At 30.8% G+C, this 71012-nt stretch overlaps 9 protein-coding genes across 10 annotated transcripts in view; 6 read left to right on the top strand and 3 right to left on the bottom strand.

The window, feature by feature from the left end:
* Window positions 1-902, top strand: part of LOC114195196 (DNA gyrase subunit B, chloroplastic/mitochondrial-like) — a 13915-nt gene extending 13013 nt beyond the window's left edge. Inside the window, exon 21 of the mRNA XM_028085587.1 lies at window positions 415-902. Coding sequence (XP_027941388.1) covers window positions 415-483 — 69 coding nt within the window. The 3' untranslated portion in view covers window positions 484-902. The remainder of the gene's footprint in view (window positions 1-414) is intronic.
* A 2596-nt stretch (window positions 903-3498) lies between these two features.
* On the bottom strand, window positions 3499-8380 carry LOC114177352 (sulfoquinovosidase-like). Of its 2 annotated transcripts, XM_028063030.1 has the most exons (8): window positions 7111-8147; window positions 6861-6993; window positions 6191-6406; window positions 5712-5867; window positions 5230-5482; window positions 4538-4938; window positions 4130-4246; window positions 3499-4038 (listed from the first exon to the last, which is right to left on the bottom strand). In XM_028063030.1, the coding sequence occupies exons 1-8, from the start codon at window positions 8145-8147 to the stop codon at window positions 3703-3705; spliced, it is 2649 nt and encodes an 882-aa protein (XP_027918831.1). In that variant the 3' UTR covers window positions 3499-3702. The 2 variants fall into 2 exon arrangements, with proteins under 2 accessions (XP_027918831.1, XP_027919625.1); XM_028063824.1 differs by lacking the exons at window positions 3499-4038; window positions 4130-4246 and adding an exon at window positions 4276-4456 and having other exon boundaries at window positions 7111-8380.
* Window positions 8381-10822: 2442 nt separating this feature from the next.
* LOC114185813 (pentatricopeptide repeat-containing protein At1g80270, mitochondrial-like) lies at window positions 10823-16210 on the bottom strand. The gene is made up of 3 exons (XM_028073741.1): window positions 16112-16210; window positions 15384-15960; window positions 10823-12416 (listed from the first exon to the last, which is right to left on the bottom strand). The coding sequence occupies exons 1-3, from the start codon at window positions 16144-16146 to the stop codon at window positions 11178-11180; spliced, it is 1851 nt and encodes a 616-aa protein (XP_027929542.1). The 5' UTR covers window positions 16147-16210; the 3' UTR covers window positions 10823-11177.
* An 11305-nt stretch (window positions 16211-27515) lies between these two features.
* LOC114163653 (calmodulin-like protein 3) lies at window positions 27516-28399 on the bottom strand. Its single transcript, XM_028047953.1, has one exon. It carries the CDS (start codon window positions 28235-28237, stop codon window positions 27779-27781), a length of 459 nt encoding a protein of 152 aa, XP_027903754.1. The 5' UTR covers window positions 28238-28399; the 3' UTR covers window positions 27516-27778.
* Window positions 28400-30605: 2206 nt separating this feature from the next.
* On the top strand, window positions 30606-33548 carry LOC114179820 (F-box protein At2g32560-like). The gene is made up of 7 exons (XM_028066327.1): window positions 30606-31096; window positions 31184-31245; window positions 31326-31498; window positions 31692-31766; window positions 31890-32071; window positions 32842-32924; window positions 33441-33548. Exons 1-6 carry the CDS (start codon window positions 30665-30667, stop codon window positions 32899-32901), a joined length of 984 nt encoding a protein of 327 aa, XP_027922128.1. The 5' UTR covers window positions 30606-30664; the 3' UTR covers window positions 32902-32924; window positions 33441-33548.
* A 1852-nt stretch (window positions 33549-35400) lies between these two features.
* On the top strand, window positions 35401-37304 carry LOC114190503 (F-box protein At2g32560-like). Its single transcript, XM_028079418.1, has 5 exons — window positions 35401-35844; window positions 35931-35992; window positions 36084-36256; window positions 36595-36669; window positions 37090-37304. The coding sequence occupies exons 1-5, from the start codon at window positions 35401-35403 to the stop codon at window positions 37302-37304; spliced, it is 969 nt and encodes a 322-aa protein (XP_027935219.1).
* A 4917-nt stretch (window positions 37305-42221) lies between these two features.
* On the top strand, window positions 42222-44083 carry LOC114177736 (F-box protein At2g26850-like). Its single transcript, XM_028063239.1, has 5 exons — window positions 42222-42683; window positions 42789-42862; window positions 43222-43394; window positions 43705-43779; window positions 43908-44083. Exons 1-5 carry the CDS (start codon window positions 42222-42224, stop codon window positions 44081-44083), a joined length of 960 nt encoding a protein of 319 aa, XP_027919040.1.
* Window positions 44084-52658: 8575 nt separating this feature from the next.
* LOC114165017 (F-box protein At2g32560-like) lies at window positions 52659-54855 on the top strand. The gene is made up of 5 exons (XM_028049658.1): window positions 52659-53292; window positions 53393-53460; window positions 53605-53777; window positions 54305-54379; window positions 54513-54855. Exons 1-5 carry the CDS (start codon window positions 52756-52758, stop codon window positions 54686-54688), a joined length of 1029 nt encoding a protein of 342 aa, XP_027905459.1. The 5' UTR covers window positions 52659-52755; the 3' UTR covers window positions 54689-54855.
* A 5971-nt stretch (window positions 54856-60826) lies between these two features.
* LOC114184130 (F-box protein At2g26850-like) lies at window positions 60827-63833 on the top strand. The gene is made up of 5 exons (XM_028071419.1): window positions 60827-62415; window positions 62530-62609; window positions 62763-62935; window positions 63059-63133; window positions 63419-63833. Exons 1-5 carry the CDS (start codon window positions 61741-61743, stop codon window positions 63610-63612), a joined length of 1197 nt encoding a protein of 398 aa, XP_027927220.1. The 5' UTR covers window positions 60827-61740; the 3' UTR covers window positions 63613-63833.
* Window positions 63834-71012: the final 7179 nt, after the last annotated feature.

The following is a 71012-nucleotide window of genomic DNA, read 5'->3' as shown; positions in this document are numbered from 1 at the left end:
AGAGGCTAGTTCCTTTATCCTTTGCAATGAAGAAGTCAAGGTGGAATTTCAGGCTACTGCGATGAAAGTTTATACAAACAAACCTGATATAAACTTGGAATGACTGATAACATAAACTTGGATTTTAGTTACACAAATTGGTGTTGATCGTTGACCTTTCTCTAATAAGCGCATTTGACTATCTTTTACCTGGGCAATAGTAACTAAGAGTTGCGTCTGTTTCATAACATGCTTATTTGTTCACTGTTATATAATCCATTTTTTTGTTATCTACTTTAAAATTGGCCTTATTTACGAATTGCATGCCTTTAGGTATAGTAAGTATTATGCAGTTTTTAATAAAAACATTTTTGTACACCATGGTCTGAGTAGCTATTCTTACATAATTACAATTTTAATTATAATTTCTATCAGGTGGATATTCGGAAGGAACTCATAAGAAATTCTGCAAGCATGATTGATCTTCATAAGCTAGACATTTGATGGCGCATCTAGGTATGGAGAAAGGAATGACTTCCATATTAGCCATACACTACAACAATATAAAGCATAATTTTTTCTGTATGCCCTGGAACGTGGAGAGGTCTGAAATGAAGAGGCTCCTGTTTTTTCATTGGTGCCATTTGGTGTTTTAAGAGCTGTTTCTTTGGTTACAAATTAAGCTGTCAGTTTTAGTTTCTGGGAAGTATTTGGGAGGCATGTTGGAGGCTCTAATTTTATTGTTAAAAATTTGTAAAGTGCATATATTTTTTCCCCACCTATATATGATTCCAAATTTTGTAATTGCATTTGTAATCAAATTCATGTACTTCAGATGTTACCCTTCACAAGTTGTCAGTGCTAAGCTCGTGTTTGATCCTGCGATTAATATTCAAAGTTCAATTGAAGTTTTTTCTGCTTAACATTTTGAACGATGAATTACTGAATGAAACATTTGCATGGAGAGGCATTAACATTGAGGAATGTGGCAATGCTATATGCACTGGTATACTGTTATCTATAGGTTCCATTTTGATAGCAATAGAGACTTTTTCGGTCTACACAATATGGTTAAGATCAATTTTTTGTAATATTGCTGTCAAAATCAGCGAATATTTTTTGTTTATAACATGGTGAAATAAATTATATATTAAATGCTATGGAGGAGCAAAACTTCTAAGGTTACATTTTAGGCTAAAAGGGAGTTTGTAAATTGAAAATAACGTGGTCTTTGCAATTAAAAATTGAAAGTAAAAACACCAAAAGGAATTGGTAAAAGATTTTAGGTTAAATTATTCATTTGGTCCCAATTTTTGTATGTAAATTTGAATTTGGTTTTTCAATTTTTAAGTGTTAATTAGGTCCCTAATTTTGATAATTTGTTTCAATGAAGTCTCTTCCGTTAAAATGGCAGAAACGGCATTAAGAGCACAATGACATGGAAATGTTAGACTAAAACGTGTCATCATGTCATTTATATTTAAAGAATGTTGAAGGTTGTGGTGGAAATATGCACTGCTGCAATGAGGTCTGTGGTGGCAGAAGAAATGGAGAAATGTATGAAGTCAATTGAACACTCTCTTCTTGAAAGGAAGAAAGGAACAATGTTTTGAGATAATAAGTTTGAAGGGGTTGAAAAAATATGAGACTTTGAAACAAAACCTACATATTTTAAGTGATTTACTTTTTCTCCGTGATGACAATGTGTTTGGGGACTCTCATTCCACTACAACCTTTAGGTCACTGCATTAAATTCAAATTTGCTCAATTCAATTTCAATGCAAACAAAACTTTTGAAACAAAAGATTATTGTGCATTTATATATTGAAATTAGTTAGGTTAAGAAATTAACCAGTAGAGAAAGGCATGGCTGACCTAGAAGGAGGAGGTGAGGAACCAAGTGCTTCAAGGGGTTTCTTTTGGGTAGCAGCAGACTTTTTAAGGGATGGCCTTGCAACAATTCCAGAAGCATTTGAGAGCTTAGCTGATTAATTTCAGAAGCAGACTTAAGAAATTAAATTGAGATCGCAATTCCACTAAGAACACTCTGATTCCAATTGTTCGAACGCCAACTTTCCAGCAATGTGATCCCACACCCTCGCGATTCTTCTGCAAACCCCTCATTCCTCCAATTTCGGTCACGAAAGCAAACCCTAGAATAAACCCCAATTTGAAGTCTAACAGAGATGCTCATTCTATTTTCTTACATATTAAATGCACACTATTTTTCATTTTTTCGAATTTAATTATTTATTACAACATTTAAAATTCCATGTGTAGCACATTTAATGTGCCACTTCACTGTTCAGTTTCGTCTAATATCTCCATGTCACTGTGCTTAACGTCGTTTCTGCCATTCTAACGGAAAGGGCTTCATTGAAACAAATTATCAAAATTAGGGACCTAGTTAACACTTTTAAGAATTGAGGGACCAAATTCAAATTTACATACGAAAATTGGGACCAAATGAATGATTTAACCAAGATTTTATTAGTTTAATCCCTGTAGATGTATTTTTAAGGTACTATTACAGAAGTAAATAATTTGATCTTATATCGCAATTATTTAGATGTTTTAATATATTATAACTTCGTATTGTTTTTAAAAAACATTCTTAGATCAAATGTTTTCTATATCATTAATAGTTGTACGAGTCTGCCAATTTTCCTCAACAATGTATAGAAGTTTGTATAATTGTACCAGCAATCCGATTTCAAAAGATAGATTTCATTTGTTTTTCACGAACTGCATTTCAGTACGAATCTAAAAGGAATATGCCATAAAATGGCATCAAACCAAGCAAATATATTTCTGACATGCGACCGAAAAGAGTTGAAGAGAATATGCCACTACTATTCCATAACAACAACCTTAACTCATGCACGGTGATAGAACATACAAATGTTCTTGCGTTTCTCGTGGAACTGAGAGGAAACTCATTTGCAAGTTCACCTGAGTACGCGCGCGTACTACCATTTGTGAAAATTGAAGGTTTATTATGCATTCGATGCAAAGTATATTTATGAAAAATGGGGTTGCCTCCTTTTTTCAGTGGATGATGAATACCATTTTGATTAGTTTGTTGTGACTAACTAAGTAGAAGTTTTGTGCACTGTTGTCATGATGTTGTCTCAACTTTTTTAAGTTGCTGGGTATATTCAATCACTCTTGATCATTGCAGCGGTGGATGTTGTTGTCTACGGAAAATAGTATTTAAATTTTTTGTAACTTGAGGACGATTCAAGTTCTGATATGAAATTCAATGTCATCAGGATGTGGAGGTAATGTCATCAAGAACCTAACACTCATTGCTACAAAAGATGGGACTTTAGTATTTCACTTTGAAATGTTCACCACTTATCAACTGTTAAAGTTGACAGAGATTGAGAAGACAAACTTGTTTATCAGCTATTATTCTATTTTTTTATCAGCTATTATAACAGGTTTTGAATGATATAGAATGCTCAGGTTTTGAATGATATAGAATGCTCAGGTTTTTGTTGAATGTGGAAGTTGTACTAACAAACTAATGAGCTAATGTTCTATATTATGAACCTTAATGAGTGTAATACAAGTGATTAAGATCCTTTCAACTATTTCTTTACACTAGCTTGGATTCAAATGATACAAATACAACTGAATTAATTCAGCAGCATGAATTGATAAGTAACTTACATGCTATGTTACACACCTAAGATTCATCCAACTTTGATGAATGCTTTATTAAAGAATGCCTAAACTTCTTAGGTTATTCAAAAACGTTTCTCCAATATGAGAGCCAACCTTAACAAACACAGCAGGATATCCTATTGGAGCTTCTACCCATTCTTCAGTTCCTTGTTTGGAAAACACTTTTCCTGTCCATATATGAACCCAACTACTACTCTCCCCCAATGGAAAATAAGCTTTAACTTTTTTCTTTCCTTTGTCAAGGACAGGAACCACTAGGAACTCAGAACCAACCAAGAACTGCTGATAACTCAAATGGTGCACGCGTTCATCAGTTGGATAATGAACAAACAGATGGCGGCATACAGGCAATCCTTTCTGGGCAGCTTCCTGCTTAGAAAAAAGAATAGAAAGGAGCGTTTTCAATGCCTAATTCTTTATATATAGTTAATTACTCTGTATAGATAGATCTTGTGATCACCTTCACCAGCTGAATTCGATAAAATGTCCATGCTTTGTATACTTTTGCAAAACGTGCAAAGTGTGACATTGTCTGCTGGTTTGAGTAAAACTGGCTGTTGCAGGATGGTTTGTTTCCCTGCATACAGTTCAAACATCACTCACTCATTGCAATGCAAACTTTATATGACCAAACTTATTGAATAAAAGGTTACCCTTATATCTATATGATTATATCCTTATTAATTCAGATTTTAGTATTTCTTGAATCACTATAATGTCAAAGAATAAAAACTTGCATTGATTAGCCAAACTCTTGTTGTAATAAATGTATCCTTGCTGAGTACTTCTACAATGATTATAGGGTTAGTAGAAGAAGAAAATATAATCATGATGAAAGGTGTATGACTATTGTAGGTATTTTACTTACTTCATGGGTACGGAAGACTATGGTGAAGGAATTTAGCTCCATCCACCGCAAAAGCAATTCTTCACTTCTATTATATTTGACTATAGGTAAGTTTACTGTACAATATCCACCAATGTCACTGTGATTAAAGGCATAGCCAGAAATTCCACTGCTCAGAAGGCCAACAACAGAACTTTTTATTCCATCATTTCTTTGCCAACTGACCATTTGGTCTCCTTCCCAAAATAGCATCCCCCACTTGGGGCTATCTCTAAAACCAGCTCTCATGAAGAAAACCAAACCTTCTTCTTGTTCTTTCTTTACCTTCTCCAAGGAGTTACTTTTCCATTCTTCCACAATCTCTCTGTTAATTTTGGCCCATAGTTCCGGGTATCTGTTATGAGCTGAAATAGGATCTTCACCTGAAACCGAGGGTGCATCTTCTTAGTAATAATCACATGCTCAGTCTAGTTTTGTTCTCTCGATTTTTTGGTTAGGAGGTTGAATGATAAGAAAATGTTCAGGAAATTATCATGGAAGAATGTTTTGGCAGAAGATAAGAGATATGCATATAGCCAATTGCACAGACTAGTTAGTTTCTTACTATAATCCACTTTTTCTGTGTTTTACAATCTACTGCCATAAGAAAGTCCTCCTCAAGTTTTTACACTGAGCAAAAGTGTTGGGAGAAACAAAGATACGTGAATGCAAACCTGAATATAGAACAGCATCAACAGGAAGGCCCTCACCAAAATCAGCCATCCATCCTCTAACTCCATCATCCACCATGTCTCCAAGAATCTGCTTGAACCAAGTTGCAGTTTTAGGGTGCGTTAGATCTAGCATTCCTACATCAAAAGCCGTGTTTGGAACCATATATGGATTTCCATTGCTGTCTTTTACCAATATGTCCAACTGTTTTGCCTCCTCAAAGAGGTTTCTCCTTTTGTTTTGTTTCTCATCAACCTATAGGATTAGACAAAGAAAAATAAGGTTTAGACTAGTGACATTATCTCAATTTTTCTAAACTAGCCACATGTCTTATCTTACAATTCCACTTAGCAAAATGAAATTATGATAGCAAAGCAAGAGACCAAACGTGAATTACTTCCACTAACGATAAAATGCAGTTTATTGAAGAAACAAGTTCAGGACTACAATATTTATACTTGAAGTGATTCAGAGGAAGCATTACCGGAGCTAGACAGGGATTGCAATATGTCATAACCTTTATATCCTGAGACCTAAGATCTTCAATAAGTTCCTTCCATCCCCAATACCTTTGTGAATCCACTTCCCAATTCCACCAGAGCTGTGAACCAATCAATGTTTTTCTCTGGCCCACCCAATCCTGCACAGTGCCACAAGTAATCAACATAAATTAAAAATATCAAGGAATGGTAATGGTTTCAAATTATTGAGTGTGTGCACAAGCCAAGTTGTTCATCACAAGTTGTGGGAACTACGTTTGGGTTAGAAATCTATGTATGCAACATCAGTCAAACAAAATACACCACTTAAATTATTGTATATGCTCGGTTTAAATCAAGAAAAATATATCGTCTATAGAAGCAAACTGAACTGTGAATTACATGTTTGTTGAAACTACAGAGATCCAAAGAATATATATGCTTTGAAGTACTTTTGATTTTAAATGTAGGGTTAAGGGATTACCTGCAACCAAAATGCCGAGATAGGAACATCATAGGTCCTTAGTTCATCCCAGATATGACGTACAGCATCAGTGCCACCTTGCATTCCAACTATAGCACCAGATATAATCCATTGTGGAAGCTCAGGTAGCCTTCCAATGCTTTCTGTGAAACGTTCAATCAGTTCACAAGGTGAGTTTCCATGCAATATGCGCCCTTCAACTGAGTTTCCATGTATCTGCAAGATCCACGGTACAAAATATGGGAAAATGTAAACTTTAATTACATATCCACACACATGATTTCGTGACATTATAATAATTCAGAATGTTCTAAAATGTTGAAGTCCGACACATAATGCATTCTTTATTTCTTGATGCACAGTTATCAATCATAGTTTACTTTCTTGGCTGTATTATTAAATTCATCAGTCATCCTACACCAATTCTTTTAGATATTTTACCATATTCATCATGTGATACAAATATTTAACAGAATACTGCGCTAATTCTACTTTATATTCAGAAAGATCCATTCATCCTAATGCAGTGCTCAACATTTTCCAATATTCACTGCACAATTTCAAAATTTATTTGCACTAATTACTCTAATTTTGAACAGTATTTTTTTGTATCGATCGGTCCGGTTAACATGAATACTTTAACCATATATCTCAATTTTTGTAACCATACCTGTATCTGTACCCTGTCAAGTTTAGTAAGATCGAAAACAGTATAATCATATCCTTCAAGGCAGACAGACCTCATTCTTGACGTTATGTAGAATGGAGAAGGAGCATAAGTTGTACTCCAATCACCTCCTGCCCTGCCAATAATAACAAAATGTCATCATTCAATGTGTTTTCATCATATATAAGTGTGTGTGTGTGTGTATTTGACATACTGTTTTGAATTAGGCTTATAAAGCTGTAGATTACACTACCTGTAACTAATCAAGTTAGCAGCTAGGGTTATGGGTTGATCTCCTCTGCCAATACCTTGTTCTTGAACAAATATGGGCACCCTTTTGCCTTTGAAGTTCATGTGAGAAAATTGCTCCCCAAAGCCATAAAACCTCTCATTCTCATCAGTGGCATATGTCAACCACACTCTATTGAACTCTTCTGGTTTTAGGATATCCAAGTTTCCTATCTCTTCCTCCACTGAAGAGACTAGCACAAACCCTCTTGGCCTAGAAAGGTACCAAAACCAACCCAGTCTCTTTTTCCTATTATTCCGCCCCCTCTTGAAGCCCTGGTACCCTCCTGAAACTGTTTTAGAGACTTGGTTGCGGGAGGTGAAGTTAGGTTTCTCAATCTTCACTTGAAACCCAACCTCATGGTTGGTTTTCTGATTGAACAAAACCCAATACCTTGCATGCACAGAAGCTCCTTTTGCCTCAAACTGCATAGTTGCTTGAATGCCATGCTTTTGAAACCTTTTACTCTTCTTAGTCATATTGAAAAGCCTTCCTGTGATCATCAAAGTAGGAAGCTGAATCTCTTGAGCATCAGTTTTCTTTTCCAACCTTCGATGCACAGAAGGAGAATCTGGCACTACACATTCCAAATGATGATCAAATTGACCATTGATCACCCCAATATCCTCAATGATCCTAATATCCTCAATGGTTTGGTGATTGCAAACCATATGAACATCTTTGTCCTTGACAAGAAAGGATCCTCTACTTTCTTCGAATTCTGTGTCAACCAGTGCAGCCGAGACAAAAGCCTGTCCAGGGATAGTAGACCAAATTGGCCTGGTTTGTTGAGAAAGGTGCGAGATTGAGAGGTGCCCTCCATTGTCGGAGGTCCAAGAAAGCTGAAAATTACTGCCAATTGAGAAGGTCTGATCCGAAGGAACTCTTTTCGAATTGAAGAAGAGAGAACCTTGAACGTAAGGGATGGTGGTTGAAACTGAAGAAGGGAAAGGGTTGTTGAAATGCTTATGGTGCTTTTTGGTAATCTTGAGAATTGCCATGACAGAAAATTTGAAACTGAAAGTTTAATACAATGGTTAGTTGAAAGTAAACCTTAAAATATGAGTTCTTGAGATACCTTTGAAGTTTTGTACAGAGGTTGTTTCTTTGACGCATTTGAAAGAGGGTGGTAAAGTATTTTGGCTTGTTTTGTCGGTCTTTAGTATGAAACAGAGTTTGACATTACTTAATTGCATAACAGGACACCATACTTCAGCAGCCAGAATTGTTTGGCTTCCCATTGGAAAAATCCCGATTCATTTCCTTCATTTCCATTTAGTTTTGGTTCTGGATTTGTATTTTTTTGTATTTTGATCGGTTGTTAAATTATTACCCATAAATGATTTCAGTTCATTATAAAAGTAGGTGTGGCCTTAACTTTTCTGGGAACATCACATTTTGTAATATATGAGAGTAGTTTGTTTTTACAGTTTGGTTGTATTTTCTCAATTACAAATAATTTTTCAAGTTAGTTCTTATCCCAAACTCTTTTCGTGCATATTTGATATCTTCATTTATGTTTTTAACCGTCAAAATCATGAAAAGGTTGGATTAATAAGATTGGAGATATTTAAGTGGCATTTTGATCCATAGTTGTTTTATAGAAATATTAAGGAAAAAATGACTTAACTAACTAAAATACAAAAAATAAAGTAGACAATTTTAAGGATTGGATAAAAATTATATAATTTCTAGAATAATGATATTAAATATCTATTTTAAAATATAAAAGAACAATGTTATAGATTGAATAAAATAGAGATTTGAAAATTATATTTAAGCTTTTATTTCTAAATTAAAAGTCAACAATTTTTAGAGAGTACAAATCATATTCATATAATAATTTAGCTTATCTTCTTTTTTACCTTTCTGGATAATATTAGGCTCCACCAATAATATTGAGTGTATTTATGCAACTCAATAATGGAAGGAAAAAAGGAGAAATTATAATAGCAGGAAATAAGGTTTTAAGACATGAAGTTGAATCTTACCTTGATTGTGGAACTATTCTGATTATGAATCAATCCACTTCCAACGTTGTGGACTATTCCTAATTATGAATCTTCCCTCAAAGTTGGAGAATGTTCCTAGTACCGCATCTAATTCTCAAAGGCACGTGATCATGTTTTCATGGGACGTTTTGTTGGTTACTTCTTTTGATCGCTCAAACTGAATCTGGTCTCGTTACGAGGAAGATTCAATATTTCAACATTGCACCCAAACAAATCTTTCACAAAGGACGGAGACCATATGTTAGAGAATTATTCAACAGTGAAGATTTGGTGAAAGGAAAATTTGAGGTTAAGAAAGAGTTTCTCAATGTTTAGTTTATATTTTGAAAGATTGCATTTTAAATAAAGGTTTAATACGATTTTGGTTTCATTATTTATATTAATTTTTCAAATTTTTATTCCATGTGATCTCATTATTTATTAAATGGAATCAATGTAAGATCAATGTAGTTAACATCATGACTTAACATAATATGAATACTATTTTTTTTTACATAAATATAAATTAATCACTCACTCAAGTTATCATTATCTAACAACATTAACACTGATCTAAAGACTTATTCTAATAAATATTGGGACCATGAGTAAAACAAATTAAGAAAAATATTGAATAATTATTATAAATACTAAAAGACCAAAAGATATATTATGTCTTAGATAAATTATGTTTTTTCCTTAATTATTGACGATGGAAGGTAGAAGAGAGAAGTGCTATTTTTTTTTTCACCCTGTCTTTATTGCATGACCGTTATACTGTTACAAATAAATTAATACCTTAATTATTTTTTTTAATATAGATGTCTTTGACTAGAAAGGTTTATTGTTCAATGGTTTGGTATTAAAATAGAGAATACAATATACTTTCACATGTCGAAGTCAATCCTTAAAATGACACTAAATGGCTTCAATTAATGAAAGGAGGGACTCTCCAAAAACTCTCAGAATCATTCACTATCAACACTTCATTGTTTCAGTAATGAAGAAGTGTCTTTAGGTTTAAAGTTTATAATAGAATTTTTTAAAATATATTTAGATCTATAATAATAGAAATATTTAGAACTATGATAGTTATTTATTTGTCAGTATACACAAAATTTGTAGCCAAACTGCAGTGAAATTTACAGTTTCTTCCAAATATAGTGACTCATTGTAATTATTGATCTTAAAAATGCATTTTATTCTCTATCCTTATGTTTTCATGTTATTATTCCTTTTGTCCTTCATTAATAATTATCATATCCATAATGTTATCGCTCTCATAACGCACAAATTTGTATAGTCTCATGATTTTAGATAGCTTCATAATCATTTTACCATAATAAAATAATTCTAAGTAGTTTCTTAAATAGGTTTCATAATCTACTCAGTTTTATAGATTAGAGACAAGCATTCTTACAGATAAAGAACCCAAGAGTTGATTTGCAACTGCATCATGTATAACTTACATTAAAGATTTAAAGTTTATATGTTTGTTAATAAATCCTCGCATATCTACTTTTCACTTATCATTATGATAAAAACCATTCTTATTTATTTATTATTATTTTAAAAATTACTTATTTCAATTAGACTCCTATATTTAACTCTAGACCCAAATTAAAGGAACTCGACATCACTTGATGTAGTTAATTACTTGTGATGCCAAGGAAGCTATAGAAAAATTGGGAGGAAGATATTTAAAAATTGCATCTAACAAACCCTGTTTACTAATGTGCGATTTACATCATGAAATTGGTTAGAATTCAAGAAGAGGATCTTTAGTAAAAAATAGTTGGGCTGGGACAATTCTTCTACTCCCAGCACAACTTCTATAAGCACCTGTCAAAAGCTTAGTTTCAAACCAAATTTGAAGATGCAAGACAAAATACCCCATTACGCAATAGCATAAGAACTCTGCAAAAGAAAAGCTTTTCACAAAAATTTCAAATCAAAGATAATTAACCTGATCTTTGTTGACTAATAACAGTTGCACCGTATGAGCAGAAACAACACTTATATAGGTACCTGCTGGCTTCCTCAGTCAAGCAAATCGGAGAGTGGATTCTTCCTAAATCCATCAACTTGAACCAACAGACTTGCCAAAGTTTTATTGGGACTTATGTTATCAGCTCTTAACCTATCTCTAATCCCATAGGCTGGAACCTTTGCATTTACATAGGCAGTCAATAAAACTTGGTACATTTTTGTTTTAGATTGATACTCTTTCATTCTATAAAATATCTTTTCTGAATTATGAATATCACCCCTCTTAGCATATTGCTGCAAAATAGTTAAGTAGGTGGAAAACATTGGCTTCATCTGGCTCTGCTGGGCGGCCCTATGAAGAACAGAGTCGGCCTTCTCCACTTCCCCGGTTTGGACATAGAGTTTCACTATTGCATTCCAGGTTAGTGGGCCCACTCGGCACCCACTTTCTCCCATTCGCTTAATAAGATCCTTACCCTTCGTAATCATCTTATGATTTGCATAAACCTTCAACAGTACAGAACTGGTCTTGGAAGAAAGCTTCCATCTCTTTACCATTGTCTCAAAAACATTCTCTGCTTCGTCAACCTTATTCAACTTTCCCCAGGCTTCAATTGCCACTAGACACTCATCATACCGAGGGTTTGTCTCACATACCTTCCAAATTCTTTCCACTTCATCCACCTTTCCAAGGTTTGCATAGAGGGGAAGTAAAATTTGGCATAGCCACCGATCCTGTTTTAAGTTTCCACCTTCCATCTCCTTCAATAAAGCCACCGCTTTATCTTGAAGCCCAGCTGAGATGTAATGCCTAGCCAAAACAGCTTGTGTTTTAATGTCTAGTTCAATGCCTTCTGTTTTCATTCTATCAACAATTAGATCCATTCCATCAATATCTTTGGACTGACCTTTTGTGTCTATTAAGATTGAGTAAGTAAGAGAAGAAGGTTTGATATTCTCATTTTCCATCAATAATAACACATCAGCTATTTTCTTCTGGTTGTTCCTCTTATACAATAGTAACATCTGATTGCATGCAAATACTGTAACAGGCAAGTCCAAATGCTTCAGTTTACTGAAAACTTCCTCTGCTTTCTTCACATTGTTCTGACCAACACAGTTGAACAATAAAGTCCGATACATTATCTCTCTGTTACAAGATTCTGGAATAGTCTCGATGTAAGCCTCAGCCTTAATTAAACCACGTGTTTTGGCAATTAAATCAAGGCGACTGGCATAATCTCTTTCGAGAAACTCAACCTGTTTTTTTGACTCGAGCCACTCTGAGAGCTACATATCCAATCATAAAAAACATTTAAAATTTGCATTACCAATCAATATACAAGACACGAATCTTCCTACTCGCTCGCTGGCCTGAATTCTAAGAAAGAACACAAATAATAATAGTAAGAATAATAAAAATAAAAAAAGCAAACAGTTCCCGTAAAACCAGGAATGGTTCATGTTTCATCTGCATCAACAGGAAGAGTATTCTAATTCCATGGCTAATTTTGTGGAGAAAAATAAAAAGGGACAGTTCGTGAAAGAAAAAGAGCACCAACAAGATTCTTCATATGGGAGACAGATACAAAATCAAGTCTAAAAAGCACTAGGTGACAAGCCAGTGGGCAAGAAAGCTCTAAATCCAAAAGATGAGCTAAAAAGCTAATTGTATTCAACATCAACCTTAATAAGTACAAATAACCTGAGAGGAACAAATAAAAAATGTTTTCAAGCAATTATTTACCAAAACTTTAACCATGCACAAATAATTCATAGTTGAAGGAACTGGATACTAAATCTGATCCCAGGAATATTATAAACCCTGAAAAACTTTCACCAATAAGCATAAATAAACCAAAATAATTAAAAGTAACCAATTTAGTGCCATTCATTCCAACCTCAACCACTAAAAAATTAAATCACTACATCTAAGATATTGTCTACATTGAAGTTCGTTGCTTTTGTCATTGTTTTGTGCTTAAAAGACATCTTTGTTCGCTGAGACAAAAATGTACATAAGATGCCCTTAACCTAGATTCTTATTTGTTGTTGGAATTTTAGGTGTACTGAGCTCCCTCAGCCGAGAGCATTGTCTAAGAGTGGCCTCAAACTCTCCTCTTTTTTCCCATAGTATGTGTTAATGTTCCAACCAGGACCATTAAAGTCAATTACCATAATCGAAGTATTGCCGTCTTTGGAGTTTGATGTTTCCATCGCAGATTTGTCCTTAAAGAAAAGCTTACTGGATTAAGGAAGGACGGTACATATATGCTACACTTAGTTTTGACTTCTAAGCAATGGGAAACTTTTGGATGTATTGGAACAAATATTGTTTGCCTTAGAACATTACAATTCATATTGTATTTAGAAGACATAAAAATTGAGCTTGACCTATTAGTATTTGTTTTTCAACATGAAACAAGATATTTCTTGAGATAGAGAAACACATTACAAACACAATAGATAACTAAGGACACAAACAAAATCAACAAAGAATTATGTAACAAAGTTTTCCCGTCTCTTAAAATATTTGTTAATGTGAAAACCAATTAAAAATACAACGGGCTTTATGACATAGAAAGAGTTTTGCTCCAACCAAATGCATCAAAATGGTAGCAAAGGTTCACATACCACAAACTTATGCATCAGGAAAGGATACTAAAAAATGGAGACTTTGAATTACACTATCTTCCCTATTTTGTTGTATTATGCATTGGAAAGATACGTTCATATCATAAAGCTTGGAGCACCAACCATTTTTCATACTCTAATTATAACTCAACTAAATAGAAAACATTAATCGGGCCAAGCTCATGCCACATACTAGATGAAAATGTACCTTGATTATTAGTATAAACAGAAGTTTAAGGATTTGTGCTTTATATCAACGCAATGTTACAACTATTCATAGCTGCTGTAGTCAAATATATCATCTTTTTCTATTTTCTATGCCAATAAAAAAAAACTTTTTCTCTTTTCTATTATATAAAGAATACATGAAAGTCACTACACAAACAATGAATCAAACAAGCATTGAATAACAACAATATTTTCACTCAACGATAGACCTATGAGTTGATTATGTTATGGATATGATTACATAAATAGGGAGATAAGTTATGATTTGATATGAAATATCTTACCAAATATTTCCCATTATTAGATATTGATTTTGTTAATTATAATTGTTACTCTTCATTATAAATAAGCATACGCGTGTGTACCCAACAAAAAGGGATTTATTATATTTCTTAGTTTCTCTATTCTCAACATGGTACCAGAGTGATACCATCCCCCTGGCCTGCTTCGTCATTAATCACTCACAAAGTATCAAAGCCTAACAAAAAGTTAACCTAAATTTGAGCTTTCCCTGTGGACCCATTGCTCCAACTTGAGGGGAGTGTTAAAATTATGATTAAGAAATAGTCACTTTGACATAGAGAAAAGACATACACAAGATATCTACTACCTTCCATTATTTACTTTGTCAGCTTTGGGATCCAACAAGTTTGCATGTTTACTAAGTCTCTCAAGAGGTCTTGTGTTGATGGCATTTGTAACAAACTAGTCACATATGATAATATGGCCCAGGTTGGAGCGAATGTTGGAAATATGATTTGATTCCGTTAAATAGGAACATACAATATGATTTGATAGGGAAATATCTAACCAAATATTTCTCATTATTGAAAATTGATTTTGTTCATTACCATTGTATCTATTCTTCGTTATAAATAAGAAGACTCATGTATGTACCCAACACACATAATTTATTACATTTTTTCTCGGTTTCTATCTTCTCAACATGGTACCAGGTACCATCTCCTGTGAACTGTAATTTCATCAATCCTTTCGACACTCAGATTAAGAGTTCCAAGTAATGATAATACCAAAAGAATCAATGATAAGAAAACATTTGGACCCCTTGGTTTGAATAATGTAATTTATTTTCATCTTCTATTTTTAATTGTAGCTACGTCAAGCCCACCTTTTTGTTTTTTGTGGTTTCAAAGTTTTGAAATGAAAACAACAAAAGAAATTTAACTTTTTTTGTTCTCCGAACAAATCTGTGAAAACAAAAAATTGGAAATTTTTATTAGGATTGAAGGTGAAAAAAGGAACCAATAACAAGAATTAAACATATTATCTCAAATATAGGTAAGCATCAATCACAATTTCAGTTAGTTATTTAATTTCAAATTTCAAACATTAAAATGAAATAATGTCCAAACAATTCAAACTTAGGTCAAATACCTGCAAAGCTCTCCCAAACATTTTTCGCCTTCGGAGAAAAAGCATCGCATGAGACACTTCATCTCTGGTTAGTTCATTCCCTTCAGCTAACCAGTTATCCATAACCAAATCAATAGACATACCCGGCGGCGAATTCATGATCTCATTAAATAGTTCAGATTCAACCCTTCCACGACGCGGTTTTCCTTCCTCTTTGACCACCTCATCGACCTCGTTGTGAGGCTCCTCGACATTCTCCTTATCACCATCGTCGGCATCAGAATCTAAAAGGTTGTCAATTTCACTTTCGGCATCAGAATCTAAAAGATTGTCATTTTCATTTTCTGCCTCAGCAGGTGTATCCAGCTCGGAAAACCCATCCTCCAAATCATCATCCTCTTTGGTGCTACTAGAAGAAATTCCGCGTCTCCACACAGTAAAATCCAGTGATGCACTTTGTTCTGAATGAAAACGTTGATTCCACAACAACAATCCACCTTGTGTTATTGCATGAGACTCGGTGATACCACTCTCTTCTTCCACACAATTAGTTCGCGCTAATTTGATAAAAGAAGTTCTCACATTGTACCCTCGGGTCCTATGCAAATAATGCACAATAAAAAATTAATTCCAACTCTTCCATACTGAAATATGAAATGACTATGCCACAGGAAAAATCATTTACAGATGTAATTAACTGTAAAAAGAGGGGAGAATAGGGAAAATGGGTTTGAGAAGTAGAGGATTACCTGAGAGGGACGGAAGCACGACGGACAGCCCACATCGGTGATTTCGAAGAAAGAGTGAAGAACGAGTGCGGAAAAGCTAAAACCCTAATCAAATCAAAACCCTTCCAATGCATTCCTTGATATAAGAATATCAATAAATCAATAAATTAAATCAATAAATAAATATATATATATATATATATATATATATATATAACATTTTTGTAAGACTTTTCTGAGCAGAAAATTTTTTTACTTTACCAATTTTACATTTATTATATTCACATTTTATGACTATTTTATATTTATACAATCTTATAATAATTATTATATAGTTAAAAAATGATAAAATATAATAAATCAAGTTTAAAGAGTAAAAATATTGAATTTATTTTTAATATAAAAATACGGTCATGTAAGATCTTGAAAAAAGTATAACAATTAAAAATAATAAATAAATAAATATTTCAAATGAAAAATGAAAGAGTTTAATAATTATTTAATAAATATGATATTAAATATTGTGAAATATTCTTAGATGTTGCTGATACGATAAGAAAGTGTAAACATTCAAATTGGATCTGGGTTATTAGCCCAACATGCACAAGGGATCAACACGAATAAAATAGGGCATGGGCTCGTACTTCCTGCACGACAGTTGTTTCTCCTGCACCTCCCAAATCCTTTTTAAAATGGTTATTTTATCCTCGTTTGGAAATGTAAAATATTTTAATTAGTCAATCCAAATAAATTATTTAAAAAATATGAAAATTCAATTCCAAAATATTCAAATGCAATACATTTTAACTTTTTATAATTATTGAAATGTTTCGTTCAAATAGGAAGTAAGTGTTTTGATATTGATTTGAGAGCCATAGAATATAAGGAGTCACAAAATTCGACTAACTTGAACAAAGAAATAACCATTTGCATTTGGAGATGTTCCTGTTTGCATTGTGTGATAACCTACTAAAATGACATTGCGAAACAAATTTGGTAGGTTGGAGCAAGAGTTCTTGTCCCTTCTTCCTCTACTATCTTTAATAGCAAAGCTTTTGAAAGCTAAATATAGTGAAGCAAAACTTAATCTTTAATGTGAGTGCATTTTGAAGTATAAATTAAAGGCTATATAGTGTGAATGTGGTAACATAAGTTATTGAAAACTAGCAAAATGACTAATACTCGTTAATACAAAAAAGGTCTTTTATGTTCGGCGCTTTTTGCTTTTCTCGTTTGGTTCAGATCAGACGTAGTAACGGTAGTCGTAAATTTACGTCTGACTAAAAATCGGACGTAAATTTACATTTGACCTAAGAAAACAAATGGAAAGTTACGTGCAGTGGACCGTAACTAAACGTAAAATTTGTAAAAAAATCATGCATAAAAATTTACGTTTAATACTGTGTATCAGACGTAAATTTACGTCTGTTATTGTTATGTAAATTTACGTCTGTTGATGCACAGTCAGACGTAAATTTACGTATGTTAATGAATAGTCAGACGTAAATTTGTAGTTTTTTTTAATATTTGTTTTGTTTTAGCATAAAACCAACACCTAAAATCCAGAAAAGGTCCAGAACAAATTTTATCTTTTAACTTACGAAATTAATAGTACAATTACCAAAGTCAAAGTACATATAACTAATTATTAAAAACACATATAAAGTGAAGGGAAAAAACTTCTAAAAACCTAAGCTTTTTGCAATTGTTTGAGCAAATAAGATGAACACTCTTTCCTTATCTCCAACATGTCATCCTTTGTCAATGATGAGGCATCATTGAAGGCTTAAAACAATAATTATGTGCTAGTATGTATGAAGTTTTACAAAGCATACAATTGATATATGATAAAACGGTCATAAATGTGACTACAACAATAGTTTACTTAATTAAATACTATTCTATAAGAATTTGATTGTTCACGTAGTTACGGTTTTACATTGTAATATATGAAATGTAGGTTTGCCTATATGTGTCCCAAATGTTAGTATGAAAAATTGAACTCAGAGCTTCTCTTATCCTCCCTTTCAACCTTTATTACTAAATCAATTTTATATCTCTTACTACAAATTTCTAATACTTGGAAATAGAACCTCTTTTGATAAATGATCTATAATGCAATTTTGTGTTGCTTGAAAGGTTTCCTAGAAAGTTGGCACACACATGGCTTTTAGAAGATCAACCAATTGAAATAACTGATATGTACATTTTCCAAATGCTTTTGTCTTTAAATTTGTTTCTATTAAATGGATTTGAAGTGATGTTGTATTACAATCTTGTGAACAAACCAGTATCTCATGATGGTGATTCAACCTGTATTTCAAACACTGTAGACATTTATAATTCCAAGTCTTTAACTCTAGAAACTCTTTATGAATGTTGTTAAGGAAGTATTGACACTACTTTTGTGTGATCACCTTCATAATACTTACAATATTTACTATTGAAATGTTAACTTTTATAGTTTGTTGATTCATGTCATTTATGTTTTTGTCAAGTTGATTCGGGTCGAAGATCGAGACAGGTGCAATTCGAAACAAAAGTCAAGATTGTGTTAGTAATTTTGGGTCATGCATATATATGATACATAATTAAATGTGTTAGGACTGTTATTTATAAAGCCAAATAATAAAGTGATCTGACTAAATTAAAGATTGGCTAAAGACATATGTCATGAAAATAAATATTGTGTAGAGACTAGTTAGTAATTTCTAATTTGACGAGGGGCCAAATTAGAAATACTAAAACTTAAGTAATTCAGTTTATAAATGGTCGTGGTCCCCTTCTGAGAGCACACACAGAGTCATAACGTACTCTTCCTGTTCCCTTTTCTCTCTATCCCCATCAAGAGAGAAAACCAAAGGAAAATAAAGGTGCCCTACAGGATGAAGATCACTGTATCATTAGTGCTTTCTAATATTATCGTTATGGCCAATTCAGGTACGCTTCCGTTTACTTTTACAACATGATTATCAGTATGAGATATTGTTTATGATTGATTGTTAGAATCAATAATAGGATCATATTTTGCGTTTATGCTTACATGTGGTATGAGAGCCACCCATACTTGATTCATGTTTGTCTTTGGTTAATTTAATTAATTTTTATTCAGAACCCTAAATTCTTAATTCTGAAACCCGTAATCCCAATTTTGTTTTTGGGAGAAAAACCCCAAATTGAGAATCCTAGGGTTTCTTAAAACTCTAATTGAAGTAAATTATTTTAATTAATTTTGAATTTTGGGTTCAAGACATTTGAACATAAGGATTTATATTTTAGAATATAAATAATTTTATTTATTTTATATATTTTTTGGTTGTTTAATATATAAAATAAATATATTTGGTTTTGGAATAAATATATAATCAAATTTTGGTTTTGTTTAATATTTTAAATGAATTAATTGAATCAAGAAGTCAACAAAGTGACCTCTCTTGAGTAGATAGTTCATGAAAAATGTTAAATGTTGGTGTTTATGTATGTTCATGCGGATATTGATCGGCCCAAAGGAAGATTAATATTTGGCCAAATTGCATACACACATGTGATGATAAACATGTGATAATTATAAGAATTTGCTTTGTCGATGATAAATTAATCCAAAGATTGGTTTGTTGTTGGACGTGCTTTATTATCAATGTTTGATCATTACAACCATATACCTCTAGCAGTTGATATTATTGTCCAAAGACTTGATATTAATGGTGCATTGGGTGTTTTGGGATGGGTTAAACCATTATTTGAATATTTTTATAATGATTTATTTTATTATGTGAGCATAATAAGTTATTCCTCTAGTTTTATATATATAGCTTCAGTTGTTTCTGTATCTGCCAATGTGAATTCTGTTCTGATCCTCAATGGAACAAATTTTAAGGACTGGAAGGAGAATATTGAAATTATTCTTGGCTGCATGGATCTGGATCTTGCGTTAAGGACTGAGGAATCCCCTAATCCTACGACAGAGAGTACTCCGGAAGAGAGGAGGGATCATGAGAAGTGGGATCGCTCAAACCGCATGAGCATAATGATCATTAGGCGTGACATCCCAGAGGTGTTTAGGGGCACTATTTCTGAAAACATTACAACAGCCAAAGAATTCCTTGCTGAAATTGAGAAGCGCTTTGCAAAAAGCGATAAGGCGGAGGCAAGTACTCTTCTTCAGAACTTGATCTCCATTAAATATCAAGGCAAAGGAAATATCAGGGAATATATTATGAGCATGTCTAATATTGTCTTCAAACTCAAGGCACTAAAGCTTGAAATCTCAGAAGACTTACTCATTCATTTGGTGTTGATTTCTCTTCCTGCACAGTTTAATCAGTTTAAAGTATCTTATAACTGTCAAAAGGATAAATGGTCTCTTAATGAGCTCATTTCATATTGTGTGCAAGAAGAGGAAAGACAAAAACGAGACAAGTCAGAAAGTGCTCATTTTGCAAGCACCTCAAAGGCTAAGGGCAAAAGAAAAAGATCAGAGGATCCCAAGAAGGAAGCTGCTAAGGGTCCAGAACAAAAGAAACAATCTCAGGAAAGCAAATGTTTCTTTTGCAATAAAATTGGACACGTAAAGAAGAAATGTGCCAAATATCATGCTTGGCGTGCAAAGAAAGGTATGTTTATTACTTTGGTCTGTTCTGAGGTCAATTTAGCGTCAGTACCTAGTAACACTTGGTGGTTAGACTCAGGTGCAACTACTAATATCAGTGTTTCTATGAAGGGTTGCCTAAACTACCGGAAGCCAATTGATTCTGAAAGATGGATATATGTTGGAGATGGCAAATCGGTAGAGGTGGAGGCTATTGGGCATTTTAGATTATTGTTATGTACTGGTTTTTATTTGGATTTGAAAGACACTTTTGTTGTGCCGTCATTTAGACGGAACTTAATTTTAGTTTCTTATTTGGACAAATCCGGTTATTCTTGTTCATTTGGAAACAATGAATTTAGTTTGTCTCTTAATTCAAATATTGTTGGAACTGGTTCACTTTTGGCTTATGATAATCTATATTTGCTTGATACTGTGACCACCTATAATGAAACCCTCAATACAGAATCTCATGGTACTAAACGTAAAATTGACAATACTCAATCAGGAGCATTATGGCACAAGCGCTTAGGTCACATCTCTAAAAATAGAGTTGAACAACTTGTGTCAAATGGAATCTTAGAGTCCATTGACTTCACAAACTTTGATGTTTGTGTTGAATGCATTAAGGGCAAACAAACCAAAGCAAAGATATTAGGTGCATATAGAGCTTCAGACGTCTTAGAGTTGATTCATACGGATATTTGTGGGCCATTTCCTACACCTTCTTGGAATGGTCAACAATACTTTATATCATTCATAGACGATTACTCAAGATATGCATACTTATTTCTTATTCATGAAAAGTCACAATCTTTGGATGTGTTCAAATCTTTTAAAGCTGAAGTTGAAAATCAACTTAACAAAAGAATTAAGTTTGTTAAATCTGACCGTGGTGGTGAGTACTATGGCAGATATGATGGATCAGGTGAACAACGTCCAGGACCTTTTGCCAGGCACCTAGAGGAGTGTAGAATTGTTCCACAGTACACCATGCCGGGATCACCCAGTATGAATGGTGTAGCTGAGAGACGAAACCAGACTCTTAAGGATATGGTAAGGAGTATGATTTGTCATTCCACGTTACCAGAGTCACTCTGGGGAGAGGCACTAAAGATGACAACTTGTATTCTGAAAAGAGTACCAACTAAAGCAGCTACTAAAACACCTTATGAGCTTTGGATTGGGTGAAAGCCTAGTCTAAAGCATTTCCATGTGTGGGGTTGTCTAGCTGAGGCAAGGCCTTATAAGCCAAATGAAAAGAAATTGGACTCTCGAACAGTAAGTAGTTACTTTATTGGTTATTCTGAGAGATATAGGGGATATAAATTTTATGATCCCGTATTAAAGACAATTTTTGAGACAGAGACTGCTACATTCTTTGAGGATATTGAGTTTGGGGGGAAGAATCAGATTAGGAAATTTGTTTTGGAGGAAGAATCGGTAATAATTCCAGAACCGATTCAAACAATTACTTTTGATGAAGTAAGTTCAGAACCTCCACAAAACATTGCTGATGAACCCCATACTCAAGATGATTTGGTTGTTCGTGAAGAACAAACTCAAGATCCTCAACAACCTATGCTTCATGAGCCAGCAACTTTGCGGAGATCCATGAGAGAAAGGAGAAGTGTCATTTCAGATGATTATGTTGTATTTCTCCAAGAAAATGAAGATCCGAAAATGGTGTGATGAAAGATGATCCAATCACCGTCCGTCAAGCCATACAGGATCCTAATTCAGAAAAATGGATTGAAGCAATGATGGAAAAGTATAAATCCATGCAAGACAATAAGGTTTGGGAACTTGTCCCATTACTAGAAGGTGTGAAACCCATTGGTTGTAAATGGTTATTTAAGACCTAACGAGATTCTAACGGTAATGTGGAGAGGTATAAGGCTCGTCTTGTAGCTAAGAGATTTACTCAAAAAGAAGAGATTGACTTTAAAGAGACTTTTTCTCCAGTTTCATCAAAAGACTCTTTTAGGACAATTATGGCTCTTGTTGCACATTATGATTTGGAGCTTCATCAAATGGATGTCAAAACGGCGTTTCTCAATGGTGACATTGACGAGACGATCTATATGGTGCAACCAGAAAATTTTGTGTCGGGAGACCCAAAGAATATGGTTTGCAAATTGACTAAATCCATTTATGGACTAAAACAAGCATCCCGTCAATGGTACCATAAATTTCATCAAGTAATTCTCTTATTTGGCTTCGAGATGAATCTTGTTGATGATTGTGTGTATCACAAGTTTAAGGGGAGCAAGTTTATTTTCATGATCTTGTATGTTGATGACATTCTGCTTGCCACTAATGATATAGGCATATTGCACGAAACTAAGAAATTTCTGTCAAAAAATTTTGAAATGAAAGATTTTGGTGACGCCTCCTTTGTATTAGGAATTCAGATACACCGAGATCGATCTCGGGGTATTCTAGGATTATCACAAAGGAGCTATATCGATAAAGTTCTTAAAAGGTTTAGCATGCATGAATGTAAATTTGGGGATACTCCAGTTGCTAAGGGAGACAAGTTCAGTCTCAATCAGTGCCCAAAGGGAAATTTAGAAATTGAGGAAATGAAAAAGATTCCTTATGCGTCAGCTGTAGGGAGTTTAATGTATGCCCAAGTATGTACGCGTCCAGACATAGCATACATAATTGGGGTTCTAGGCAGATACTTAAGCAATCCAGGAATGGACCACTGGAAAGCAGCAAAGAGGGTCATGAGATATTTAAAGAGAACAAGAGGTTATGTGCTCACATACAAGAGGTCAGACCAGTTGGAGATCATTGGGTTTTCTGACTCAGATTTTGCAGGATGTCAATATAGCTTAAAATCTACTTCAGGTTACATTTTTATGTTCACAGGTGGTGCGATTTCTTGGTGCAGTGTCAAGCAAACCCTTACAACTTCATCCACCATGGCAGCAGAATTTGTAGCATGCTATGAGGCATCTAATCACGGAATATGGCTGAGAAATTTTGTCACATGGCTGAATATTGTGGAAAGCATTGAAAGACCACTTAAATTATATTGTGATAATAAATCAAATGTATTGTATTCCAACAACAATAGGAGCTCGACTAAGTCGAAGCACATCGACATTAAGTTCCTAGTTGTTAAAGAAATAGTACAGAGTGGACAAATTTCCATAAAACATTTAGGGACAAACTCCATGATTGCAGATCCTCTGACTAAAGGACTTCCACCCAAGGTCTTTCATGAACATGTTGCTCACATGGGTGTACAGTTTGAGGAATCTGAGGTTTAGTGAAAGATAGTTATTTTTATATGTTTTATGTTCTATGTTTAATTTCTTGTATGCATACATTAAACTTTTAGACATATTTGGTTATTTATATATGTGGTTTTAATTTTACACTTTGTACATTAAGTTTTTATATTGATCTCATTAAATTAAAGTTTGGACCAGTTGAAAATAGATGTGTATATACAGATCACCTTCACATAATTTTTCATGCTACACATTTCATGATGAATCCATGTCATTTGGTTGTGTCAGGATTAGTGATCATTGTTGGTTTTAGTTGCGATTGATGCAATGAAAAACTGGTTTGGTTCTACATACTGATATAATTAATGGACGAAACTTTTGGAGTATGCTCGAGTAATATAATGGCAATTTTGAACTCATAAAGTCTAACACATTTATAAGATTGTAAGTACATATATATTTGTGACCAGTGGGAGATTGTTAGTAATTTTGGGTCATGCATATATATGATACATAATTAAATGTGTTAGGGCCATTATTTATAAAGGCAAATAATAAAGTGATCTGACTAAATTAAAGATTTGGCTAAAGGCATATGTCATGAAAATAAATATTGTGTAGAGACTAGTTAGTAATTTCTAATTTGATGAGGAGCCAAATTAGAAATACTAAAACTTAAGTAATTCAGTTTATAAATGGTCGTGGTCCCCTTTTGAGAACACACAGAGAGTCATAACGTACTCTTCCTGTTCCTTTCTCCCTATCCCCATCAAGAGAGAAAACCAAAGGGAAGATTATTGTATCATTAGTGCTCTCTAATATTATCGTTATGACTAATTCAGGTACGCTTCCGTTTACTTTTACAACATGATTATCAGTATGGGATATTGTTTATGATTGATTGTTAGAATCAATAATAGGATCATATTCTGCGTTTATACTTACAGATTGGTCAACTTGACTCAGGTCAAAAGTTGTCTCAAGCTGACTTGTGTTAAAATTCGTGATGTGTCAATTTGAATTGTCGAAAGTCGAGACGGACTAACTTAAACCTTGTAGGTTTAATGATATATTTTTAAAAAAATATTTTAATCAAGTTTAAAAAAAAAAAACTTATAGATTGGTTTAGAGAGCTTCTATGTTTTGACCATGTGAACTTTTTCAATTAATATTTTTTTTGATTTTGTGAATTTTTTATTCCCAATTGACATAGAGCAAAGTGAAATACAGTGAGATGTGACAAATTAAGAGTTCTAGTTAGCCCATTATTAATTTGAATTTTCTGAGTTCGTTGCAGCATAAATTTTGTCAATTTGTCCTCCACCTTACCATGATGGTTTCGTAAGATTTTCACATTGTAAATTAATAAATTATCATTTGTTTGATTTTTCCCTATCCATTTTATTAGCATTACATTGATGATAGAAGTGAGAAGTGCTAAATTTTTTTTACCGTCTTCATTGCAAGACTGTTTTACTGTTACAAATTAATTAACATCTTAATTATTGGTTTTATATAGATACCTTAACTGTTGTAGTAGTGTGTGTTCTCTCTTCTATAATACAAGCCATATATATATATATATATATATATATATGTATATATATATATATATATATATATATATATATATATATATACATATATATATATATATATATATATATATATATATAAAATTTGTTAATTTGTCAATAAAATAGAGAGAATAAAATATACTTAACATGTCAAGTCAATCTTTCTAATGACATTAAATGGCAGCATTTAATGAAAGAATTATATTCATTTATGACTTAAAAGTTTCTGGTCCATTTAACTATTATGTTAATTTATCAGAGTGAATGTTCTACATGTAAAATTTCAAATATTCATTCGGTTTAGATGTCAACCAAATTTGTTGTAAAAATTATAATAATCCTATTGGGCAAAAATGGACCGATGGATTGAAATTCTAGCACGGTCTGATTTGTTTGGATGGGTTGGTTTGTCGGAATTAACCCACTTTTTACCTATAGTAAGGATGAAAAAAATCTATATGTTTAAAAAGTCGAGTTGGGTAGACCAGAAGGTCGAGACGAGTTAGTTTAAGTTGAAGGTCAATCTGAAACAGACCAAACAGAAAGTCGAGTTGGGCCGGGTCAAGTCGAATGTTGAGCTAGGACAAATTGGGCTGAAGTTTAAAGAAGGTCGGCCTGGTCGGCCAAAGGTCAAGCCGGGACGGGCTAGACCAAAGGTTAAGCTAGGTCGACCGTGGTCAGGTGAAGATCGAGTGAGGTTGAAGGTCAAGCCAGACTAGACTGGGCCAAACATGGAGCCAGACTAGATCAAAGGTCAAGCCAAGTCAGGCTGGACCGAAGGACGAGCTAAGTTGTCTTGACCCGAAGGTCGAGTCGAACCGACCTGGACGAAGATTGAGTTTAGCCAACCAGGCTGAAGGTGAAGTCGGCTTGGCCTTGGGCCGATCTGAGCCAAATGTTGAGCAGGACAAACCTGGGTTGGGTCGGGGTCAAAGGTTGAGTTGGTTTTAGGGTTTAGGGTTTAGGGTCAAGGTAGGTCGGCCTAAGTCGAAAGTCAAGCTGGGTTAGGCTGGACCAAAGGTCAAGCCAGGCCAGATTGAAGGTTTTGGGCAAGTCCGGGCCAAGCTGAAGGTTGAGTTAGATCAGGTCAGGCTGAAGAGTGACTTGAATCAAAAGTCAAAACGAGTTGTACCATATTGATAGTCGAGCTAAGTTAGATTCAAATGTAATGTTGAATTTGCCGTAAAATAAAAATTAAATTGTTTTATCCTAACAAGAAAATTGAAATTTAAAATATTTCAATTATTTCATCCAAACTAATTATTTAAAAAAAATAAAAAGAAATTAATTAAAAGTAAATTCAATTACTAAATATTTTAATTTCTTAAAGTTATTGAAAATTTTCGGCTAAACACAAGGTTAACATTATTAAGCGGTACAAAGAAAAAAAAAATAATAATAGAGTTTCATATAAATATTCTTAACTAAGATTAAAGTTAATTTTCTTTTGAGCGGAGATGAGTTGATGATTCTCTTTATTCTTATCAATCTCTATTATTTTTTCATTTATGACAAACTCAAAAATTTGCCTACACATTCACCAAAAACACATTTAAGAGGATTCATTTCAAACCATGCTTTCTCGTTCTTTAAAATATAACATTTAAAATAAATAAGATAAACATGAATATTTTTTTATCTATATTTTATGACGATATAATCTATGCAAACTAGCATATAAACTCCCCAAATAAATCACGAAAAATTAAATTTATGGCTCTTCCAACATTTTTCAATACAAAGAGTACCACCAACCATTAACCAGTTCTTAAGTTCTCGGCATTGAGTTGTTCTTCCAACATCACAAAATTCATATTTTTTAAAAATATAACTTTTTCACAAACCAAATCCCTCCACAAAATTTATAGATTGCATACATACAATTTTTCAACCCAGGAACTGTACGAACACCAATCACAAAGTGTTGGATTTTGATGGTCTGCACGTGAGGCAAAATTCTGGAACAATGGTGGTGAATGAAAAGGTTTAGTGAGAGAGGTGAAAACTGAGAAATGTTTTTGGATAAAGTTGGTTTCATTAAAGCAGGTTGAGATGAGACATTGAGGAATGAAGGATGGTACAAAGAGTTGAGAAATTGTGATAAAAGCAGAAACTGTATTCCCACAGTGATTCCATTGAGATATGATAAAGATGATTGTATACAAAGAGCAGATCTCAATCATTTGTTGTTTTACACGATCTAAGTTGTTCCATCTATGCAGAAAAGAGAAAAAGAATCAATATAAGTTTGAGAGAAGCCTCAAGCCATGAATGCATATCAGAGCATCGAAGGTGAGGCAAAACCTCCCTCCTTCATCATTTGCTTAAACTCTTTGTAGTTAACCATTCCATCGCCATCGACGTCCACTTTCTTGATCATGCTCATGCAATAATCAATGGTTTTGCCATGCTTTAGCCCCAAAGAACACAACACCGCGCCCAATTCCTCTCCAGTGATGAACCCATCTCCATTTTGATCGAACACGTTGAATGCTTCCCTCATGTCCTCCTCCTCGTTTTTCTCGTCCATAATCGCATTGTACAACTCTCCGAACTCGTCCATGTCCACGAACCCGTCTCCGTTAACGTCGATTTTCTCGATCATTTGGGTCAAGTCTGGCTCCGAGATCGAGATTCCCAGGTTTTTCAACGAGTCTGTCAGCTCCTTCTGCGTGATTCGCCCATCCCCGTTTCGATCAAACAATTGAAAAACTCGCACAAGCTCTGCTTGATCCATGCCTTGCGATTCACCAGGAGGACAATATGTCAAAGCAAATGTCGTGAGAAGAGGGAAATGGAAACTTGGATCAGAGTTAGAATTGAAGACGCTGCGTGTGTACGAAAAAAAATAAGGACCTTTTACTACAAGGTCGCAAAAGGCTTATCAATATCAACCAACTCCAGCAAAAAATGCTGTTCAACGTTCATCACACGTCCTTAATTAAGTCAAATCTTAACCTATTTTTGGTTTGCTGTTCCCTAACGGTTTAGGTTCGGGGACTGTCAATATCAACCAACTCCACCCCAAAATGCTCTTGAACGTTTATCACACATCCTTAATTACGTCAAATCTTAATCTATTTTTGGTTTTCTGTTGCAAAGGCTGTTCCCTAACGGTTGGTTCTACCCATCTAAAAATAAAATTATTACAAAAGACTTATATAGCATTTCTTGCCGTTTATTTATATATATTATTAGTTTTTGAAAATATAATTGATTTAGTGTAAGTACTAGTGTACATTAATATAGGATTATTATACTTTGACATTTTTTATTTTGACAAAGTTTCCCTTTTAAGTTACATCAAATTTTTTTCTTTTTTTTTCAAGTCACACTAATCATTCTTTTCATTTGATGAGGTAATGTTACATCAACATTGTCAAATTTGTCGATAAAACTTTGTCAAAAAATGATTTTCCATTAATATATGTTGGTTTTAAGTGAGGGCCGATGATGGAGAAAGATTGTTATCACTAGTGAGTTCGTACAAATCACCGGTGACAATCAAGCACATATGTTGGATCACTGGTGGCAAGAATGGTTCAAGCAGATATGTTGATAGTGTGTCAAATGTTTGTTGCATAACATGTGAGACTTTCAGGAGGGAGGATATATTGGTTCTCAAGTAAATATTCACTAAAGTTCCACATCGAATAATACGAAGAAGAAAACAACAGAAAAATATTATAAAATCGAAGAGTTGTTTTTAGAATTATCACCACAATTTCAATATGTCTCTTGGCTTTAAGATATGTTTTTCACGGGAAGGATTGCAATTTTTTCGAAAAAAATGTGTTGGGTTTGTAATAATACTTTTTCTTGAATATTTGTAGATGTAAGTATTTAGATATCATTTGAGTGTACTTTCTCTTAAAGATATTATTTTTCCTTAGTGTGTGATTATTAGAGCTCTTAACATTGTATGAGAAAAAGTTTGAATCTGTTATTGAAACAGACAAGTCAGTAGGTTTTTTGGCACTATGATAAGAATCTTACAAACTAGCTGAGTGTTTCGCAACGTGTAACTTTTTCCAGTTGAAGACATGTAAGAAATTATACACAACCTTTTACTTTAAAAATAAAATTACATACTCATGTTGTGGTTAAAATTGTTCCAGTGCCATCTTTCTCTTTCAATGTATAATTAAATTGGAATAATATTAAATGAGAATATTTTTAGTGTTGTTCTTTATTTTTAGCATTTTTTTTCCAATGAAATTAATTAATTTTTAAGATTTTATAACATCACATCTCTTTGGTTTATCCTTTTCATGTTTTTTTAAATAAAAATTTTATATTTTACAATAAATTATCAGTAATTGAAAATATTAGATCTAAAATATAATTTATATGTTGAGTTTCTTTATAATCAATTTTCTCATAATATAGTTATATATTTAAAAATATGTAGCTGTTGTCATTTTATTTATATAAAATAAATATTCATCTTTCATATTGCACAAACAAATACTATAGTTACCACAAACTTTTTCTAAGTATCAAAATCTTATCCTGAAAACAAAGTAGAAAAACAAAGAAAAATGCCAACCAAACGCGTTCACTCTGTGGATCTCCATCACTGTTTATTTTACTTACAAGCTACAATCGAATAAGAACAAGGACAAGCAACTCGGTCTATATAAATTAAAATCTCTATCAGAACTGACTATGATTATCTTTGAATAATGATATTTTGACTACTAAATTTTGATAATTTTTTTTTTATAACATAAGATATAATCTCTTAAATGATTTTGAAATATTGAGAAAAAAAATAAAAAAATAAAAATCAATTAAAAAATAACCTATAAAGTTCTAAAAGAAAATTGTGAAAATTTAGTAATAAAAAAATTATTTTTCTTATCCTTTTCCTGATATTAGCGCTTAGCTTTGAATACGACATGCCACACGTAGGAATAGCCGGCACGGCATGTTTATTGTTCGACGAGAAACATCTGACATATATTGATCATTTCGAAAGCAACAAGGAAAATGTCTCTTCAGTGACAGCAAATAGAGGAAAACGAAAGCAAAGTTTGCAAATTCCTCGTCAATATTTGATCTCGTATCATCTCTATTCATTCATATATACAGTTCTTAAGGAAGTACCCGAACTCCTTCTGTATCTAACACCCTTTCAACGTACTGTAAAAACTAACGTGGCATGGACAAGATTGAACCCAGTGGCAATTTTTCTCTCTTGAATTTGCCAGAACCCATACTGGATTGCATTCTAAAGCTCCTTTCACCAGTGGAACTCGTTGTTATGTCTGAGGTGTGTACATGTTTAAGGGATAGATGTCGAAGTGATTCTCTGTGGGAAGTCCACTTAAAGCAGAAATGGGGTGGAGTGATCGGTGATGTTGCTTATAAGGAGTGGCAATGGCACATCACTATTGCTATGGAGAAAAGAAACAACCAACCGAATCAACAGAACAATCATAATGGATCATTGGGATCTTTCAGTGGTACTTGGCCTATGTTACACCTCAGATCATATCTAGAAGATTGTAGCTCATTCGGAAATAGTTTTACCATGGCCTTGTATTTCTCTCTAGAGAATGGCAAGTTCTGGTTTCCAGCTCAAATCTACAGGGTAAACCCTTTCTGATATTAGCCTATATGTTTTATATTTTCAGTTTTCACCATCATGAAATGATATTTGATGTTTCTTGTTTCACAGGGAGTATTGGTTCGTGATGCCTTGGTTAGATATGATTCCAAAACTGATAGCTTTCAAGCAAGGTAAAGTGGAATGTTTATTCATGTTTAGTTTAAGTAAGTATGATATAGATTAATTATGATATAAGGTAAAGTTTTTGCAGACAACAAAGTGGTGGTTGGAATGCAATGGGGAACAACATCCAATGGGAAATCCTTAGGGCTCCTCCAACTGATACCCCTCCATGTGTTCGTTACGTCTCTGATTGTTTGGACGACTTAAAACCAGGGGATCATATTGAGATCCAGAGGAAATCAAGAACAGAAATTCCTTATGGTACGGTATATTATGGAACTCCTACATTGATCACACATAAGACAATTTCATAATATATAAGTGATAAAAATCTTATCTCATCTTTTAAATCGATTTTGTGGAGTTAAATTAGACTTAAAATTTACTTTTTATTTATCATCGTAATATATATAATAAAGCAGACCACGGCTAAATGGTTGGGTTGCATGCACAGATTGGTGGTACGCTGTTGTTGGTCACATGGAATCATGTAATGAAAACCACAACTTCTGCAGCTGTCGTTACTCAGGTGAGAAATCATTTTGCATTGATAATGGCTTGCATGTTATCATGTTCAAGAGAACATGCTTGATTATTCCAAATCGGATAATTATTTATTCAAATTATTGTTTGTTTTGATCCTGGCATGCAGAGACTTTAGTATTGGAGTTCAAGCAATACAGTGAGGGATCAAGCATGAGACGAGTAAAGGTTCTAAGAAATGGGGAAGAACATGAAGAAGCAAAAGGATGGTATGGAGGAATTAGAAAGCTTCAGAGTGAGGAGGAGATCCAAAGATGGGAGAAACATTTTCCACTCTATCGTCAAACTCCTGTATACATAGCTTCACCCACTCTACCTCTTTGCACACTTTAATAACATTTTTTCACAGCGAACAATAAATGCTATAATACAAAATTTACTTCTTTTAGTATAATTAATTTGTCAAAGAAAGTACCAAATGAACAAATTGTAGAAAAATTATATATATTATAACTTTTTACTTTTAATAATAAAGAAGTTATATTTGACATACATAAATTCATATTATATATTATAAAATCATGTTTAGTAAGAATAATTTTTATTGGTTTTATTACTTAAGTCGTACTTATTAAACACAATTTTTACTTTTTTTTTTCTATTGAAGTTCTGTTTAGTAAATATAATTTAATAAAAAAAAGTATATGAAACAAGATCATATATATCAAATACGACTTTTCATTGTGAAAAATAAAAAATTGTCCTTATAAGACATGATTAAGTTTTCATACTTTTTTTTACAATGTGTTTATTTTGATTAAGTACTTCACAATTATTTATAACTGTGAGTGATTTCAGTTTTGTTTAAGTTTTAATTGGTGAATTGGGTCACTGATATTCTATTTAGGTGAAACATATTTCTAAATGAAAAGGAACTCCACCTTGTTTAAGTAAGAATACTTAAATTTATACATGTGAAGTAAATGAGCATCATAGGGGAACAAAATGATATAACTAAGATTTTTAATTTTTAATGTCAACGAACAAAAAAAGAGACAAAAACATATTTGAGATTCTTAGTTGAACAAATAAGAAATATTTACATTACTGATATTATGCAGAGGCCTGCACGTTTTGTATGTCGGAGAAGAATACCACCAGGAGTTCTCCGATTCCCGTAATTATTTTTCGAGTTCATGTTCAGGTAAACCAAAATTTATTATTTTTTTACAATGGGTATATAAGTATATTTGGACTAATTTTGTATGATGGCTTTTAGAAGAATATTAAAAAATCAATAATACATTTATTTTACCAGGATTATATTTTGATTGTTCCTTTTTTTTTTTTTTGTTTACAATATTGACTATCACAGAATTGTTCTTAATTAATTAGGTTTTATTTGAGAGATAGTGAATTTGTCATGATGATGATCTCTCAACTATAATCAAGTGTGAATATATACGGAATCCAAAATACTCAATAATTGGATCAAAACTGCATTATCTTCCTTATATGATATATTTACCTGGTTTATTAAAAGAAAAACAATAAAAATTTAAAATTTGACTAATAAATATTTTCATGAAAAGTTCGTTATAAAAATTTCTTATTGATTCATATCAGTTGTTTTAGCTAGTAGAATTTCAATTATGGTATAAACTTTGATCTAAAATATTATGTCTACATCTATACTGATTTTTTTTTTTCTTACTTTCAGGTGTCTTTCAACTTTCTTGATGTCTTCGTAGCTGGTTAAATAAAAAAATTACTGTATTAAACTTTTCACAAGAATACATTTTCAATTCTCTATAATTAGGATTAGCTGCAAAATGGTGCCACTGAGATTTGTCGTGAGAGGTGGTTCATGGTAGTATCTTAAAGCATTGAACGATAAGTTTTCTTTCATTTATTTCTTAACAAAATAATATGTAGCAGGTTTAATATGACTTCAATTTGGTCAAAAAATTATCATCGTTTGTGAGTCTTTTTCTAAAAACATGAAATATATTAATAATCCATACGTGGAAATAACTTTTAAAATTGGTGATAAAAAATGAGATTTTATATCACCGAAAGACAGATCTAGATGTAGACATTATAAAAAGACGATCGTATTTTAATATCAGAATTTTTTTTATATCCACTTGACACTATTTTCCCACCTTTCATTCTTTTTTAGAAATACAGAGGTTAACTTTTGTTAAAGATATTTTACTTCTATAAAATAGCGAAATAATAATATCGAAGATTTTTTTTTCAGAATTGTTAAGTCGGATAATGGATAATAATAGAAGGCTACAATGACATTAAAAAACAGAGTATGCAACACGATACTAATATGTTCTTGTATTTACATAAATCAAAGGAGATAATATGATAATGATGTCGTTATTTTACTTAAACTATTCCAAACAGGAAGTGACTGATACTTGATGATAGAAGTTGTTTTTTATGACGAATAATCTATACCTATGTCATATTTATCAAAATAAATTAAATTTTCCTAATTGCATTATTGTCAAAAGTTGCCAATTGTCTAATTACAGTATAAATTTAACTTCATTTCTTTAAAATAATTGCACGAAAATATTTTTCAATAATTAAATTTTGGTAACCTTTTTATAAGTGACTTTTTATTTTTTATTTATTTATTTTTATATTTCAAAATTACTTAAAAAATATCACTTTAAATTGTAAGAAAAGGTTATCAAAGTATCATTATCCAATTATTATATTATGTACCGTAAGTTATGAAACCCATACACGCCATATCAATGGCGTGTCCCATATACGACACATATTTACACATATACTCGTATGACATACTTGTCAGTAAAATATCTAATTTGAAAAATATTTTTTTGTCTTCAACATGATTTTAACATGATTTCGACACAAATTTAATAATCACAAATTCAATAATTTTTTAAAAAATCCATAAACTTATAAATTTATCGTATAAATTTCTATTATGATTATAAAAATTAAAAAAAAATCTGATATGATCATTATTTTTTACTTTTTTAAATATTAAATAAATAAATTAGATTCATTTTTATATTAATTAACAATATGTTAATTAAAATTTTGAAACTAATATATATATATATATATATATATATATATATTATATTCTATATTTTTTTAATTTAACCGTAACTTCGGATTCATGTCCGAATCCTCGTCCTTCATGCTAATTCCTTAGGTTGTGAAGACTGTATTAAAAGTTGAGGGTATGGTCACACGAATATGTAGCAGCTTGGCATTTGTGCAAGCTGTAACCAAGACACAATGAGTTCATCCATCAATCTTGCAGTCCACATTCTGTCCCTATATATATATATATATATATATATATATATATATATATATATATATATATATATATATATAATATTTTGTTTCTCTCAAATCTAAAATTTCATCTCAATAATATGCCACACAAAGGTGTAGCCGGCCAGATCATCACGTAACCAACGAGGAAAATGTCTCTAGTGATAACTGACAGGTAAGACCATAACATTAAATGCTTCGAAAACAAGCAAAGATTAAAAAAATTTCAAATTCTTTTCGATAACTTTGATCATATCTTCTTTGTTCATTCATATACATATATGTACACACACAAGAGAACCCTACCTTGCTACTTGTGTATCTAATACCCTTTTGACCATACCATGGATGTCGTTGGACGCAGAGGCAGTATTTCTCTCTTGCATTTTCCAGAACCCATTTTGGAATGCATTCTAAAGCTTCTTTCACCACAAGAACTGGTTGGAATGTCTGAAGTGTGTACTTGTTTAAGGGATAGATGTCGAAGTGATTCTTTGTGGGAAATCCACATAAAGCAGAAATGGGGTGGAGTCATCGGTGATGTTGCTTTCAAGGAGTGGCAATGGCATATGACAGCAGCTAAGGAGAAACAACTTAACCATTTGGATAAAGAAATGAATCAGAAGGGATCATTGGGATCTTTCAATGGAACTTGGCCTATGTTATACCTCAGATCATATCTAGAAGATTCTACCCATCTTAATACCTCATTGTCAAATAGCTTTATGATGGCCTTGTATTTCTCTCTAGAGAATGCCAAGTTCTGGTTCCCAGCTCAAGTCTTTAGGGTGAACCCTAAACCCTAATCTGGTTATACTTTTCATTAAGATTTTTCTACTAAGAGATCATCACTATGTTTCTTTTTTCTTTTCAGGGAGTCTTTGTTCGTGATGCCCTAGTTAGATATGATTCCAAAACTGATAACTTTCAAGCAAGGTAAAGTGAGATGATGATGAGTAGCTAAGAAATGAAAATTAGCAACATTAAATATCATAATTAATGAAAAGTAATGCATGATTAATTGCAGACTACAAAGTGGTGGTTGGCACATAATGGCCAACAACATCCAATGGGATAACCTGAGAGCTCCTCCAGTTGATACGCTTCCATGTGTTAGATACGTCTCTGATTGTTTGCCAGAGTTGAAACCAGGTGATCATATTGAGATCCAACGGAGATACAGAAGAGAAACTCCTTATGGTAGCTTTCTTGTCATTTTTCTTTCTTAGTTGTAACATAAATTTTTATGTAGGACATTTAGGTTAACATCAAGTTCATGTATTAATTTCGATTCATGTTTACTTTCTGCTCTATTAATTGAATTCCATATTGACTTTGACCTCATCTATGTCTGTACAATAGCTTAGGAATTTCAAAATAAAATGGACCAAACATTAAGCTATTTGATTCGATCCATTTACCCTCCTCTTTCATATATTCTTCAGCTCTTATTTATTTAATTTCTATTCTTTCCACCAAGTTTTCTTATACAAGCTTTGTGAATTACCCGAAAGTAATGCCTAATCAATGGATTGCAGATTGGTGCTATGCTGTTATTGGTCACTTGGAATCCTGTAATGGACATGAGAACTTCTGCAGCTGTCGCCACTCTGGTGCGAAATCTATTTGAAACATTATTGTTGGTTTTAGAAACAAACTTAAATAAATTAACCGTCGAAGTTTTATAGATACCTCGAGAATGAGTTCCTTTTTTTTGAATATTTTCCCTTATGTGTATGGTAACCTTTTTTATTATTAGGTCAGTCACTCCGAAACATATATATGGTATTAGTTTTATACATATAAAACATTTGACACCACTTTTAACCTCAAAACTTTAAAACAATGGTGTTATGATGTCTTTATTCTTATATGGTGTTTAACTTTGTCTATTTTATCCAATGTGGAACTTTTGACTCACACTTGAACTATTCCCAACAATATGAATGCTTAATTTGATCATAGTTATATATATATTTTGCATAGAAAGCTATCTGACTCGTTTGCGTGTATAAAATTTGGTTTACTGATAGATACATTGATGTTGGAGTTCAAGCAATACTCTGAGGGATCAAATATGAGACGAGTAAAGCTACAGAGAAATGGGGAAGAACCAAGTGGATGCTATGGAGGAATTAGAAAGCTTCACAGTGAGGAGGAGATCCAAAGATGGGAGAAACATTTTCCACTTCGTCAAACTCCTGTATCTATACCTTTGCACACTGCCTTTTATAACGTCTTAAATTAATATTTTCTTCCAAATCATTGTTTTCTTAAGAACTTTGTTTTCAATTTCTTCCTTTTCACACATTTTCTCTCCTGTTTTTCTTTGAATGCTATGGAATTTGACTCTTCTGTCACATCTATAATGTATTCACACTTTTGGATAGTTTTGAATTGTGAGTGATCAAAATAACATTTATCATCATATTATAAATTCAATATAGATAAATGTTTATTGATTTAAATTCTAATAATAATATAATTTATGCATATCAAACTAATATTGGTTATGAATTTTAGTTATATCAAAGTAAATACTCATTCATGTAGAGGCCAAAACTACCAGTTAAAAACATATAAAATATAAAAAGGTTTTAACATGAAGAGGAAATAACTAATAAAATTGAAATTTAGATAAAAAATAAATAAACCCCCTTTATACAGATACTTTGGAGAGACATGCGACGATCGCGAAGAGTGGTCCGATTGCGCTAACCCTGTTTCAAGTTTTGATTCAGGTGAATCTAAATTGTCCTTTTTTTTATTTTTCTAGTTTCTAAAACCTAGTTAATAAATCACACGACATCATTAATATGTTAGAAGTAAAATCCGATGGAGTTGCGTGGTTAGATCTGTCCAATATTAACCAAATTAGTTTCTAATAAATGATGTCTATGTCTACGCCAGTTTTTTTTTTTTTCTTCCATTTCATATATTATTGATTGTGTTTTGTATATTTCAGATGCTCCTTCAACAACAATCTGCACTGACTTTTGATTCACAAGAAGAAATCTTCATTACTCTCACTTAGAACTAGCCATGAAACGGTGTGTAATGTCATCATGGAGTTCTGTAATGAAGAGATAATGCATAAAGAGACTCGTGGAAGTAATTGAAGGGAGTATGGATTGAATTTTTAAAAGTTCAGTCTAAAACCACTTAATGGGATCGGTTAGAAATTAAATCTAAATCCATATTTTGTAAATCTAAATCTATATAATTAAATCAAATTTTACATTCAAATGCATATTTTTCATGATGAGAAAGATAGTTTGAGTGTTTATAAATTAGTATGATATCCATTTTCAAATTGATTTTTTCACGATCAAATTTAAATCCAAAATAATTTAAAATTATTATATATTTTGTACGAATAATCTTTAGATTGAAAATGTGTTCATCATAGAATTTATACGTAAATATCCCATTGATTAATGTTCTATCTTATAGAGAAAAACAAAAGACATATATACTAGGATGATGAAGGAATCATCCGTGCCTTTTTTTTTCTGAATAACATGTATAAGTTTAGATACCCTTATACCTATATTTTTTTTTTCAGCACCTATATTATTTATATATCTTACCACTTTACTAATAAAAACACCTGTGAATATTCACCTCTTTAGAAATTATTTTGGTGATCACTTATGTGAGGGATTGATATATAGATTTTCTTGATGCCTAGAAGTTGTTTTTAAAGTGTGGAGATGGCAGAAAAAATGTCATTATATATATTTACTTAGAAAACATTTTAAAAAAGCCATTATTATCATATCTTTTACACGCTGTGAACAAGTGAAAACATACTTCGAATATGGTTTGTTTATATAAAACAATCCTTTAGATAATATATACTAATCAATCTAGCCATCAATTGCTCTCCGTAAGATGGATGCAAGCAAACTCACAAGGAAAAGACGCTTTTTTATTTAATTATTTACGATCATCAAACTATTTCTACCCACCTCATAAAAAAAATAATTGATATAAGCGGTTTGAAAGTAATTGAAAGAGACTTAAGTCCACTTGTTAGATTTACATAGAAGATTTCAATGAAAAGATATAATATTAATAAGACTTCAACTTAACCACATAAATCATTTATATTACTCTCAACCTAAAATCTTAAGACAGTGAATTTATAGATCTTTATCATTATATAATGTTCTACTTTCTTATTTCTAATAAATGTAGACTTATACTCACACTTGGTAGATTTTATTATGTTTCATAAATATGGTTTTAGTTAATATGTCAATATTATATATGTTTTTAGATGTTACTTCTTATACAAACATAATATATATCACAAACACTCATGAAAATAAAATTAATCCTCTGTTAATACTTAATCAAACTCTAAGTTTACAAAATTCATTACTCTCTCAATACTTCATTAAACTCAAATCATCTAATATAAATCATTTGAATTAAAACAAAAACTAAAAGATAATATATCTCCTTGATGAAGCACATTAATAAAAACATTCTCCTCAACTAGAACTCGAATAGCAAAAACATCACCTTCTTCACCATCACCTTGGTTTGAGACGATTATTGATGTTTTAAAAGGAGTAAAAATTAATCCAACTTTAACCTTCAAAATTTAAATAATAAGGTATAGTGATACAAAGAGAATTGAAATGAAATTATAAAGACAAAATAAATGTTTTATGTGTATCCAAACTTTGTGGCAGAAAAATAAAAAGAAAATCTTAATTTATATTAATTTTTAATTAGATGGTGTTGCAGTGTTGCAATTTTGTATTAATTTTTAACTAGAAAATAATTTTAACAATAATTATATTAATTTTTCATAGAACGAAATGTCGTGACAATATAAATAAAAATAAAATTTTTTAATTACATTAACTTTTAGTGAGGTTTAGACTTAATTTAAGTTGAACATATATACTTAAAGAATGTGAAAAAGTTGTCAACATAACATTTTAAAAAACGTAAATGTATACGATTTTATGATTTTGTATGATAATTTGATTGATTCTACTGTCTACGATTATGCATAGAATTTAAGTCATAAATATTATATAAAATCATAAAATCTTATAATTTTACGATTTAAATCTCAATTTTTATTATACCTAAAGGTTATATAACCCTTTCTCAATATAAAGATCCTGAATAATGTAACATTAAGCTTAAACATTCATGTATCATGTATTTTTGAAATGAATAATAGATGATTTGATAAAAATTAGTTTGTAAATAAAATTTATATTCACTTATATAATATGTACATTCACCTTATCATTGGTCGAAGACTTCCAATATTAGCATTAAAATAAATATACTTTCACAAATAAATCGATATTTGATTAATGAAAAATATATGAAAAAAAAATCATGATAAACAAAGTAAACAATGAAAGCATTAAAGTTGGCAAGTAATGCACATCACACCCTATCTTATTAATTATTACGTTATATAATCTTGCTTACTCTAACAAAAAAGGTTAATTATTTAACTCTCCTTGTTGGTACGTAAACGTTCTTATGCTATAGATCAACATCAAGTGACAGTAACCGGAACGGTGATGAACAAAACAACGAAAAAAAGTCGAAATCATCGACAACGTGTAACGGTGCATTCGAGGTGTCTATATTGAAGACCAAGTCCCTTCAAAGTATAACTTTCTATTTCTTAAACTTAAATATAACCGATAACAAATTGAAAAAGGAGATGGTTTTAGTATAAATTATAAATTGGTTTCATAAACTATCTTAAAGATTTAGTGCCCGACCTATGTTATTTTAGATATCTTTCTCATCACGGGAGTGGCAACGAAGTTGCTGTGTTACCGGATAAAATGTATAATGTTGGGTAGTAGGTTTTTAATATCTGAATTTTGATATAAAATTGAAAATTTTCTCTATTTGATTGATTAAAAATGATTATATTTATTTATTTTTAAATTTTAAAGATCAAATATATTAAAGTTTCAGACGATAAAAACTTTTATTTTTGTACAAAAATTAAGGACTAAAAAGACACTTAACTCACTTAAATACATATTCTTTTCCACCAAGTAGCTTGCATAATTTTTCAAAACGTTGTTGTCTGTGATTATTTATTTCCAATGTAATTAAATATACTTATATATTATTTTATTAATATTATATTAATATAATTTTTACTGCTGAAAGTTGGTTGTACTTGTATACTTATTTTATAAGATTAAATTTTATTTTATTTATAATGAATTTTTTAGGAGAGGCTTGGGAATAAAAAGTTATCATCATATTGCCGCGTAATTAAAATATGCATAGGTGAAGAATGATGTGATATATTAGAAGTGAATTTTAAGTCTAATTTAATCCCACAAAACCAACTTGTTTGTAAGGTGAGAATTGCACCCACTTATATATTGTGAATTGGCCTTATCTTTAGTCGATTTAGGACATCCAACACACCCCATCACGCTGAGGTATATTCATCTCGTCCGTAGGACAAGAAATTAATTGATGATCCGTTAGCGGCCCGATATCGGGTGGAACAAAATGTCCATGAAAGTTCGCTAAGATAGACATCAATTTGCTTCTGATACTATGTTAGAAGTGAGTTTTAAGCCTAACTAAACCGATTTTGTGGGATTGAGTTAGACTTAAAAAATCCACTTCTAACATGATCTAAATGATAAATAACTTTGTTTACTCAGAAATTAATTCTCATATATGAATCTAACTTCTTAAATGGATATCATAAATCAAGAAATTAATCCTTGACTCTTTGCTAAAGGATATCTACCTAGGATTTTGTTAAAAAAGATTAATTATATGCATATACTATTTTATAATTTCTTTTAATTTTAGAAATTTTCTTCGTCATCATTTTACAATGTTTTAAAATATTTTGAATTGATTTATATAGTAATTTCATCTACACAAAACTGTCTTAATGTTTTTTTTTTAATAAAGCTTCCTTATAAACAGGGAAAAAAACATGTAATAATCTGACTTTCCCATTCAACAAACTTTGCAGTTTCATATATACCTATGCATCTATGCCAAGAAAATTCTTCCATAATCAGCCAACTTTTAATTATTTCCTTTCTCCCACCTCTGTGTATGTATTAATATTGTTGAAAGCTGCAAAATCACTTCAATTCTTCTTGGTATCTCTAGGTTTGAACAAGTCAAAATGTCATCTGAGAAGAACTGTGTATCAAAGAAACAAAAAGATTGCAAAGTTTATTCGCTCTTAGATTTGCCTGAGTGGATCTTGGATTGCATTCTGGAGTGCCTTTCACCATTGGATTTGTTTAGAGTGGCAGAAGTGTGCAGCAGTTTGAGGGACAAAACCAGAAGTGATGCTTTGTGGGAGAAGCTTATCAAACAGAAATGGGGTAGGCTTGTTGGTGATGTAGCTCACCAAGAGTGGCTGTGGCACACAACAAAAATAAACACACAAAGCCTCTTGTTGTTACAGCAGAATCAGGGTGGATTATGTGGCTCTTCCACTGGTGTTTGGCCTTCTCTAAGCTTCAATTCTTACTTGGAAAATTTCATTGACTTCATTACTTTGATTAAAAGTTGTTCCAAAATGGCTTTCTATATCTGTCTTGAGAGTGGCCGCTTCTGGTTTCCTGTTCAACTTTACAAGGTTACACTAATTCATCATCAATTGCTTCTATCTATCTTCATTTCTAATTTGTATACATATCTGTTGCTTTAACTTTCATTATATCATGTATGTATATCTTTGTAGAGTGGAAATCAAAACCTATCTGTCTGTGATGCCATTGTCAGCTATGACTCTAGAACCAACACCTTCCAAGCACGGTATAGTTCGACTCAATCCTTCACATGAAAAATAAACTACCTCGATTGAGGTAGGCTGTTACGAGACATAAATCAGAGTTTATTTTAGTAAAATTTGTTATTTGTTGAATATATTTTTCTATTCATTATCAAATCGTTATCGAATCAATTATTAATGTCTAGTTTGATGTTTGATATGTATGATGTATGTTAAGATAAAAGTCAATTAACAATATGTAAATATGTGTAAATCTCATCTTACAAACTGATTTTTAAAACATATGATTTAAAGTTCACTTTTTAAACACGATTATAAATCAAAATTTTCATATTTTGGTGTATCTGTGGACTATGTATGTATTATGGTTTATATTTGATAGGTCTCGAAGAGGTGGGTGGCACATGATTGAAGGAAATGTTCCATGGGATAAGTTGAGAATGTCACCGGTTGAAACTTCTCCGATGACTTTTTATGTGTCTAACTCTATGAACGATTTGAAACCAGGAGATCAAATTGAGATTCAAATTAGAAGACGCACAGATTCCCATTATAGTAAGTAATTAATTAATTGACTCCTTATATTTTCATTTAAATTTAAGACTATAGGTTCCTTTTTAATTGACTCGTAGATAGAAGTTTTTATAAAGAATTGTCATGAGTAAATTTGTATAATTTTTTTCCAACGATTATTTTTTTTAATTTTTATGTATACTAATTTTAACTTATGAAAAATTGAATTTATTTATTCTTATATTTTTTCTATTTTAAAAATCTTCATAGAAATTTCTTTCACAAGAAGCGCTTCTTATATATAATTAATTATTTTTGTAATCCATTTCCTTCTATTTGAAATGAGTTGTAGCTTGGTCGTATGCTGTAATTGGTCATCCGGAAACATGTGAAGAAGATGTGAATCATTGTCACTGTAAATATAATGGTAAGATTTGTCCAAAATGTTTTCTGTAGAAAAAAAAAACATTATGGTAAAAGTATGTGTTGTTGTATAAGTTATTTTTGTCATAGTATATTTTCTTTAAATTTTTTGATAGATGTTGGGTGTTGCAGACATGTTAGTAGTAGAGTTCAAGCAATATAAAGGGCAGAGCAGATGGAGAAGATCAGTGTTGAACAGAAAGCTGCATGAGGAACAAGGTTCAAGGCCTCGCTGGTTCGGTGGAATCAGAAAACTTGTTAACGAGGATGAGATTAAAAGGTGGAACAACTTTCTTACATCTAAATAATTATTAATTGGATTAAATATGTTTATGGTCCTTTAAGTTTTAGTGAATTTTGGAATTAGTTCTTCTTCGAAACTTTATACCAATTTAGTTATTCATTTTTAGAAATACATGGATTTAGTTATTCTTATCAAATTTTGTTAAGTTTATTTGACTTTTGAAACGCATTTTATGATCATATTTGAGTTAACATTGAAGCAAAAATGTGTCAAACGATGTAAACAATTCAAATAAATTTAGTTAAAAAGACTAAATTCACGCATTTTTAAAGACGAATGACTAAATTGGTCAAAAGTTTTGAAGAGAGACTAATTCCAAACTTTACTGAAACTTGAGGGACCAAAAATACATTTAACCCTATTAATTTGAAAGGAGGAGGGGGAAAGAACCAATTTGAAGGAAATTTGCATGTGATATACCTATGACAATAGTAGCTTCTAAATTCTTGCAATTTGCTTTGATGCTTGTAAATATCAAAGTTGGTTTTGAGAATAAGAATTTATATATGTATACAAAGAGAGAAATTGATCAATGCTTTTAATCATCTCTATTTCCTTTTTCAAAATATTGAAGAGAATCAATAAAAATTATATAGTATTTAATTTTATATGAGCGTTAAAGTAAAAAAAAAAAAATCATAATTATTTTAATTCAATATGCATAACGAAGAAAGTATATATAATTTTCAAAAACTAATTAAGTGGACTGAAGTTGTTTTCTTGGTATGGTTTCACATTGGTCTCTATGTTTCACATTACTCATATTTAGTTTTTATGCAACTTGTATATTCGACCCAACAACTCATAATACCTTACTCGAGAGATAGAACATTAACAGTTAAATGGATACTCATTGTATTAGATCAATTGAAGTAATTTGATTAGTATAATTTATAAGGTTAAGTATGGACATATTTTATTTTTAAAAAAGTATGATTTTAGTATTATAACTTTAATCACGTTAGTTTTGTTTTGATTTTTCTAATAATTATAATAATTGACATAAATTTGATCTATATGTATTTATTAAAGGAAGAGAAAATTAACGTTAATATATAATTATTATAGATGGAATATTTTTTACCTTTCAGTTTTTATTTGTAATTGAAATTCTTAGTTGTTCTTTCAAAATTAATGGATATTAACATTATTAAAGATTAAAGATTAAACACGTATTCAATGATATTTATTATTAATGAAGTTTAAATAAACTAATAATTCTTTTGTATAATTTAAATAAATAAAAAATACATCAACATTTATTGTAATGAAATAATTGTTTATTCTAATTTGTATATTTGACTTAATTTATTCCTACAGGAGATCTTACATTCATAAATTTATCAATAATTCTGATAAACATAGGAAACAGTGAGATGATAAAAGGTAATCAATTTCATGAATTAAATTGTATATACAATAATAAAAATAGTTAAAGTTTTGTATTGAATATAATATTGAAGAAAGATGTGTGTATACAAGGTATTAAACATAAAATCGGCTTATTTGTTAAACATATTTTGGCCCATCCTACAGTAGATCTACAAAATGTAGAGTGTGCTGGTCCGTCACGCATTTTTCCGCATAAATTTGGGTTTTGAATTACTCCTATTCCTATAGCAGGAGTTTTCTTCCTGCACTCCAATATTTTTTCTGCACTTTCAAAGATTCATGTTTTTTCATTTATGTTATTAAAAAATTAAAAAATAAAAAAATTTAATTAGATAAATATAATAATTAAATAATTATGAAGTGGCAAAAATAGTTGGCTGCATGAATTAACTGATAGGGTTTGTACATGTACCGCTACACCCCAATAATTAAAATAAATTTATTTAAAATTATAATTATTTAAAATTATAATTAATTAAAATTATATTTACTCAACAATATAATTAACTAAAATTAAAATTATTTAAAATCGTAAATAATTAAAATTATAATTATTCTAAATTATAATTAATTTAAATTATAATTAATTAATATTAAAACTTATTTACATTAAAATTAACTACAAAAAAAATACAACTTAACCTAAAAAATTATATAACAACAATGATAAAATAATAAATATTAAAAATTTAAATTAAATTGAAAAAAAAGCAATTGGAAGTCGACATCCGGAATCGAATATTTTCGGAAGTCGACATTCAGTGAGTTAAGCCAACATTGTCCAATTCTGTTTATCGAAAATCGACTTTCGGTAATATTTTTCACACACCTACGGAAGTCCACTTCCGAGCACAACACTTACGGAAGTCACCCCTCTTTTACGGAAGTCACTGTTCTCTTACGGAAATCATTCAACTTGTATGGAAGTCCCTTTTAACTACGAAAGTCACCTTCAACTACGGAAGTCAATTTAAATTATGGAAGTCGAATTCCAGTATTGATGGCTTACGGAAGTCGACTTCTGGTGGTGCCATTTTCGTGTTGTTCATAGTGGTTTACGGAAGTCCACTTCCAAAATTTATCTTGGTCTACGGAAGTCCACTTCTGTCATCTTGTGGCTTACGGAAATTGATTTCCGAAATTAAATCACTTGCGAAAGTCGACTTCTGGTTTGTGATTTTCGTTTCAGACATGGATACCCACAGATCTATACTCCAATCAACTAAATGATGCTTATGCATATAGATGGATGACAAACATAGCAACAACAACACAAAAAATGAAAAACTACAAAGGGGTATCAGTACATGTGTTAATATAGAGGAATGGCAGAGGGGAAGAGGAGAGACCAGAGAACAAAACCAGTGAAGACTGGCTTGAGAGGCAAGCTTAGAGAGTAAGGAGAGTGAGGCAGAGGGTTTGGGGGTGAGGACGACTGTTAAGTTAAAAGAAAGTGAGGGAGTAGTTTTCATTAAATAAGAGAGAGAAGTGATTGATTTAAAATTTCAAACTGGTCAAAGGACAATTTTGAATTTTAAGAAAAACTTTGACGTGTAGAAAAAATATTGGGGGTGCTAGAAGAAAACCCCTCCTATAGTTGATTCATGCATGTTCTCTATAAGGGGGTTTATCCTTGTATTCAAAATATTTTCTCCTGTAGTCTTAAAATGTTTTTTAATTCTTACTTTGTCCTTCACAGTAAAAATAAATAGTAAACTTTCTCTCTCATCTATTTAATACATCAATCATTCCTGTATTTTATCTTTTATCCACATGAGAGGTTGGGGAATACATAGTTTGAGATTGAAGTATACATTCTCGGATTATCTCTCACATATGATCTTTCACATATCAAGGTTAGTATCTTATTATAATTTATATATGTTAAATTTATTATTCTTTTTAGGATGTTTCTTCCAAATTAAGTTTATCCCAAATTAATATAAACCCTAATTATGATTTTAGGATTTTTTTTATGAAATTTGTATGAACCTTAATTATAATTTTTCCCAAAATTATTATAACCCTTAATTATGAAATTTAGGAATTTTATGTTTTCTGCTGCCTATGGTAAATTTTTTAAAAATTTTGAATTTATACAGTGTTGCTTATTTAATTAAATTTGTATGAGTTTTGTTATGTTTTGCATTGTGATAATTGTGATTTGTGAATATAATTTTTCTTTTTCTCTAAATAGGTGGGAAGTGATAAATTTATATTAGAAAGATTATGATAAAGAGTAAAAGAATTGATTCTTTTTTTGAGAGAGAAAAGTTTGTGATAAAGATGAAAAAAAAATTGCATCGACATTAACTAAACTCATGATTTGGTATGATATAATAACCAAGGATAGTGATATTTTTTTGAATTCTACTATAATGTGTGCTTGTTTTAAGCAGAGAAAATGAAAAGAAAAAATAAAAGTTTTTTTTCTAATTAAAAAAAATAGATCTAACAAATTTAATTTGGCGCCCCTAAAATTTTTGTCCAAGTTCCCGGACATCCGTTTTACGTTTGTTTGTTAAACCACAATTTTTTATTTTTTATTTTATGATACAATAATTTTAAAAATTTAGTTAATTTTATTTTAGTTATTAAGATAAAGATTTAATAAATATGATATTTATTTGTTTATTTATACATGGAGGGCAAAGTAAGAATTGACAAACTTTTTGATGTACAGGAAAAATCATTGGGGTGTAGGAGAAGCCCCTCTGTAATCATTCTACCAATATGCATAAGAACACGCTCCACTATTAACACAATTCTAACACACAAATCCTGCATGGTACAAGACTCGTGCATCATGTTTTTATGGTTTGTGTATTTTTTTTTTAATAAATATTATTGTTATTATATTTAAATGAAAAATTGATTTCAATGATTATTTTTATTGGTTTTGTGTTGTAGAGTTATAAATATATTATTAAAATATAGAATTGGATTATTTAATAATAATTAGTTCATATAAACAAAGATATATTTTGTATAATTAACAATAAATGATATATTTTTGTTAGTTATTTTGTATTGTATAATTGTTGATTAACTTTTAATTTTTGGCCATGCTTAACTAATAATTTTGGTGATTAACTATTAATATAATTTATATCTGACATTGCTTAGATCTGTTTTATGAAATAAACTTAATTCAATTTAAAATGACTACATTTTCAGAATGAATATGAAGAGTTTGGTTTTGGTGGCATGGAACAGTTATTATGTCTCTTTTCAGTATCTCTGCACTTTGATTTTCTGGAGTGCCCTTAGATTTGGTAAGTGTTTGTTATACGTTCATCAAAAAGGAAAAAAGGAAATTTTAATGTCATCTGATGTCGTTTCACGAAGGAGAAAAAGTCAACTTGGAAGCGCTTCAGTTTTAATTTTTTTTTTCCAAAACTTGATCATGCTCATGGATCCATCCGAGGTTAGTGTAAATGGATTTCAATTACTTCTATTTTCTGTATTTTTTGTTTAAAATGGGATTTTGTTCGAGACAATTTTCTTTTTACAGTAATAGTTTCTGTTACCAAAATAATTTTCTTTCTAAACAACAAATTTTGTTTTTATTAAATGTTAATCATTCAAAGTGTTGTTTATCACAAGAGTTTCAAGTGTTTGATGAAGGTTTCTTTATGGAATAGGGTAAATCATTGTTAATCGGAATGAACTTTATCTCAAATACTAGGAAAGACGTCCTTAACATCGAGTTTGAGGAAACACTTTTGGCTGAGAGGAAGCTTCATGTTGCCTATGAAATATTAAGGTTTTATGATTTAGATGATGTTGGATATGTCTGTACTTTGTATTGTGGGCATATATACTTTTTATTAAGAGCATTTGACTTAGATTGAAATGAGATCCAATATCCTTTGATAGGACAATCAAGCTTTACTTTAACCTCTGATCCTATATCTTCAACAAGATTTTTTCAATCCTTCAAAGTCAATTTATCGACACCAAGGGTATAATGTTTTATTTCTTATTTATTATATTGGTCATCTATATGTATATGTATAGTTACTAATGTTGGTTTCCTTTTCATGTTTTTGAACAACTGACATATAGTTTTGCCTAATAAATTTTAAATATTTGTTGAGCATGAAATTAAACTTGACAAAATGGTTGAATTGTATGATCCTCGATAAAAAACAAATCCAAACCACAGGAGCTACTACAAAAATTCTCAAAATTACCGATAAAATTTTACCGACGAATTTATATTCATCGATAAATTTAATTTATCGACGAATTTTCTGGACGAGTCTTAAAGAAATTAATTAATTGCTTCTCCTTTTTTCACAAACCCTAATTCACTATTTCTCCTTCTCAAGTGTCGTCAAAGGAAGTATGTAGGAACCATAACCTCAACCTCATCTCCTACAACCACTCCTTTCCTGCTTAAATGAAGTTGTCGCTGACAACATCTGCTACTACAGGAGTTCCTCCGATGGCGGTGCCATCGTTAATGCCTCTTTGCAAACGAATGCCTCACCCCTCTTCGTCTTCATTGATCTCATCTTCTCACACGATGCCTCACGCCTTCACCACTGGCGCTTTTGAAATGCGACTAGAAGCACCGTCAACTAGCCCATTGGTGTCGTTTCCACCTCACCCTTGAGCGGAGGTTTGTTCCTCAGTTGGTTTCTCTCTACGGTAAAGATCCACCACGTCACTGCTTTGTTCTTTACTGCTTCGTTCTTTGTTTGGAACTTGACGTTGGGAGGATGAACGTTCTCTGTTCGAAACTTGGCGTTGGGAAGATGAACATTCTTTGTTCTTTGTATTTTTTTTTTCTAGATCTGTGATATGCGTGCAAATGGTGTTGGAAAGGATTCTATATTTTTTTCTGCATTGTTTGTGCAGGTGATATTTTTCTAAAAAATGGTGGTTCGTGCAAGTGATTTTATTTTTTGTTTTTATGCGATATTACTTGGAATTGTTATAGGTGCATCGAAGGTGATCATCATTGGTTTAATCACATGGAAGTGGGAAGATATGCCTTTTCATGGCTTTTTCCATGTTTCATTAAGGTCCAGATATCTCAAACATGTCCTCAACCATCATCATCAATGTTATCTTATATTATATTTTGTCCCTTCAATTGTTTTCTTTTTGTGTAATAATCATTGTAAGGTTCTTCTTTTATTTTAATTATTTAAATAAATTACACATGTTTTTGTCTAATTAAAGCATTCACAATAATAAAAATCCAATAAAAACCAATAAAAGTCAATCTATGAATGGCTCAATAAAATTCGAATTCAAATCAAAAAAATAATCAATTTTGAAACAAACAAAAAATTAGTAACTCGTACCTATCGACGGATATTTTTGTCGACAATTACCGATAGAATTATTAAGTCGTCGATAAAATTTATTGATGAAGATATTATCAACAGATTTTTGACAATCGGTAATTTTGATTTAATAACAAAACTTAAGCATTACTGACAAATTATGATCATCGATAATATCAATTTTTCTTGTAATAAACACAATCGAAAGCAAAGTCACAAAACTCATAAATGTCAAAATAAAACATTCTCAATAGTTAATAAAGGAAATCCAAAAACAATAATATCAATAAACAAAACACTAAAATGTATACCTCATCAAACTCAACAAATACAGAGAAAACCATCGAACACCAACGTAAAACTCAAACACAAAATAACAACCAAAAACTAAAAACATATAAATGTCTCAGCAAAACTATAAAACAAAACAAAACCTTAGGAACACAAACAAAAACCAAGACACGAAAAACATAAATGTTATACCTTATGAAACTCGGGAAACCTAGAGGAAGTAACAACTGAAAACTAAAACTTTTGCAGTAGTCAATAAAATTAAACCACAAACGAAAGACTAAAGAACGAAAATATCATACCTCAAGAAACTTAGGAAATGCAAAGAAAGGAACCACCAAACATCACCTTTACAAACTAAAAAATTATTATAATGCAACTAATGTAACATTTATTAATGCATGCAACATCTATCAACTCGATGTACAATACTCCCTCCATCCACCAATCCTAAAGGCGGGAAAGTCCAAATGACTTTTAATTACCCAAACACTAAAACAAAAAAAAAGATTGGATAAGAGGGTTAAAGTAGTAAAATATCAATCATTGATCAAAGATCCAGAAAGCATTTTTAAAACAGGGTAATTTACAGAAAAACTTGTAAAATGAATCGGGATCAATGATTCAAGTTGGATTATATGGGTAAAATAAAGGAGTGATTCTTTTCATATATTTTAAATGTCAAATCACCGACATTTAAAAATCACCGACTCAACCAATTTAATCTAGAGGTTATACTCAGGTTAGTAAAATGAGTATAAAAGGATATATGGCTCGGAATAGAAACTTATAAAGTTTTAATGAGAATACCAAATGAAAAGCGAAAGCATCACTCCAAATGGTCAGAAACTCTCTCATGAGTGAGCAATATAAATTAGGTCATCATTCAATTAGGTTATGTTGTGGGCCAGCGAAACAGTTAAATTTAAAGAAATGAAGACTTAATAAGTAAAATTGATAAAATCATTATTTTTATTTAAAAAATAATATTTATTTAAAGAGCAAAAGTGATAATTAAATATAGACACCAAAATGATAAATCAAATAGCTATAAATATAGAAAAGTATATTTTTATTTAAAAATTAGGAAATATTTTGTTCTATTAAAAACATTTAATTATCAATTTTAAAATTAAATGATATGAAGTTCATTTAAGGGAAGAAATTACTAATCATAATTCGACCCATTACCAATCTAATAATTAGGAAGACAAACTTTCTTATTGTTTTAACGAAAAGTCCAAAAGACCAACCAACCACGACACATTACCAAGAACCATGGATGAATAGAAAATGAAAAAAAGACATAGAAATCATCGAAATCATTTAACGGTGCATTCAAGGTGCCTCTGAATTCAGACCAAATCATCGAAATCATTTAATTATATTTTATCTTTCTTAATTTCAGTAAAATTCACCGGTGGTCACACATGCATACGTCTTAAACTATATGCTATTTTAATATCTTATTTAATTTTAGATATTTTCATTTGTCATTTTAAAAAGCATGTATAAATTACTTTCTTAATCGATTCGATATTATTTAACAAAGGACTAAATTAAGGTGTCAATTATAAAGACAAAGGCAAAATTTGACTTTCCAATTCAATAAGCCATGTTTGTGATGGGAGATCCAGTTTCACATATGCTTCGTCTTTAATCATTGCTTTCTTTCTTCCAATTTTGGATTTGTATGGTGGAAGCTGTTAAATCATTTCAAACTATATCTGGGTATTTTTTAAGTTTTCAGCAAACCAAAATGTCACCTGAGAAGAAGTGTGTATCAAAACTGGAGAAGCAAAAAGATTGCAAAGTTTATTCTCTCTTAGATTTGCCTGAGTGGACCTTGCTTTGCATTCTTGAGTGTCTTTCAGCACAGGATTTGTTTATAGTGTCACAAGTGTGTACCAGTTTGAGGGACAAAACCAGAAGTGATGCTTTGTGGGAGAAACTGATCAAGCAGAAATGGGGTAGGTTACTTGGTGAAGCTGCTTACCAAGAGTGGCAGTGGCACACAACAAAAATTGCAAACACACATAGCATCTTCTCACTTCAGCAGAATCAGAGTGGATCATGTGGCTCTTTCAGTGGTGTTTGGCCTTTCCTAAGCTTTCACTCTTATTTGGAAAATTTCATTGACTTCATTACTTTGTTTAAACATTGTTCAAATATGGCTTTGTATATCTGTCTTGAAACTGGTCGCTTCTGGTTTCCTGTTCAAATGTATAAGGTAACCCTAACTAATCATAATTGTGTGTTTTGTTTTTCAAGTGTATAGGGTAACATAACACTAATTAATGGTTATATATGATGCATAACTTTGGTTGTAGACTTCAAAGCTATTCTGTTATGATGTCATAGTCAGCTATGACTCTAAAAGAGACACCTTCAAAGCAAGGTAACCCTCTTTCTGACAATTATTTTCCAATCTCTTTTTCCAATAATTCAGTAAAATTTATTGGAAATCAACTATTTTAATGATTCTCTTAAAGACTCTCTCATGATCTGGATTGAGACTTATCGCATATATGCAATATTACAGGTCTCAAACTGGTGGGTGGCGAATGAGTGAGCAAAATATTGAGTGGGATAGGTTGAGATCACCACCAGTTGATACTTCTCCAAGGGAGGTTCATATGTCTAACTGTATGAATGATTTGAAACCAGGAGATCAAATTGAGATTCAAATGAAAAAACGCAAAGAATCCCCTTTTTGTAAGTAATTAATTGTTGGGTTATATATTTTAGGTCATTTGGGTTATGGTTATAGACATCGAGAAATTATGTTCCATATGGTTACATGATATTAGTCTTACACATATAAGACATTTGACACCACTTTTACACAAAAACCTTAAGACAATGGTGTTATGTATTTTTTTTATAGTATTTAACTTTGTCTATTCTATCCAATGTAAGACTTTGACTCACTTGGACTATTCCCAACAATCTCCTCTCAAGGATGAGTCACTTTTTTGTTCATATGGTATGGTATATTTTCCTCCAGGTGTATAGTGACCCCTTTTTGAGTGTGGTTATTCGGTCAGTTACTTCAGTGACTTCTTTTTTGTGTAATGGTATTCGGTCAGTCACTTTGAACCATTGGTTCTGATACCACTGTTGGAGTATATGCTCCTTGTTATTTTTTATTCACCATAACTTCATATCAAGAATTTGACTATGATTAACAAATTATCATTCTTTGTAATTAATTTCTTTACTATTTTGAATGAGTAATATAGATTGGTGCTATGCTGTAATTGGTCATTTGGAAACATGCAACCAGAATGTGAATCATTGCCGCTGCCAATACAGTGGTAAGTAAGATTCACCTCAAAAGTTTCATTGATTTTGATGTACATATATTTACCCTTGCTTTCAAAAGTTGTTTATTCTTCTAGAGGGTCAAAAATATGAAATTCATTGGTGCTATGTTTAACTCTGTTGCAGACAATCTAGTAGTAGAATTCAAGCAATATCTAGCAGGTAGTATAAATAAAAGATCAGTGTTGAACAGAAACAGGTATGAGGAACAAGTTTCAATGCTTAGTTGGTTTGGTGGAATCAGAAAACTTGATAAGGAGGAGGAGATCGAAAAGTGGAACAACCTCTTTGCATCTAGATGATGTCTTCACCGTTCGTATGAATGGACCTATAATTCATTTTCATAATACCTTTCTCTTCAAACGTGTGTCATAATTAGAATGTGTTTCTAACATCTTACACTCTCATTGCTCTTCAACTTCTCATTATAGTTTGAAACAATGAGGAGAAAAAAAGTCATGTGTGATGAATATGAGTGGTAATGAAATATAGAAAATGATATGATAAGAAAGAGATCGAAGTCATAATTAAGGAGAGTTTAACAATATCAAGTCCATTTCAAAAATAATAACATATAAATAAAATTAATAAGATAAATAGTCAATTTAGTATAATAAATATTGCTATATTTCACTTTTACTATATATCGTAAAAAAATACAGTCTTGATATCAAAATTTTAACTTTAGCAATTTAATTATTTGAACCCGGTTAATAATTAATGTAATTAAACTTGTTTAATTTTTAATAAGTCTCTTGTGTTTTTATTATAAAAGAAAAATAGTAATATTTAATATACAGGTAATATAAGGTAATATAATGTATCAAACGATGTAAACAAATTCAAATATTATCTTGAAACATATTGGTTAAAATGACTAAATTCACACAACTCTAAAATATTATTAGGTCTTTCGAGAGGGATCTTTGGAGAAATACATCACTAATCAGATATGAGTCAAACTCGCACATAAGAAATTGACACTCTTAACCCAAAGCCTCAAGGTAATAAGTTTATGAATCTTCATATTTATATGATGTTCAACTTTTTCATTTTTACTCGATGTCAAACTTAGACTTATACTTGAAATCGCATCATGTATATTATTTATTGCAAATCTTTTTAACTAGTTTTTTATGTTGCTATTTTTATTCCTTTTTATATTTGTCTTTTATATATATATATATATATATATATATATATATATATATATATATATATATATATATATATATATATATATATTAAAAAAAGTATTATTTTATTTTGCAATTTAGATATTTTAGGGTGGCTTAATAAGCTTGGTGGCAATGCAATGAATTTAGTTGTGTTTGAAAAGAAAGTAAGAGTCCATTTTCCTCCATACATGTGTTGTTGAAAGTGTGGACACAATTAATCATGAAGTTCTTGATGTTGTGGCTTGTTTGGTTGTGCTAATGGCATCTATTTCCAACTTTTGTTTGCGTTGAACAAGTCCACGTAACAAACAAACACCATCACTGCATTGTCTTAATCTCTCTATTTATTAGTTGACGCCCATTCATTTATCGTCTTTCCTTGGTTCAATCGTTTTTGTTTCGTACACACAAAGATTTGACTAAGAGTACGAGAATGCAACTCTCAACATTGGAATGTCCGAAACTCCAACTTTAAATTACATTTTTTTTTTTAACTTGATAATAATTTTATTATAACTTCATGAAATTATAAAATGATCTACTTGATTTGTTTTTAGTTTTAAAAGAAGGTTTCGATTGTAATGTTAAAAATTCACTATCAAGCAAATTCAATCTAAGCCACCCTTCAAATAAGGCTTGCGTACATCAAAAAGTAAAAAGTAACTTGTGTATAAATTTAACCATACGTTTTTCTTATATGATTTGTCAAATTTATTTTTATGTTTTCTTCACCTAAAAAGTTCCTTTTGAAGAAGGTGATTGAAGGATAAATGTATCCCAAATCCAACAATCTCTTTACTAAAATAGAAGCTTTCTGAGAATTTGGGAATACATTGGAAGTGGTAGGTTACCTAAGCCAAAAGACATGTAGGATTCATTATTATATAAGACACTAATTAAGAATCATGAATAGTTACCAATACATTTTTGTGTGATGGTGTACATGCTCATAATGGAAGGTTTAATCATCAAATTTACATATATAGGTTATTACGTGCCTTGTGTAAGCACTTTCCTAATTACTAATCACAAAGTATTAATTAGTAGTGGAGATGCTTTTTGGGAGTGAAGTGTGACAACCCAATTTGCTTACGTTGTCAATTAAACAAATTATTTTTCACTAGAAGATGCCTTTACTTGGGTTTGGGTATAAGAAAAAATAATTGAAACAAATATATAGAATACGTGAGTGGACCAAAACAATAGTGTGTTTCTTTTCTGAGCAAGACGAGATATCGCACTCAAAATTTCTTTTTGTCTCACTACCTCAAAAACAATGTGCAACATCATCAAGAAACAATACCCTAAAAAATAACAACCTTTTCATGCTCAAATGTATTCACTAAAGCATAAACATGTATACTATAGGATTTAATTATAATATATTATAAAGAATTTGCAAAAACAGTTAATAACCAACATTGGTTTTTCATATTATTACAAATCATTCACTTCTATGATAATTAATTTTAAAAAAATTAAGATATTATAGTATAAGTTAATTAACAAAAAATATATTTTTACACTGTGATAGGATAAAATATTGATTTTTCTTATTTATAAAATTGCAAAAAATGTATGAGTTTCTCGGATAACATAAATTAAAATAGAAACATTATAATATAAAACATTTTGTTTGACATAGAATTTTGGATGAAAAGGTGGTTGGCCTAATGGAAGGTTAGAGAAGTAATTAAGAAGATAAACTTAGTTGAGAGCTCTTGTCTTTTAAGAACAAAAAAGTTGGTGACCATGCTAATCAAAGAAAAATAAAATATTAAATTCAACAACGGATAAAATGAACTTCGATTCATTGGGTCTCTTCTTATACCTACTCTTCTCACATCAAATAAATTATTGTCTCTCAGGTCTATTTTTATAAGTTGCCATCAGCTATAATTTACTTGATTTAAATTTTGTGTCAAGGCTTTAAAACTTGAAAAGAATGCTATTTTGTTAGATTTAGTGTTAAAAAAATTTATTCATATTCACGTATCGTATAAACTAGTTGGAAAGGTACTCCGTATATCTCTATATTTTTAAGAAAATAACAAAATAATAATAGTCACATAAAATTAGTAGTGTTTATAATATATCATGTTGTTGAAAGATGTAGTGATGTTGTGTTGATAAAATATGTGTTCGTCCCAATATATAATTATATAGGTAGTTTATATTCATTTTTGTAATTTTTAAATATAATTAAAATAAAATATAAAATATATACATTAAATAGAAAAATTCATTATATATTGTTATGTTACATCTTACCATTCCTAATTTAAAAAGTGAAATCTGATTTTTTGTTGTTATCTCATATAAAGGGTAAAATCTCATTTTTCCCATGGCTTTTTCAATCTCTCTCTTTATTGTATAATAAAATACCCAACTTAATCATGCAAATACGAAGTCATTCCGCATGTTTATGGACTTTGTTTTATTATCTAATATTTAATTCAAACCAAGATGGTAAACCTAGAATTAATATGTTTCGTGACATATTATCCCTAAATTAACTACATGTCATCTCTAAATCTTAAGAGATAAAAAGAAAATTGCATATACAAATACAAATTAAACGTTTAAGCAACGTCGTTGTATACTTAAATACCAAGTAAAGTGATTTCGGTGGGGGTAATTTTAATGGCAGTCCTTGTTTCAATGTTTGAGAAAATAATAGTTAAATATTTAATTATATTAAAAATTAAATAATTATTCATTACTTTTATTAATACCCAATAATAGGAAAGTTTAGCAAGTATTAATAATAGTTTTCTTTTTTTTTACAAAAGTTATTGAATAAGTAGAATTTACATCTATAACAATATATAGAGATGATTTTTTTTATGTTCATATTTTATTTTTTCAATTTTATATTTAATTATTATTTTAAAAATTAATTAATTTTTTAAAATAATTTACCTTTAACTATTATTCTAAAATCTCTTTTATCTTTAATAGTTATGTTAAAAATCTCTTTTGTATGTATGTTTTATTTTTTCAATTTTATTTATTATTTTAAAAATTAATTATTTTATAAATAATTTATTTTTTATCATTATTTTAAAAATATTTTGTATTTTTAATCATTATTTTATTTAATAACTATTTTAAAAATTAATTATATATTCTATTGATTTTAACTCAAATTTTTACAAAAAAATAAAAAGTGTGGACACCATGTATGGTTGCAATAATGCCTGCCGTGTTTTTGCCAGTAAGAATAACGTGATTATCATTTTAGTGTTACATGAATTCTTTTAATAATAAGAAAATATTAGAATTTTTTATCTATTTTTTATAACCATGCACACCGGTATACTAATTAAGAAAACAATAAACGCAAATAATTTTTTAGAAATAAAGTAGAATGTTTATCTTTTAAAATAACTAAAGATATCTAGAAATTGTATTTAACTTTTCTTGATATAGATATGTATTACAGGATTTTCTTCCTTTTTTTAGTTTTAAAAATGTCTTGAATATCTTCCAATATTTTTTTTTTCACAAGACTTGGATTTTTTATATTTTTAACATTTGTAGTGTTATTTTTTAGTTCTTATTATAATCCTAACTAGTTTAGTGTTATAAGATTTTTTTTAATTTAGGATAAATGGCTTTAAAATGATAACATATTAAAATTATAAGTTTTCTTTTAAAATTAATCTTTTAAAAAAATATATATATATTCTTTTTAATTTTCAAAAGTCGTTTAGGATGTGACTAGATCATGAACCTTTCTAATTTATTATTAGAGCACTTTTTTTACTTCCACCCATGAATATCTAAAGTTTTATTAGTTTAATTAGCAGAAAAAGTTGTTATTTCAATTAGTCCAACTCTTTATTAGTGTTAAAGTTGTTATAACATCGGAAATCAAACAATTTTGACATAATTAGTAATTTATTGGCTTATCAGACCATTGATCAACACATAAAAGATTTATCAATTAATTAAAATATGCATTAACACATTTAAAAAACTAATTAATTAAAATCATATTTAATCTTAATAATCCAATAAATAATAGTGCTATCTGGCAATTAAAAGTTATAGAAAATAACTTCAACTTAACTCAGAAGTATTGCTTAACTAGTTCCTTATCCTCCAGATAATAATAACTTCTAAATAAGAAAAGATTGTAAACTGTACAAAAAATTCAAATACTAAGAACAACCCCACCTAACAAATCAACATACTTGTTAAAACTCAACTAATTGATATAAAAACTTTATTAATTGATTGAACATGTGAAATCCTAGAATACTAAATTAAAAGGAGAAAAAAAAAAATAGAAAGATTCTAGAAGAACATGAAAACTTGCTTCAAACAAATTTCGATTGACTTAAAATAATCTAAATTTAATCACTTTGCAACTACTGAAACCTAATTAAAAATAAATAAAAAATTATAGAGAAGGTAAAAACGACTCAAAGAAAGAACTATTATGAAAATGTTGCAACTTTTAGAAATAAACAACTGAATGATTAAAATTTTAATTTATATCCTTAAAGTATAACTTTTAGAATATTAATATTTGCTATTAAAAAAATCTCTTCTTAAATTTGTAAAAAAAAAAGACACTTCTTACATAAATATTTTTTAATATATATAAATAATATCATAAATAAAGGTTTATTTAAATTATATATATGGTATATAATGAAAATTTAAAAAAAAAGGTTGAAATTTTAGTTAAAGAGGATGATAACACTTTATTAAGAAAAAAAAGAGTTAAGAAGACATATACAAGTAAATTAAAAGAAACAAAATTGACAAACGTAGTAGTTAATATTTTTGACATGTAATGTGGGAAATGTACATTTAAAAAAAAGAAAATTAAAAATATTGAATAAATAAAAGTAAGAATTGTTTCTCTGCATTATTTATTATAAATTTGTAACTGATATAAATATCTGGCTTAAGATTATATATTAATCCTCCTAATCAGCAGTTAATAGTTCAATAATATAGTATTGTGAGTTACTGGTGACACATTATGAATGATATTAATTGAAAAATAGTTGTTATAAGAATGATTAGTTATTATTAATGATTTAAATGGTTATGAATGAATGTGAAAGGAGGTTGGTGTTTGGCAACATTAATAATGCAGTTGGAAAGTTGAAGTTAAGGGCATAGGAAATATCAGTGGCAAAAGGCATGGGAAGAGGCCCCGTGTCCTTTCGGCGGTCACAGCAATAAATAGGGTCGATTTTATGAGGTCTTAATGAGTTGAAGGACACAAATTTTGGTTCTTGAAATGAGTAAGGACTCATTCACAATCCCACGAAATCACTTGTCTGGGTCTTTAGGGTGGACAGTACTAGAGTTTGGTGGGAGTTAGGCAAAGGAACACCTACACTTTTATGGCACCCTTGTCACTTCTCCTGTCACATACCCACCACCTCTGCGTTCTATTGTTAATGCATTTCACTAACCACGCCCCCACTTCTTATTCAACTTTAGATCACCCCACTTTCTTACCAGAATTTAAGATTAAACGCAGTTTAAATATTTATTATTATTTTGTGTCGAGTTCCACATCCCATGAAATACAATATCTCAGAAACATTTGTGTGATGTTATCAGACGGATCTGAATCGAGTCGGATTTCGATCCATTTGTGTGAATTGCATTAATTTGTACAGTTATAAAACAGCACCCTAACACATCCCACGTGGCTGAAAATGTACTATAGACTATAGTTCACCATGTTGTTCCCAGCGTAGTGTGATTAAGATATTAGGTTGGAAGTGGTGTGTTGGTTTTATATTTGGATCCACAGGGCCTCTTTTTGGTGTCATCATCATTCTAATCTAACCAATATACTGCTTTGCTTTGCTCTCTCAAGGCCTCTCCATCAATCACTAAACAGCTGCCTCCCACTCCCCGTACATGTTGTTTCTCTCCTTTGTGGGAATTCACTGTGTGTAGATGCTAACACATTTTTAAGGAGCATCCTTCATTATCGTTTTGTGTTCTTTGTGGAAACTGCTATAACTAACCCAGTTGCCAAGCCTATTCAGGCGCTGAGCTAGGCAAAACTGTTCATTTCTCTAACTCTTCCATTGGTGGATCTTTTTCCTCTTTAAGAGGAATTCATTGGTTTGATTTTCATCTCTCTGCCAAATTCCTAGACTTGGACCCTTCTCATATACAATCCCTCAATTACAATGCTTTACTTCCTCATATCTTTTGTCTCCTTTCTCATCCTTTCCAAGTCCTTCACCAATAAGCCTCTCTCGTCAGGGCAGGGTGGGACCAAAATAGGGTCAACTGGGTTTTGGGGGAGCCTCTCAAGTTGGCTACTTTCTAGTCTCAGAAAAGGAAGCACAACCAACCCTTGTAGCTTTTTTCGGTTTTCTCTTGTCATGTCATTGAAAAACAACAGTTCAGTGTCCAAGGTGGAGAATGAGGAAGAGGAGGGGAAGGTTTCTCTCTTGGATTTGCCTGATTTACCGTTGGAGTGTATCCTTGGGCACCTTTCACCTTCTGAATTATGCAGTGTGGCAGCAGTGTGCACATCTCTTAGGGATACAAGTAGAAGTGATCATCTATGGAAGAAACACATGGAGAGAAAATGGGGCAAAGTGTTTGGTGATGCTGCGTATAGACAATGGAAATGTCATGTGGCTTCCAAGGCCAGAGAGAAGATCTCCAACCACCAAAACCAGAAAGGATTATTTGCTTTCCTTCATGGTGATTTCCGCCCCTTGGTTTGGATGAAAGCAAAATCAGAAAAGGGAACACGGTCGAGTAACTCATTACCGGAAGATTCATTCATGGCTCTGTATCTCTCTCTTGAGAGTGGCAAATTTTGGTTCCCGGCTCAAGTCTACAACCGCGAGGTAATTAGTTGCACAAATCTGATTTATGACTTATGTACCAGTATTCTGTAATCTGTACAGTAATTCTTGTTTTTTTGGGATTTTGTGTAATTGTTTCACACTTTCCTTTTTCAGAACGGTCATGCTGGGTTCATGCTCTCATGTTATGATGCCCAACTTTGCTATGACTCTCGATCTGACACTTTTCTGGCAAGGTATGTGGAAAAGTTGATTCCTTCAAAGTTGAGATTATGTGGGTACCTGCCCTACAGTCCCTGTGGTTGGAATTTGATGTCATGCCAAAACCTTTATAGGATGCCATTTTTCCCTAATTTTTAAAGGTTGATAAATCCATTCTTTTGTGGCAGATATTCACCTCATGGGAGATGGACAACTGAGGAAAACATAAGATGGGACCGACTCAGAGTGCCACCAATTGCCTCTTCTCCACATGCTCTTCACATCTCTGACTGTTTGGATGATTTGAGACCTGGAGATCACATTGAAATTCAGTGGAGAAGAAACAAAGAGTTCCCTTATGGTGTGTCTCATTCTTGTGCACTTATTTGACTAATTTCCAAATTGTCTCCACTAAATGGTTGGTTTTATCTTACTTTCTGTAAGAACAGATATTAGAATCAATTTGGTCATGATTATCTTGTAGGTTGGTGGTATGGTGTAATTGGTCATTTGGAACAATGTCAAGGGCATGGGAACCATTGCCGGTGTCACAATAATGGTAAGAGAATCCACTTGCACATTTTTAATGCTACTGCCATATTCAAATTGCCTGCTGCATTCACAAAATGTTGGTTCCACTCTTCACTTTCTAAAATCAAGTTTTCATTGTATTGTAATTTGTAGTAAACAGGATTAGACAAAGCATGTTAAGTTATTACTGAATTTGTGCTTTCATCATATGAAAACATGATCAAAGTGAGTTATTATACTCACAAAGAATGAGTTACACCAGCTAAACAAAGTTTTAGCTGTTTAACTGATTAAAAAATGGTGGTGATGACAGATATGGTGATTTTGGAGTTCATGCAGTACAGTGCTGGATCTAGATGGAGACAAACCATGATAGATAGGAAGCATCATATAGAAAAAGGAAATGAAATAGATGGTTTTTATGGAGGAATCAGGAAGCTGCATAACAGGGAAGAAATTACAAGGTGGAAGAAACTCTGGCCAACCAAAACTGTGGTACATGATTGATTCATAACTTAGAATTTTGTAAATTAAGCGATCACCCTTTCTAAAATGTGAAGGATTAGTTTGTCACAGAACGATGTCATTCCTAACAATAGGTATAAACTTGGAAAGAAACAGTGCAATTACCCTTTCAGAGGTTGTAACAAGTGTACCACGATATAAATCTTAGTGTATAAACTGTTTTACAGTTTCCTGCAATTATTGAAGAATACGTTTTACAACCATTCAATGATGTTGTTGAAGTTCATACATGTATCGACAAACTTTATTCATAAAGTAAGACTCTGATATCATGTAAAGGGTAACAAGAGATAAGAAAGAAGGACAAAACATGAAAGAAAATGAATTAGTATAATAAAAGTTTAATATTATTTACCACAAGAACATGTCTTATATATAGGCTGAAAACAGACCACAAAAAGTAACATTAACCCTTAATTAGTTTTCAAGCTAACAAAATTGTGTAGGAATTTGGGTCTTGCTTGAATAACAAAACGACGCCAAAAAGGAAAGTAGGTATTTATAAGCTTCAAGATTAAGAAAAAATTTGTACCATAGTTTCATTCAACTTTGTCCTGTCAATATTTAACATGAAATCATCTTTTTCCATAGGTAGAGAAGTAAAATGGTTTGGGTGGGGAATGTAGACTCCACGTCATGTTACTAACAAAACTATAAATGTGTAAGAATAAATTGTATTTTAACCTAAAAGTATATGATACTAGGATAATTTTCATTAAAAATACTCATATATATATATATATATATATATATATATATATATATATATATATATATATATATTTTGGCGGATTTTAATGGGGGCAGGGAGGTGCCCCGGCCCCCCCCCCCAATTTTTTTTTTAATTTATAATATATATATATATATATATATATATATATATATATTTAAAATTTATTAAATTGTAGGTAGTATATTTTAAAAATTGATGAAAATTAAATTTTGTATTTTTTCATTTATTTTATAAAGTACAAAATTTAGTGTTAATAGATAATAAAACATAAAATTAAATATAATAAAGAATAGAAATATTTAGGTTTAATTTTTTTTTTGGTTCCTCTCTTTCTCAAAAATTGATCCTACAATAATGTTAATTACACCAACAAAGCAAACCATATATTAAGAGTTTCAATTTTAATAAAAAAAGAGTCATTGATTTGTTTTAAAAAATTTAACGAAATTTATAGTAAAAGATCAAATTGTATCAATTTTTCAATAATTGGGACTAAATTAAAACTAAAAACTAGAGGATCAATTTAACATTTTTAAACCAAAACATGAATCAAAAGAGTAATTAAGCCAAATATTTTTTAAGATAATTTTTATTTTCTTTCTCATTATCTTTTTAGTTCTTCATAAATTGTAATAATTTCTCACTCTAATATTGTAATCATTTCTTACTCTCATATGTTTTCTTTCTGTTCTTGAAGAAAAAAAAAGTTAGAAACAAACTCATTATTTTTGCTCTCATTTGTCATTTATCACATCCCTTTCTTGTCTCTTGTATCAATAACGAAAAATATTATTTTTTATCTCATGAGCTTTTTTGTATATTCATTTTTTTTATGAATATAGAAGAAAAAGAAATAATGTATTATGTGTTTTTTCATAATCGATTTTTAATTATGACTTGATTATAATATTTTTTTTAATAATTATGTGTCTCAATTATAAAAAAATACTATGATAAATTATTTTTTAATGTCATTTACAAAAGAAAAGTATATCGATAAAAAATAAAAGAATAAATTCATTTTTTAAAAGTAATAAAAAAGAAACTATTGATGAAAAGAAGATAAACTCTATTTCTTCACATATTTTGAAGCATTAGACTAATTATCAATTCAGTTAGAGAATTCATTTCTTAAAACATTATACTAATGATCGAATTTAATAATCTTAAAATTATATTACTTTAGCCCCTCCAACATTTTTTGTCAAGATCCGCCACTATATATATATATATATATATATATATATATATATATATATATATATATATATATAATCAAACAAATAACATTTTTTAAAGATATAAGTAGAATATAAGTAAATAATGTAAAAATATTAGAAAACTAGCTAGAGGAACGTGTGACTACCAAAGAAGAATAACAAGATTTAACCAGACTTATTTTGGTGAAGTTCCTTAAAACATGAAACTAGATTGGAAAGATTTGAACAACAAGAATAATATCTCATAAAGTGATAGGTATAAGTGGTAAAAAGGCTCAAATAAAAAAAGAAAGAAAGAAGCATTTATCGACAATGGCATTTTAAATTTAGATTTTAAATTAATTCATTATAATTAATAATTGAAACTAGATTAGTAGGTTTTAATAATTTAGATTACAATATTTTTACATATTTTCATCATTCAAATAGTATAATGAAAAAAGGATTAAAAAGGCTCACCTAACCCATGGAATAGAACCCCCACTTTATTACCCGTGTAAAATTATTATACTACATTTTAATACATATTTCAAAAATATTATAGTAGTGTGAACTAAGTATAAGATCATATCTTTAAACCTACAAATATAGCTTAAACGTATACCCAAATTTTTAAAATATTATATGTGAGCTCCTTTTCTTTTGTTATTTCCACCGTGAGTGCCTAAGTGAGAAAACTAAAGTCAAATTCCTTCAAAACACCCTCCACTTTCACATTGTTTTCCATCTGCCCTCTCTCCCAATAGTTGCCCTTCTTGTTTTCCATTTGTATTCCTTCCTTTTTCTTGCAATCAGATTCTGGAGGTGAAGTCCCTGCAGAGTCCTCTATTGATCTCATTCTTCGCTTTCTTTCTCCGAGTAAGTCAACACTCTCGTTTTGATTTCTTTTCTTCTTTCAATTTGAAATTTCTGACTATGTTCTGAGACTAATCAGAGATTCATTCTCCCCTTGTGTCCTCGTGTTACAATTTTGTAGGTTGAATAAAGATTTTTGTGCCCTTAGTGTTTGAGGTTATTTCTCACCAAGCTTAATTTCAGTAGAGGTAAGGGAAGCTAAATTGTTTTCTTTAATTTTGTATAGGAACTACTTTCTCATGACCTTGATTTCATGTTAGAGTGTTGTGTTGATGCTTGAATTGTATGATAATGTTTGTGGATGAGGTTTTTGCTTGATTTTCTAGATTTCATGTGAGAGCAGGTTGAGAATATGATTTTTTGCCCGAGCAAGCGGCTCTCGCCTAAGCGAAAATACTAGAAACTCACCTTTGCCCTTTGCTCGAGTTGTCGCTCAAGCGAGAACTTGTCGCTTGAGCGAGAAAGTCTAGCCTAAGTGATAACTCGTAGAGTTTTTAATTGCTCTCTATTGTGAGCCTCGCTCAAGCGAGAGAGCATATGTTGCTTGGGCGAGACCTTTTGGCTTGAGCGAGAATTATTGCAGTCGAGTGCTTAGTTTCTGTTGAGTTATGGATGAATGAGTACTTTAAATTCTAAAGCATGAATTATGAGAATGAGTATGTATGAAATGGTATTTGATAACAGGTGTGAATTTAATGTGTGATTTCGAATATGAGAGATGTTGTTGATTTGAGAATTTTAAGGAGGAATTCTAAAGGGTTATGTTTTTAGTGTCTGTAAGGGCATAAGGACTCACTATTGGAGGTATCATGAAACTCTAATAATCATTCACGTTCAGATAGAGCATAATGGATTATGTCGTGAGGAGTAGCAAGAGGTCCTAGTCATTGGACTTGATCAGGTCCTAGACGTGAAAGGGACTTACCTTGTGAGTGATTGGGTGATAACCCCTTGAGGTCAGACTCTGCAGAGTTTGGAAATCACACACAAGTGCTAACCACCAAGAGGTCCGATGCCATATACATAGATCCGGATAATTGAGTCTAGTGTCAATTGTTTATTCGGTGTTGGTCTGATCTAGTGATTTTGCTAAAGCATGAAGTTGATAATATGTTCATGAATGAATTGTATGATTCTTTTAATCACTTTAGCTTACCCTTTTTGTTGTTCTCTGTGCTTGTGCTTGGTTACTTCTCTTGCAATGATCACTTAATTGTGTGAGCAGAGGAGGATGCAGGTGAGGATACTCCTCTCTTTGATAGCAGTGAGATGGCAGAGTAGGATCTGTTGGTGTTAGTGTTAGTTTATATGTTTTGTTTAGAGTTGAAAATCTTTTAATTCTATTTTATGGCAGTGTTGTAAATATAGTTATCATTAATATGGTTATTTTGGGATGGTTGTATTAATACTCTATATTGACATTTTTATACTATTTGTTTTGCATTATCATTATATGATGTTTTGTTTAGTAGTATAATAACTATTAAATGGGATGTTAGGTGTGATTTAAATTTATAACTATGTTTTAAACACATTCAAAAATGTTGACAAAGGTGTATTTTAATAAAACCTCATTGTATGACAACAATTTAAAAAATATTGTACAATATTCAATTATTTTTGCTTTAGAGAAAAAAGTATTATATGAAAGAGATAACATTAAAGAAGTATGATCTAAAAGTATTACAACATTTTAAAAAATATTGACTAAAACACTTATAAATATGTTGTTTAAACATAATACAAAAATGTCGATATTATAATGTTATGGGTAGCATTTATATAAAATTTGTTGCCTTAAAAAAAATGTGTTGTTTATATGCAATGCCTCCAACTGCAAACTTCACAATTGAAATTTCGTTATCAAATTGTTGCTAAAGCTTATGTCACTTATTTAATTTCAAACATTTTTTTTTAATTATTGTCTATGTCATCACTTTTGTGGTAATGATGAGTAAAATTCACAATGGATCCAAAATGAGTATATTAAAAGGAAATAAGTGGGTAGGATTTAAAAGATATATCTCCATTCTATGTCCCCTTCCCCGTACCTTCAATAATTTGTTGTCATGTGAATTAACGAATACTTCCATTTAATGATCATGTGCTATATTAACTTATGTGGAAAAAAAAATCATTACATCTGTAATTTTAATTTATATGTAATTTTAATTTATATGACTAATGGATCTCACTATTTTAATTACCTTCTTACTAGCGATAACATATGAATATTACCCCATTGTTATAACCATCTTTATTTATATGTTAAAATACCTTGGTGCTAATTTTCGTCAAGTTTTGTCAAATACATTTTAATTTTGTATTTGTGCTAAAAAAAGTCATATTTTTTGTCAATTTTATTTAATTTGGTCATTTTTTGCTAACACTGTTTAAATCATTAACGATCATTAACAGTGACGGTCACGTGTCACTCGTGATTTTGTTTTTAATTTTTTTATGGGTTAAATATGTTTTTGGTCCCTTAAGTTTTAGTGAAATTTGGAATTGGTCCCTTTATGAAACTTTTGATCAATTTAGTCCTTCATCTTTAGAAATGTATGGATTTAGTCCTTTTAACCAGATTTTGTAAGTTTATCCAACGTTTCAAGCGCATTTCATGATAGTATTTGAATTGTTTATATCGTTTGACCCATTTTCGCTTAAATGTTAACTCAAATATTATCATAAAACGTATTTGAAACTTCAAATAAACTTAACAAAATTTGATTAAAAGGACTAAATTCACGCATATCTAAACATGAAGGATTAAATTGGTCAAAAGTTTCGATAAGGAACTAATTCCAAATTTCACTAAAACTTAAGGGACCAAAAACATATTTAACATTTTTTTTAATTTTTTTAATGTACATGTGTCAACCCAACAACGTGCCATGTGTCAAAGTCAATGTTTTATATTCAATTTGGTTCCTATATTTATTATTTTTGTTCAATTTAGTCCATATTTTGTTTAAAATTAGCCAATTTTGTCCTTGTCGAAGATGTGACCAAATTTAATTTTTATATAAAAGTTATAATTATGTGAATTTTAATATTATATTAAAATATTTAATAAAAAATGTGAATTTAAATATAAAAATTAAATTTGGTTTCAATTTGGAGAAGGACAAAATTGGTTCATGTTAACATAAATTGGAACTAGATTGAACAAAACTAACGAATATAGGGACCAAATTGGATATAAAATATTGACTCTGATATGTGGCACGCCTTTGGGTTGACACGTGAACATTTAAAAAAAATATTAATAATAAAAAAAACCATGAAGTGACACATGACATACACTATTCATGATCGTAATGATTTAAATCATGTTAGCAAAAAATGACCAAATTGAATAAAATTAACGAAAATTGGGACATATTTGAGCATAAAAAACAAAATTAGGACTTATTTGATAAAACTTGATGAAAATTTGAACAAAAAGGTATTTTAACCTTATTTGTATATCTTTTCAAGAATTAAGTTATACAAATAAATTTATTTGAGAGAGAAATGTTAACAATTGAAGAATTGTTTACTTTGATTCTATATATTTAGATTTTTATTTAGACTTATGGAGGTAAAGTTCTTTTTAAACTGCATAATCTAATTTATTAAAACATTATAAGATGTAAGATGTGTTATTCACATTTTTTTTTTAAAGATATGTATTGTTCACTTTTATTTGAATTAGTTATGTTGTTCAATGTATGTGTAATGTACTAAATGAAGAAATATAATATTCATGAATCCTAACAAGATGATTAAAAAGGCACCTTATGGGCATAAAGGCATCGAGAAAGTCAATAATAAGTTTATTACACCTCAATTCAATATGTAAAGTAAAAGGTAACATAACAAGTAAAATAGATTATTTTATTAAAGAGTCACTCAATGAAATATATTAAATGTCATTTAATGAAATATGATGGTTTTATCTATTCTCATAAAATAGATACAACTTGAATATATATTATCGATATTTCCTAATGATTAGCTTTCTAAATCATTTATTTTTTTTTATATATGAACACTTATAAACAAAAGGACATAAGAGAAATCTATCTACGATTCTCTTTGAAACCAATCTTTGCTAAATTGATATCACTCTTTCTTTGAGTATTTTATAAAATAATGTGAACTTTATTTTACATTTATTATCTAAGAGACTTTAGTATGTAAATAAAATTTTCAATTCGATTTAAATTGATTATAAAATCTATAGAATCTATTGGGTAGGGGTGGCAAAACGGGCCAGTTCAGTCCGTTTTGGTCCACCCCGTCTCGCCTCAGGACGGGCTAGCGGGCTGATTCGCCATTTTTTTATTATTAATTTTTTTTAACTTTTTAAAATGTTTGTTTATAAAATATATATATTTGTTTATATAATATAAAAATTTATTTATTTTTAATTTTTAAACATAAAAAATAAAAAAACGGGTTGACAGGCCAAGGTGGACTGATCTGCCTTTGGTTCACCAGTTGGACAAACTAGGCAGGTCTGGCCACAGCGAGTTGGCGGGTTGGAAATTCCACCAACCGGTTCGCCCTTTTCCTAGCGGTCGACTAGT

Source organism: Vigna unguiculata, chromosome 1 (assembly GCF_004118075.2).
Source record: "Vigna unguiculata cultivar IT97K-499-35 chromosome 1, ASM411807v1, whole genome shotgun sequence".
Taxonomy (NCBI): Eukaryota; Viridiplantae; Streptophyta; class Magnoliopsida; order Fabales; family Fabaceae; genus Vigna; species Vigna unguiculata.
This window is presented reverse-complemented; position numbering and strand designations above follow the sequence as displayed.

What these genes read in the sequence shown, in the direction of transcription:
- LOC114179820 (XM_028066327.1), top strand. Translation starts at nt 30,665, where the DNA reads ATGGACAAGATTGAACCCAGTGGCAATTTTTCTCTCTTGAATTTGCCA. An exon ending in TTCCAGCTCAAATCTACAGG is followed by an intron (nt 31,097 to 31,183) that starts GTAAACCCTTTC and finishes CTTGTTTCACAG; the next exon opens with GGAGTATTGGTTCGTGATGC. An exon ending in AAGAACAGAAATTCCTTATG is followed by an intron (nt 31,499 to 31,691) that starts GTACGGTATATT and finishes TTGCATGCACAG; the next exon opens with ATTGGTGGTACGCTGTTGTT.
- LOC114185813 (XM_028073741.1), bottom strand. Translation starts at nt 16,146, where the DNA reads ATGTGGGCTGTCCGTCGTGCTTCCGTCCCTCTCAG. An exon ending in CGTGCTTCCGTCCCTCTCAG is followed by an intron (nt 15,961 to 16,111) that starts GTAATCCTCTAC and finishes TTATTTGCATAG; the next exon opens with GACCCGAGGGTACAATGTGA. An exon ending in TGTTTGGGAGAGCTTTGCAG is followed by an intron (nt 12,417 to 15,383) that starts GTATTTGACCTA and finishes TTGGATATGTAG; the next exon opens with CTCTCAGAGTGGCTCGAGTC.
- LOC114177352 (XM_028063030.1), bottom strand. Translation starts at nt 8,147, where the DNA reads ATGGCAATTCTCAAGATTACCAAAAAGCACCATAAGCATTTCAACAAC. An exon ending in GCAATCCCTGTCTAGCTCCG is followed by an intron (nt 5,483 to 5,711) that starts GTAATGCTTCCT and finishes CTAATCCTATAG; the next exon opens with GTTGATGAGAAACAAAACAA. An exon ending in TAGTCTTCCGTACCCATGAA is followed by an intron (nt 4,247 to 4,537) that starts GTAAGTAAAATA and finishes AACTGTATGCAG; the next exon opens with GGAAACAAACCATCCTGCAA.
- LOC114177736 (XM_028063239.1), top strand. Translation starts at nt 42,222, where the DNA reads ATGTCATCTGAGAAGAACTGTGTATCAAAGAAACAAAAAGATTGCAAA. An exon ending in ACGCACAGATTCCCATTATA is followed by an intron (nt 43,395 to 43,704) that starts GTAAGTAATTAA and finishes AATGAGTTGTAG; the next exon opens with CTTGGTCGTATGCTGTAATT. An exon ending in TTGTCACTGTAAATATAATG is followed by an intron (nt 43,780 to 43,907) that starts GTAAGATTTGTC and finishes TGGGTGTTGCAG; the next exon opens with ACATGTTAGTAGTAGAGTTC.
- LOC114184130 (XM_028071419.1), top strand. Translation starts at nt 61,741, where the DNA reads ATGCTTTACTTCCTCATATCTTTTGTCTCCTTTCTCATCCTTTCCAAG. An exon ending in TCTGACACTTTTCTGGCAAG is followed by an intron (nt 62,610 to 62,762) that starts GTATGTGGAAAA and finishes CTTTTGTGGCAG; the next exon opens with ATATTCACCTCATGGGAGAT. An exon ending in AAACAAAGAGTTCCCTTATG is followed by an intron (nt 62,936 to 63,058) that starts GTGTGTCTCATT and finishes ATTATCTTGTAG; the next exon opens with GTTGGTGGTATGGTGTAATT.
- LOC114163653 (XM_028047953.1), bottom strand. Translation starts at nt 28,237, where the DNA reads ATGGATCAAGCAGAGCTTGTGCGAGTTTTTCAATTGTTTGATCGAAAC.
- LOC114190503 (XM_028079418.1), top strand. Translation starts at nt 35,401, where the DNA reads ATGGATGTCGTTGGACGCAGAGGCAGTATTTCTCTCTTGCATTTTCCA. An exon ending in TCCCAGCTCAAGTCTTTAGG is followed by an intron (nt 35,845 to 35,930) that starts GTGAACCCTAAA and finishes TTTTCTTTTCAG; the next exon opens with GGAGTCTTTGTTCGTGATGC. An exon ending in ACTGATAACTTTCAAGCAAG is followed by an intron (nt 35,993 to 36,083) that starts GTAAAGTGAGAT and finishes GATTAATTGCAG; the next exon opens with ACTACAAAGTGGTGGTTGGC.
- LOC114165017 (XM_028049658.1), top strand. Translation starts at nt 52,756, where the DNA reads ATGGTGGAAGCTGTTAAATCATTTCAAACTATATCTGGGTATTTTTTA. An exon ending in TTCCTGTTCAAATGTATAAG is followed by an intron (nt 53,293 to 53,392) that starts GTAACCCTAACT and finishes CTTTGGTTGTAG; the next exon opens with ACTTCAAAGCTATTCTGTTA. An exon ending in ACGCAAAGAATCCCCTTTTT is followed by an intron (nt 53,778 to 54,304) that starts GTAAGTAATTAA and finishes TGAGTAATATAG; the next exon opens with ATTGGTGCTATGCTGTAATT.